This window comes from Cetorhinus maximus, chromosome 6 (genome assembly GCF_964194155.1).
Source record: "Cetorhinus maximus chromosome 6, sCetMax3.hap1.1, whole genome shotgun sequence".
NCBI lineage: Eukaryota > Metazoa > Chordata > Chondrichthyes > Lamniformes > Cetorhinidae > Cetorhinus > Cetorhinus maximus.
In genome coordinates, this window is record NC_135884.1 from 84439732 (window position 1) to 84500679 (window position 60948).

At 44.5% G+C, this 60948-nt stretch overlaps 1 protein-coding gene across 3 annotated transcripts; it reads left to right on the forward strand.

Annotated features, from left to right (window-relative positions):
- Nucleotides 1-3451: 3451 nt before the first annotated feature.
- il34 (interleukin 34) lies at nucleotides 3452-53455 on the forward strand. 3 transcript variants are annotated; one of them, XM_078543947.1, is made up of 7 exons: nucleotides 3452-3538; nucleotides 17819-17936; nucleotides 39043-39143; nucleotides 40000-40077; nucleotides 42828-42995; nucleotides 48868-49006; nucleotides 52405-53455. In XM_078543947.1, exons 2-7 carry the CDS (start codon nucleotides 17897-17899, stop codon nucleotides 52419-52421), a joined length of 543 nt encoding a protein of 180 aa, XP_078400073.1. In that variant the 5' UTR covers nucleotides 3452-3538; nucleotides 17819-17896; the 3' UTR covers nucleotides 52422-53455. The 3 variants fall into 3 exon arrangements, with proteins under 3 accessions (XP_078400073.1, XP_078400075.1, XP_078400074.1); XM_078543948.1 differs by lacking the exon at nucleotides 3452-3538 and adding an exon at nucleotides 3564-3691; XM_078543949.1 differs by lacking the exon at nucleotides 42828-42995.
- Nucleotides 53456-60948: the final 7493 nt, after the last annotated feature.

A 60948-nucleotide genomic window follows, 5' to 3' on the forward strand; every position in this document is an offset into this window, starting at 1 on the left:
GGAAGTATCCAGTGGGGTTCCCAAGCGGTCAGTACTGGGATCACTGCTTTTCTTAATACATATTAAGAACCTAAACTTAAATGGACAGGGCACAATTTCAAAATTTCCAAAACACAAAACTTTGAAGTATTGTGAACTGTGAGGATAGCGGTAAACCTCAAGAGGACATAGATAGGCTGGTGGCTTGGGTGGACACATGGCAGATGAAATTTAATGCAGAAAAGTGTGAAGTGATACATTTTGGTAGGGAGAACAATGAGAGAAACTATCAAATAATGTGGGTGCAGGGACAGAGAGGCTGCACAAATTGTTGAAGGTAGCAAGGCAGGGCAGGGCAGGTTGAAGAAATAGTTAAAAGGCATACTGGATCCTGGGCTTTATAAATAGAGGGATGAAGTACAAAAGCAGTATGGTGAACATTTACAAAACACTGGTTCAGACTCAACTGGAGTATCGTGTCCAATTGTGTCACTTTAGGAAGAATGTGAAGGAATTGGAAAGCAGGGTGACAACCAGCCCCCCTCCCCCTCATTCTATGGGATTGCCCCTTATCCGAGTCCATTGTCCTGTGTCCTGGGCTGCATGGTGCCGGGATGCTGTTTGTCCCATAATTTGGACCTTTAAACTTCGTACATGCACAGTACCTACTCTCGTCCCATTTGCCAGCAAACTACTCTCCCCAACTCGTATGGACCCACGGGGCTGGCTGTCCCTTCATTTTCTCCGCCAGAGTTGGTAACCCTGTTGCAGAGGTGCAGAATGCATTTATGAGAATGGTTCCCAGAATGAGGGGATCAGTTATGTCGTTAGATTGGAGAAGCTGGTGTTGTTCTCCTTAGAGAAGAAGAGGTTGAGATGAGATCTGATAGATTTGTTCAAAATTATGCAAGGTCTAGACAGAGCAGATAGAAACTGATCTCATTGGCCGAAGGGTCAAGAACCAGACAGCAGTGATTTAAGTGATTGGCAAAAGAATGAAAGGCGACATGAGGAAAACTTATTTTATCGAATGGTTAGTATCTTAACTGCACTGCCTGACAGTGTGATGGAGGCAGGTTCAATTGTGGTTTTCAAAATGGAATTGGACAAATGCTTGGAGAGCTAAGATTTGCAGAGCTCCAGGGAAAGGGCCAGGGAACAGAACTAGCTAAATTGCCCTTGTAGAGAGCCAGCAAGGACACAATGGGGTAAATGACTTCCATCTTGACTGTAACCAGCATACTCCAGTGCAGTACTTAATAAGTGCTACACTGTCAGAGGCACTGGCTTTCAGTTGATACATTAAATCGAGGCCCTTTAGTGGAATTAAAAGATCCCCTGGCATTATTTGAAGAGGTGCAAGAGACTCTCTTTGATGTCCAGGTCAATATTTATTCCTTAACCTTCAGAAAAAGCAGATTATCTGATCATCATCTCATTGCTATTTCTGGGGGCTTCCTGCATGTATATTGATTTGTCCATTACAACAGTGACTGTAATTCACAAATACTCCATTAGGTTGCAAAAGACTTCAGAGTGTCCTGAGCTCATGACAGTTTCTCATTACTGAGACCCCTGCTTATTTTTAGGACTATAAGACATAGGAGCAGAAGTAGGCCATTTGGTTCATTGGGTCTGCTCCGCCATTCCATGAGATCCTTAACTCCCCTTTTCTGCCTTTTCCCCATAACCCTTGATTCTCTTACTGATTAAAAATTTGTCTATCTCAGCCTTGAATATACTTAATGACCCAGCCTCTACAGCCCTCTGCGGTAAAAAATTCCACAGATTCACTGCCCGCTGAGAGAAGAAATTCCTCTTCATCTCTGCTTACTCGCCCCCTTACTCTGAGATTATGCCCTCTGGTACTAGACTCTCCCACAAGGGGAAACAACTTCTTAGCATCTACCCTGTCAAGCCCTCTAAGAATCCTATACGTTTCATTAAGGTCGCCTCTCATTCTTCTAAACTCCAATGAGTACAGGCCCTACCTACTCAACTTCTCCTCATAAGAAAATCCCTCCATACCCAGGATCAACCTAGTGAACCTCCTATGGACTGCATCCAATGCCAATTTATCTTTTCTTAGATAAGGGGACCAAAACTATTCACAGTATTATAGGTGTGGTCTAACTAGTGCCTTGTATAGTTTTAGCAAGACTTCCCTATTTTTATACTCTATTCCCTTTGAAATAAAGGCCAACATTCCATTTGCCTTCCCTATTATCTGCTGAACTTGTATGTTAGCTTTTGTGATTCATGCATGAGGACCCTCAAATCCCTCTGTGCTGCAGCTTTCTGCAGTTTTTCTCCATTTAAATAATATTCAGCTCCTCTGTTCTTCCTGCCAAAGTGCATAACCTCACAATTTCCCACATTATATTCCATCTGCCAAGTTTTTTGCCCACTCACTTAACCTGTCTATATCCCTCTGTAGACTCTATGTGTCATCCTCACCACTTGCCTTCCCACCTATTTTTGTGTCATCCGTAAACTTGGCAATAATACATGCACTTCCCTCATCTAGGTCATTAATATCTATTGTAAATAATTGAAACCCCAGCACTGATCCCTGTGGCACTCCACTTGTTATAGGTCGCTATCCTGAAAATGCCCCCCTTGTCACAACTCTTTGTCTTCTATTAGTTAGTCAATCCTTTATCCATGCTAATATACAACCCCAACATCATGGGCTCTTATCTTATTAAGTATCCTTATGTGCAGTAACTTATCAAACGCCTTTTGGAAATCCAAATATATGACATCTACTGGTTCCCCTTTATCTATCCTGCTTGTTACCTCCTCAAAGAATTCTAATAAATTTGTCAGGCGTGATTTCCCCTTCATGAAGCCATGCTGACTCTGCTTGATTATATTATGTACTTCTTAATGCTCTGCTATTACATCCTCTATAATAGACTAACATTTTCCCAACGACGGATGTTAAGCTAACTGGCCTATAGTTACCTGTTTTTTGTTTACCTCCCTCTTTGAATAAGGGCATTACATTAGCAGTTTTCCATCCTCTGGGACTTTTCCAGGATCTATGGATTCTTGGAAGCTTACTACCAGTGCATCCACTATCTGTGTAGCTACTTCCTTTAATATCCTAGGATGCAACCCATCAGATCCAGGGGACTTATTGGTCTTTAGCCCTATTAGTTTCCCTAGTACTTTTTCTCTAGTGATAGTTATTGTATTTATTTCCTCCCCCACCTTCCTTTTGCCCCTTGATTAGTTAGTATTTTAGAGAGAGAGAGATACCTTTGAACTAAACAGATCTGGCAGCCCTGCTTCCGAAATGACGGCATCTTTCTCCCACATGGAGCAGATGGCGCTGGTGGGCAGAGAGGGACACTTCGGCGCAGGCGCAGAGCGCTATCTTGCCCCCTGGACTACAATTCCCGGCGTGCCTTGGGGGTGACGCGTGCCCAGTCGGGTGGTTCCGAAATGCACGTGACCAGGTGTGCAGCGAGCCGGCAGCTCCAGCAGAGCAGATAGTGAGAGCAGCAGGAGGAGCGCTGTCCAGCAACATCTGCAGCTTAAAGGAACAGGCAAAGTAAGTGAATTAAGGACTGTGCACTGGAGTTGCAAAATTGCAACCTAATAAATAACTTTACCTTTTCAAATAACAAGTTCTTTTTAAAGAAAGAGCAATGACCGCATCTTTGGATGGAGCTCCTCTTGAATTGGGTTTTGCAATCTCATTAAGGTAAAAGCGTACAGCGCGATTTTATGATTTAAGCAGTCGGGGCAAGTTTCATGTCAGAGCAATATTAAACCCAGATTCTCGACTAGAGAGAGTTTTCATTCGGGCTGCGCAGGATTTCTTGAGAAAGTGTATTTACTTCTGTCTCCAATCTTGCTTCTTGCGTGTGGGAGGTTTGTTAATTATTGCTGGGGTTCCCTTTTCAGCCTGTGCTGTTTAAGAAGACAGCACCTGAAAGTCTTTGGAAAACGGGAGCGTTGAATTTCCATTTAATGCCTGCTGTTCTAGTGCAACCGTCTAATTGAACAGTCCAACTGTCACTGTGATCTGCTAGCATTTTTTTCCAATTCAGAAATTTCTACTTAAAGTTGCATAAAAATGAAAAGCGCTGTTAATTTTTTGTAGCACGTGGGTTCCAGCGAATAATTCAAATTACAATACAATTTAATGTTAATTAAATTGAATTAAAATGTACTGTTAATATGAAAGAGAGCCGTGTTGGAATGCTTAATTTATCTTTACAGTGTCACTTTCACCGAGTTTCTCAGCCCCATCCTGATCTGAGGTGCGAGTATAATTTACACATCTTGTTTTGGAAACTTTGTTTCTTGACTTCCAAAGTAATGAGGAAGTTTACCTGTATTAAAATTGCTGCAGCGTGGCAATGTTGTGCCTTCAGGCAAATTCTGCCAGGAGCTGCTAGCCTATCCAGCGGCATTGCTTACTAGTGGCAGGATACGGCGCCAGTTAACCAGTTAACCCACAGCGTGTACGATGAGCGGCCAAACGTGTTCAGTTGGATAGCCCTTGGGGTAGCAGTTGGTGTTAAGCTAGGCAAACCACTTGCTTTTTCACAACGCTCCTGTGGATGCCCCAAACTGAGACATGAAACTTTCTTTTCAACCTGACTAGTTAACCCACATATTTTGGATAATAAAATAAATTAACTGAAATAAAGACAGAAATTGCTGGAAAATCTCAGCAGGTCTGGCATCTGTGCAGATAGAAACAAAGTTAATGCTTCAAATCCAATATGACTCTTCAGAACTTTGCTTAACTCTTTACTGGATAGAATAGATGGAGAGAAGCTGTTCCCATTGGCAGAAGGATTGAGAACCAGGGGACACAGATTTAAGGTTAAAAAAGGCAAAAGCGATATGAGAAAAAAACTTCTTTTTACAAGCAAGTGGTTTGGGTCTGGAATGCACTGCCTGAGAGTGTGATGGAGGCAGGTTCAGTCAAGGCATTGAAGAGAGAATTAGATGATTATTTTACGGGGAGAAGACAGGAGAATGGCACTTGGTGAAATGCTCATTCGGAGAGCCAATGCAGACATGATGGGCTGAATGGCCTTCTGTGCTGTAAAAATTCTGAGATTCTGTGATACTGCTTGGTGTGTAGTGAGCCTACAACTGCAATATTGAAAGTAGAGAGTGTAAACTTGAGCATGTTCTAGATTTCTGAAAGATAACACTTTTTGATTTTTATTGCAATAAGGCAATAAAGTTTGTGTCTTGTAATCATATCCCTTGAAAGTTACTGTTGTATTAAGCAGCTTTTTCTCCCTGCGTGATTTGGTCAGTGGTACGTCTTGCCGGCTGGGTCAGAGAGTTGTGAGTTCAAAGCCCATTCCCAGAGACAGGGGAGATGCCCTGGTTACCGTTTATCCTTCAACTGATGTAATTGAAACAGATAGTCTGGTCATTTATCCCTTTTCTGCTTGTGGGGCCTTGCTGCGCGCAAATTGGCTTCCGTGTTTCCTAACAGTAAATAGCGACAGTACTTCAATTTCGAGTTAGCTGTGGCACCCTGAAACCATAAGGTGTTAGATAAAAGCAAAATACTGTGGATGCTGGAAATCTGAAACAAAAAAAATAGCTAGAAAAACTCAGGTCTGACAGCATCTGCGGAGACGAATACAGTTAACTTTTCGAGTCCGTACGACTCTTCATCAGAACTAAGGAAATATAGAAATGAGGTGAAATATAAGCTGGTTGAGGGGGGTGGTACAGGTAGAGCTGGATAGAGGTGTTAGATAAGTACTTTCTAAGGTAATAAATGTAATTAAACATAAGGGTTTTTTTCTAATTCCGTCCAGTTTGTAACTCCTTTAAATAGATTCTTTTGTAGCAATTGCAGAAGTGTTAATAAATATTAATAACGTGTTAATAAATATTAGCACTTACATTGGAATTATCAACAATTCCAATTAAAACGTTTAAACTTCAGCATTCAGTGATGAATTTAGTTTCGGATTCTGCTTTTGAGGTTTAATCTAGATACAGGGCTGGTGCCAAAGGACTGGTGTATTGCAAATGTTGCACCCTTGTTCAAAAAAGGGTGTAAAGACAAGCCCAGTAACTACAGGCCAGTCAGTTTAACCTTGGTGTTGGGAAAGCTTTTAGAAACAATTATCCGGGACAAAATTAAGGAAATCCAGCACGGATTTGTTAAAGGCGAATTGTGTTTAACTAACTCGATTTAAATGTTTTGATGAGATGATACAGAAGGTTGATGTGGTGTATAAGGACTTTCAAAAGGTATTTGATGAAGTGCCACATAACAGGCTTGCCAGAAAAGTTAAAGTCCATGAACTAAAAGGCTTATTGACAGCATGGATGTGAAGTTGGCTGAGTGACAGGAAGTAGAAACTAGTGGTGAACAGTTGTTTCTGTGGAGTGGGCAAAGATTTATAGCGGGGTTTCCTGGGGTCGGTACTAGGACTCCTGCTTTTCTTGATCTACATTAATGATTTGGGTGCATACAGCACAATTTCAAACTTTGCAGATGAGACAAAACTTCAAAGTATTGTGAACTGAGGGGGGAGGGGGGTGTATAGTGATAAGGCTTCAAGAGGACGTATACTGGTGGAATAGGTGGAGATGTGGCAGATGAAATTTAATGTAGAGAAGTGTGAGGTAACACATTTTGGCCGGAAGAACATGGAGAAAGACAAATAAAGGATACAATCCTAAAGGGGTGCAGGAGCAGAGGGACCTGGGTGTAAATTTGCATAAATCATTGAAGGTGGCAGGGCAGATTGTGAGTACGGTTAATAAGGCATAAAGAATCCTGGACTTTATCAATAGAAGCATTTTTTTTTTTGATAAGAACAGATCCTTTATTCATAAAATATCTTCAATCACATTCCAAACCATTTCAAAAACACCATTACAAGGGTACAATCCAGGTTAAACTTTTACAAAATGTTTATCAATAGAAGCATAAAGTAGTTATAGTGAACCTTTATATAACACTGATTCGGCCTTAACTGAAGTTGTGTGTCTAGTTCTGGGCACCACACTTTAAGGAGAAGGTGCAGAAAAGATTTTAGTTGTGTCGATAGATTGGAGAAGCTGGGTTTGTTGTTCTTAGCTTCTCTAAGAAGATTCAGAGATTTGATAGAGGTCTTCCTATTCATGAGGGGTCTAGCCAGAGAAAGATTTATTATTGAATTTAAATTCCACCAGCTGCCATGGTGGGATTCGAACCCACATCCCCAGAGTATTAGCCTGGGTCTCTGGATTACCAGTCCAGTGACATTACCACTATGCTGCCATCTCTCCATAGGGACACCCCATCTCGGGAGGGATATATTGGCCTTGGAGGGTGTGCAGCTTAAATTAAGTAAAATTGTACCAGAATGATAAGGGTTAAATTAGGAGGACCGTTTTCTAGACCAGGCTTTCCCTTGAGTACAGAAGCTTAAGTGGTGATCTAATTGAGGTTTTTAAAATGATTAAATGAGTAGATAGGGCAAAACTATTTTCTATGGGGGGGAAAATTGAGAACAATTAAAATTAAAATTAGAGTTGGGCCGTTCAGGTGTGATGTCAGGAAGCATTGCTTCACACAAAGGGAACTTACGAACATTGAGCAAGAGTAGGCCATTCAGCCCCTTGCGACTGCCCTGCCATTTAATAAGAGCATGGCTGATCTGATAGCAACCTCAAATCTGCATCCCGTCTACCCCCGATAACCTATCACCCTGGAACTCTCGGCTCCCAAAAATCTGAGGCTTGGGGGCGGGGTGGGAAGGTGGTGAGAGCAGGGGTGTGGGGGGCGGGGGGAGGGGTGGGGGGAGGGGGGCGGGGGGAAGTGGTGTCAATAGAAAATTTCAAAACTGAGATTATGAAGTGTTACAGGACCAAGGAGGGTAGATAGGGTTTAGTTACAGATAGGTCATGGCCTCACTTGAAAGGCTGGACAGACTCAAGCAGGTGAATGAACTAATCCTGTTCCTATATTACTTCTGAGACTTCTATAACTGAATTATGTACTCTGGTAATGAATTATCTCCTCAAAGCATTTTGCTGCCTGGCAAGAATGCAACATGTTGTAATGTTGGCGTAAAGAGTGACGTATTAACAGCTGCAGGTTTGTGAATAACAAATGCCTTTTTAACAAAGAATTACTGCACGGACAACTTGTGCTGTGTTCATCATGAGGGCATGCCAAGTTTAGGCAACGAGTTGTCGAGCCAGGCTAACCAGGAAAGTCCCACATTTAACCCCTGCTCTGTGCTGATCTCAGCCAAAATGGCAGGAGTGGCACAGCAATTGCTTTCAATGTCTCGGGAGAGAGCAGAAGGCAACCGAGGATGTCTAGTGGGGACAGGATCAGGCTCGTCTGCGGTGCATCCCATGGAGGAATAGCCTGCAGAGCTTCGCTGTCAGGGTTTGTTCAGAGGTCCACACCTGCTTGGGTGATTGTCTGCCCATGGTAATAAATGTAGCCAGAAGTGGAGGGGAGACAGATGGATGGCTGAATAAAATAAAGCTTGAGGGAACAGTCTCTAGGAGGTTTCATGCAATATGTAAAGGATCCATCAAAATGAGCAAGCCCAGCGGGCAACTCATCATGTTCCATAGTTACCACGATGATCTAAATCCAACCTGCATTTACTGTTGGCTGTGCATTTGATTGTAGCTGGGAAGGAGATCCTCTCTAATCTATTCCTGACCTTCAATCCAATACACTTGTGTGAGTATCCAAAACTAATGACTGTAAATATAAGATAGTCATTAATAAATTTATGCATACATCTGTGCTCTGCTTGAAGGCGGGTCCTCAGCCTACTGTCTGTTGCTGTTTCATCCTGAGCTGTTTTCTTGGCAGATTTTTTGTCAGTGGTGGTTGGTCATTGCCTTCCATTCTCAGGGGCAGGGTGAGGAGGCAGATTCCACGTCTACTTCAGCCGGAACGGGAATCGAAACTGTGTTGTTGGTGTTATTCTGAACCACATGCCAGCCATCTCGCCATTTCCTGGTTCCCTCAATTTCTCCTGCCTCTTCCTCTAAGGGACCCACATTTACTTTTGCTAACATCTTCCTTTTGATATCCTCATAAAACTCTAACAATATCTTTTCTTATTTCTTGCTAGTTTACTCTCATTCCATTTTTTTCTCTGCTTTCAGCTTCTCCTATTTTTACTTGGGGGTTGCCACAGTGCTGTGGGTCTTCAGCCTTACTCTTCTCCTTCCTGGTAGTCCCATCTCCATCACTTGCCTCACCATGTTTCCTCTCTCTCTCTCTTGTTATGTTTGAGCAGTTGGTAAAGCTGAGTTATTTAAAAGAACCCCACAGGGAAACTTTAAACAACTGTCATAACCTATAATTTTAAGTGTTATATTTGAGATATAACCCTAAATATTAGGAATCATACCATTAGCTCTCGAGAGGTTTTATATTAAGCTAAATGAAACATTTTATTAATTTACACAAGTTAAATATATACACATGGCTACAATGACTACGATCATAACTTTTAACAAATTTCCAAACTAATCTCCATTAAGGCAACAGCAATCCATAGACTTAACCAGACACCAGGCAAAGCATTTTCACCTTACAAATTCAAAATGAGGTTATTTTCACTTTGGTTCCTGTGGAGACAATTGGAGGCTTACAGCTGCTGTTGATCTCACATTGCCTCTGCTCGACACACCCAAAACTGCTGAAGTTATACCTAGCACAGCTCATTGAATGTAAATTCTCATTGTATCACCAACCTCTGAACTAAACCTCCCTAACAATAAAACCCCTTTCTTAGTACCAATTTTATTAGTAATATAAACATATTGCTTGGTATCTGCTAGATAGGTGTCAGATTTCACCCCACTTCATGAATGGTCTGTGCAAAAATGCAAATGCACGCTATCTCTCTTACATATCAAAACTAGTACACATCAAAGCACCCAGACTAGCTATCTTTAATCCAATTAAGACACACCCACAGACTAAACCTCTATTTTAAAAGAAAAATATTTTCCAATATATTAAATACATTAATGGCTTCATGACATCCCCCTCCCTATCAAAAAATGAACCATCATAATTCTAGAAGATGCCTTCATTTTAATAACCCATCTCTCACTATCTCCTATACTTATTACATTATTACATTATCAGATGCATGCATTAACATAATTACAAACAGATTCTTCCAGCAATATGTATAATACATGGATTAAATGGTTGAGATAATAGACTCCATCTGAAAAGCCTTGCACTTTTGTCTTGAAATTTGTCCAAAAAATTCAAAGGATTATGACCTGTATAAACAATTATTTCTGATGAATTGTTTGTAACATAAGTTTCAAAATGCTGCAATGCTAACACCAAACTCAAAGTCTCTTTTTCAATCGTTGAATATCTTCTCTGTTGTACATTCAGCTTCCATGAAAAATACCCTACGGTTTTTCAATTCCAGTGTCATCTTCTTGTAAAAGTACTGCCCCAATGCCTATATCACTTGCATCAACGGCCAACTTGAATTGCTTGGCATAATTGGGTACTGCCAACTGGTGTCATAGTTAATACAGTTTTCAAACTATCGAATGATTTCTGACACTCCAGTGTCTATTGAAATTTCTTGCTCTTTTTTAATAGTTGGTACAAATTTCCGGTAAAACCCACTCATGCCCAGAAATCTCAAAACTCCTCATTTTGTTGTAGGCACTGGGAATTCTATGATAGCCTTGACTTTCGCATCTCTTGGAGGCTCCTTACCATGTCCAATGGCATGGCCTAGATATGTAACTTGCGCTTTTGCAAATTCACTTTTGCCAAGTTCATCACCAAATTAGCTACTTGTAGTCGAGTAAATAATTCTTCAGCTGCTGTAAATGCTCCTCCCACATCTGACTGAAAATGATTAGATCATCAACATAACCACACAATTGCTTAGACTCACAATTACTTTGTTTGTCAGTCTTTGAAATGTCGCAGGTACATTCTTCATACCAAATGGCATGACTTTAAACTGATATAGTCCACGTCGTGTTAAAAAAGCTGATATCTCTTTTGCTCTCTCCAACAACTGTACCTGCCAATATCCTTTTAGCTAGTCAATCTTTGTGATAAATTTTGATTTTCCTACTTTCTCAATACAATCCTCCAACCATAGTATAGGATATGAATCCGCTTTTGTCACTGCATTCACCTTTCGATAGTCCACACACAGTCTGTGCTCCATCTGTTTTCGGTACCAGTACAATAGGTGAACTCCAGTTACTGCAACTAGACTCAATGATATCATTTTGAAGCATGAAATCAATTTCTTTTTGTAGTTGTGATAACTTTGCTGGATTTAATCTATAAGGACATCTTATTGAAGATGATATTCCAATACATACATCATGTGAAGCTAAATGTATCTTCCCCAACTTATTTCCACAAATAGGTTTGTGTGACTGCAGTCGCTTTTCCAAATCACTTTGACACTTGGTTGGAAGGTAACTCAATATTTCATATAAATTTTCAAGCACCCCCTCATTACCAATTTGATGAGAGGAAAATCAATTTCAGAATCCTGCACTTCTACCTCTTTCTCATCATCCACCATCACTAACACCTCTTTTTGTTCCTCATCCCTGTCAAAGTACTTCTAAAGCATATTTACATGATACACTCTCTGCTTCTTTCTTCTATCTGGAATATTTATTAAATAATTTACCTCACTCAATTTCTTTTCAATCCTGTAAGGCCCACTAAATCTTGCATTTAATGAATCACCTAATACTGGTAACAAAACTAATACTTTCTCTCCAGAAACAAAACTGTGAATTTTAGCCTTCTTATCTGCTTTCACTTTCACCACTTGCTGAGATATCTTTAAATGTTCCCTAGCCAACTCACATGCTGTCTTCAATCTTTCCCTGAAATTTGATACGTAATCCAGGAGAGTAGTTTCTGAATTTTGACCAGCCAATTTCTCATGAATCAATTTCAGTGGTCCCCCCACATAACCATAAACTAGTTCAAAAGGGCTAAAACCAGTCGATGCATTAGGAGTGTCTCTAATAGCAAATAACAAAAATGGGATTCCTGTATCCCAATCCTATGCATAATTCTGACAGTATGCTCTTATCATAGTTTTTAATGTTTGATGCCATCTTTCCAAAGCGCCTTGTGACTCCAGATGATAAGCTGTTGACTTAAACTGTTCATTACTTCCTTAAACAGCTGTAACATTAAATTTGACTCTTGATCTGATTGCATTCCTTTAGGTAAACCATATCTTGTAAAAAAAATTAATTAACCCCTCCACAATCTTTTCCTGAACGGGTTCAGTCCTGTTGAAGGGTCATGAGGACTCGAAACGTCAACTGTGCTCTTCTCCGCCGATGCTGCCAGACCTGCTGAGTTTTTCCAGGTATTTCTGTTTCTGTTTTTGTTCATATGCACTAAAGATAGCCTTTTTCACCACAACATAATTCACCAACAGTTCTTCTGATAGCATATATCTCAAGTGCCCTACCAAAAACTTAGACTAATAATAATATTTCTTAAAGGTATCGCTTCAGGAAACCTGGTAGACACATCCATTATTGTTAACAAATACCAATTTCCACTTTTAGTCTTAGGAAGGGGTCCTACACAATCAATCATGACCCTGGTAAAAGCATTCTTCAAATGCTGGTATTGGGATTAAAGGTGCTGGCTTAATCACTGTTTCTGGTTTTCCTGTTGTTTGACATGTATAACACGTTGTGCAGAATTTGACTACATTCTTCTGCAATCCTGGCCAAAAAAAGCCTCTGTATCTTTTCCTGTGTTTTCCTAATTCCTAAATGTAGCCCCACCCCCATTGGAATTTCAGGAGTAATTCTCAGAATCTCATTTCTATACCCTAATGGGATAACAATCTGATATACCTCCCTCCAGCTTTAATTTGCTGAGACATGATCTGACTTCCATTTTCTCATCAAAATACCTTCCCGAAGATAACATACTGGAATGCATTTTGTTTCTGTTTCTGATTAAGCTTTCTGATATAACTGTTTTAATTGCAAATTACTTTTCTGTAATTCCGCTAACCTCTTTGAATTAAACATTTCAGCTGAAATGTCCTGCATTCCTTCCTCTTGAACAATATTATCAAATACAGTACCAGCTAATTGGATTTTGACAGCTTCTTCTTGGCTTTGAACTGCCTGCCCTTCTTGTTTAACTTGTTCTTCCCGATGAGCCTTTGATCTCATTATAACACAATCGAGGGTGTTCCTTTTGTAACATCTCTGTTGAAAACACTTCTACAGGCTGCTCAAATACCATAGGCATCACCCACATTTGCCATCCAGCTATATCATTACCCAGAATAAATTGAACCCCTGCAATGGGCAATTTTTCCACCACTCCAACTATAACTTCACCTGTCTTCCATTTGCTCTTTAAATTTACCTTCCACAATGGAATAGATTTAGCATCTCCATGAACTCCACTTATTATTACCTTCTCCTGCAATACTCCCTTTGAACAACCCGAAAATTTCTAACAGATTTTTCCTGCAATCTCCAGCACTGACTTTGTGTGCCCCACTGTATTACAATGAAAATACCTCAATTTTCGAATGTCACTTCTTTCTTTTAATTCTGACAAAAATCTTCCTGGGGACTTCCAGCTACTCCTTCTCTTCCCTGGCTACCTGCCTTCCTTTTACCATCCCACTCTTTATCCTTTTCCAATTTGAAAGTGTGATGAATAAAGGTTTATCTCTATGAACTAACTCATAATCATCAGCTATCTCTGCTGCTTGAATTACAGAATCAACTCTCTGTTCCTCCACATGAGTTCTTACTACCAAAGGGATTGAATCTTTAAATTCTTCCAAAAGAATGACTTCCCTAAGAGCTGCATAGGTTATCTCTATTTTTAATGCCTGTATCCACCGGTCAAAATTACTTTGTTTTCTCTTTCAAACTCAATATAAGTTTGCCCAGGCTGTTTTCTCATATTCCTTAATTTCTGCCTGTATGCTTCAAGAACCAACTCATATGCACTAAAAGCAAAAAACTGCGGATGCTGGAAATCCAAAACAAAAACAGAAACAGAAATACCTGGAAAAACTCAGCAGGTCTGGCAGCATCGGCGGAAAAGAGCACAGTTGACGTTTCGAGTCCTCATGACCCTTCAACAGAACGGGTTCAGTTCTGTTGGAGGGTCATGAGGACTCGAAACGTCAACTGTGCTCTCCTCCGCCGATGCTGCCAGACCTGCTGAGTTTTTCCAGGTATTTCTGTTTCTGTTTTTGTTTATATGCACTAAAGATAGCCTTTTTCACCACATCATAATTCATCAACATTTCTTCTGATAGCATATATCTCAAGTGCCCTACCAAAAACTTAGACTAATAATAATGCCCAGTTTTCCTGTGGCCATTTCATCTGTTTAGCTAACTTCTCAAATGAAATAAAGAATGCTTCAACATCTTTTTCCTCACACTTTGGAAGAGCTTGTACAATTTTGAACATATCCCCACTGGGTTCTACTCTGGAGATAAATCCTTCCTCACCCACTGATATCTCTTTTCTAACTGCCAACATTTTCAGTTGGAATTCTCTCTTTCCCTTTCCTCCTTCTCCACCATTGCAATTTCTAATTCCCTTTTAAAAGCCATTTTTCTATCCTTTGCTTCTAATTCAAGCTTTTTTATTTGCAACTGAGGTCTCACTACCTCCAGCTGTGACTCACCAGTGTCAGGTTTCACTTCCAGCTGTAGATGCTGTGCTATACTTTTAACTATATCTGATTTCCTAGTCCCTGCAGGTAACCCCAATTTTAATTTATCTGCCAACTCTGTTAACTTGTTTTTGGTTGTTTTCTCTAACCCAACCAGAGTTATCTCTTCTACTCCCAGACAAGTCTTAGCAATTGCCAAAGCCATCTTGCAGTCTCACCACTTCTAAAATACCTCACCAACTCCTGAATTCAAAGTGCCTCTGGTAATCATAACCTTAAGATTTACCAATTCCTAATCAATCGAGGAATTAGAAATATAATTTATCCCAGCAAGAGCCCCCAATAGTTATGTTTGAGCAGTTGGTAAAGCTGACTTATTTAAAAGAATCCCAGAGGGAAACTTTAAACAACTGTCATAACCTATCATTTTAAGTGTTATATTTGAGATACAACTCTAAATTCAGGAATCAGACCACCAGTTCTCAAGAGGTTTTATATTAAGCTAAATGAAACATTTTATTAATTCACACAAGTTAAATATATACACATGGCTACAAATGATTACAATCATAACTTAAATTCCCAAAATCCTAATCTCCATGAAGGCAACAGCAACCCATAGACTTAACCAGACACCAGGCAAAGCATTTTCAAAATGAGGTTCTTTTCATTTTTGTTCCTGTGGAGACAATTGGAGGCTTACAGCTGCTTTTGATCTCACATTGCCTCAGCTCTACACACACAAAACTGCTGAAGTTATACCTAGCACAGCCCATTGAATGTAAATTCTCATTGTATCACCAGCCTCTAAACTAAACCTCCCTAACAATAAAACCCCTTTCTTAGCACCAATTTTATTAATAAAAACATATTGCTTGGTATCTGCTAGATAGGTGTCATTTATCACCCCACTTCTTGAATGCTCTATTCGAAAAATGCAAATGCACGCTATCTCTCTTACATATCAAAATGAGTACACATCAAAGCACCCAGACTAGCTGGCTTTAATCCAATTAAGACACTCCCACAGACTAAAGCTCTATTTTAAAAGAAAAATATTTTCCAATAATATTATATACATTAATAGCTTCATGACACTCTCTACAACAGATGACCGTACAATTTCAATCTTTTCTTGGCTTCGATGCTCTCACAAGCTTCACTGATTCCTGATATACTGGTTCCTGATCTTTGTCCTTTCTCGTTACTCTACACATCCATCTCAGCATCTGCATTTCATTAGTATCCAGTTGTTGTTCATCCCTTCTTAATGTTGCCCAGATTTCTACACTACATAAGAAGGCTGGTCTCTCAAATGTCTTGTAGATTCTTCCTTTCAGTTCAGTGATACTTTTCTATCACATGACACTCCACTGCACTTCTACCAAATATTCCAGCCAGAGCATTCTCACACTGCTGACTGGCTAGGCCAACCTCACCATTGGAATGGAGCATCCTCCCTGTTCTCCAACAATCTCCAAGGCTCCTGCTCCAAAGGCATGATCGTTCTCAGCTTGGCCTGTCGTCCTCCTCTCTTGACCTACATATCTAGCATTGTGCTGGCACTGATATTCATATGCATCTTTTTGGTTTGATTGCAGCATCCTGTTAGTGGTGAATACCACTCGTGTTGCTGCTGAATAGCAGGGTGAAACAGCTAGCTTCACCTGTTGCTTAAATTTTTTTAGCGATATATTCAACTCTCTGATGTTATTTACCCAGCGCCAATTTGCACATGGTTTACGTAGTAATCCAGAGTTGATTGCCTTTTGTGATTCTGCTTTTTAATTTGACCGTAGCTGCTCAAACTCCATCTGCAGAATCTCATGTCTTGTTCAATTTATGGTTCCTACACAGACCACGGCAACTGAATAATCCTGCTCCAATTCCAAATTCTTCTTTTCCATCCACAAAGGCAGCCAGGACCTTGTACCTGCTGATAGGGGCAAAGGCTGAGGTTCCTCCAGCACTGCATCTTGATTGCACTTACCTGCCTGACTCTGTCACACTCTCCTGTCCCTTGTTATAAATCAGTGCTCATTCACTGGGCAAAGGAGGAATCTGGAGCCAGCTTCCCTTAACATGGGTTCATTCACATAACCCAGAGAACACAGCTACAAAGTTCCCCCTCCCCCCAAACGGGTGGAAACTTGTTCTTATATATACTTAAGAATAATGCCCTAACCTTTCCCCAATCAGCACAGCTGTTCTCACTTCCAATTAGAGCAAGCGCTTCATTCTGACGGGATTGCAACATTAACATCCATGACCACCACCAGACCTGTGCCATCACCTAATGGAAGGGGTGTGATTGCCTCCTGGATCAAAGTGACCAGGTAACTCTCCCCTTCTCTGATGGCCTTGCAATGTCCGCATTTGAACTCCAGCTCAACAACTCTGACTTAAGTTGCTTGAGATGCAGATATTTAGTGCAGATGTGGTTATCCAGGATTATGATGCCCTCCACATACTCCCATGTGCTGCAGTTGCTGTATGACCTACACTCTGATCACTATATAACTTGGTGTTATTTATTTAATTAAGTAGCCTATGTATTTAATCCACATGGCCTATGGCTTTTAGCTTTCTAAATAATTACTTGATCTGGTTTAAGTTATGGATGGTTTGAATCAAATATTGACCTGTAGCACAAACCATGATGAATATTGGAGGTAAATGCAGCACCTCCTTCCTTGTACATCGAATTCTCACTTGCACTAAATTACAAACCTTTCTACTTTTGACGGACTCTGTTCCGTGACCACTTTCTGCTGATCACTTGACACCTGTCCTGGGAGTGTTGGGTCAGTGTAGAGGGAGTTTTACTCTGTATCTTAGCCCATGCTGTCTCTGTCCTGTGAGTGTTTAATGGGGCAGTGAAGCGGGAGCTTTACTCTGAATCTGACTCTGTGCTGTCCCTGTCCTGGGGGTGTTTGATGGGGACAGGGTAGAGGGAGCTTTGCTCTGTATCTAACCTATTCTATATGTTCCTTAGGACTGTTTAATGGGGCAGTCCAATGCTTTACTCTGTATCTAACTGTCTGTCTTAGCCCTGGGATTCTGAAATAGGTTAGTTTCTCCATTCTCCAGGTCTGATGACCACAGTGTTATAAGGTGGAGCAGTCCTAAATGAACCTGAACTCGCTATTCTAATTTGTCTTCTTGCAGATGGAAGAAGGTTGGCATAAGTGATTGAATGAAATGGTGACAATGTCATAACAAAACCTGCCACTGGGAGTTGCACTTATGACACCGAAAATGCTGAGGCACTCCACCGGAGCCATCTGTGAGTGAATACGATTTAATTCTCATTAGCAAGTGGTTTTGGTTTGAAGCCTGGGTCAACTTTGGTAATATTTTGTGAAGGGTCGAAATCTTAAGCAGCATCAACGTCTCCTCCTCCCTTTCCAATTCCTACATGATGTGGTCCCCCTTATCTCTGTAATCTCCAGCAGCCCTGTAATCTTCCAACACATCTGGTTCCTCTAATTCTGGCCTCTTGAACAAACACCAATTTAATTTCTCTACTATTGGCATCCATGCCTTCTGCTGCCTGAGCTCTAAGCCCTGGAATTCGCTCCCTAAACCCTCTGTCTCTCACCTCCTTAAAACCCGTCTCTCTGACCAAACCTTTGTCATCTGACCCACTGTCTCCTCCTTTAACTCCCTGCCGGATTTTGTCTGATCATGCTCCTGTGAGGTGATTTGGCATACATACCAAATAAAGTGAGGAGAGCAAAATAATATCAAACGTGTTTCTATTTTGTCCAGTTCTCTGCTTAAGGCTAGGTACAACCCACAGCACCACAATATCCAAGATGGGTAGAGCAAGGAAGCAGGTCCCAAATCCACACCAGCCACAATGGGGATCAAACTCCATGCTGTTGGCGCCAATCTGATCCACCCCGGCCATCCAGCCAGCCCACCTGCCAGGAGTCAGAGTTGCTGTAGCAACATACACATTTACATGCGTGTTGTAGTCCAGAGTTAGGGATAGTAATGGTAGAGGCTCCAATTTTCTTTCCATCACATGGATGACCAGGAATCTCACCCACTCTTACCACCCGCCATTGGCCTGTGTTGGAAGGATTTGTAGGTTGACACTCAGCCTGTTTGGCTGTGTTATGAACACAGCTTCCTTAGCCATCAAGTCCTGGAGTGGGACTCGAACCCAGACCTTCTGGCTCAGAGGTAAGGACGCGACCCAGTGTGCCACAAGACTTCCCCATTATTCTAGTTTAACAAGCTCATACACCTGCCGTACAGAAATCTGCCTCTTTATAACAGCCTCCCTTCATTGGAGGGGACAGCATCTAATCTCAACCCAGTGACAATATAAAAGCCAAGTCCAGGGGCAGGAGGAACTGGGAATCTGCTCTGGGTGAGGGATGGTGGGCAGTATTCTGAGCACTGCCATATAGCTGGATGGGAGAATAAGACCGGCACTGTTAGTACACACTGGTTGGGGGGTGGGAGGGTGGGGGAGGTCAGTGTTCACCACAGACGGTGTACACTGAGGTGGTGGTGTTTGCCATGGACGATGTACGTTGGGAAGGGGGAGGCGGTGTTTGCCACGGGTGGTGCGCACTGTGGTGGTGTTTGCCGCGGGTGGTGCGCACTGTGGTGCTGGTGTTTGCCGCGGGTGGTGCGCACTGTGGTGCTGGTGTTCGCCGCGGGTGGTGCGCACTGTGGTGCTGGTGTTCGCCGCGGGTGGTGCGCACTGTGGTGCTGGTGTTCGCCGCGGGTGGTGCGCACTGTGGTGCTGGTGTTCGCCGCGGGTGGTGCGCACTGTGGTGCTGGTGTTCGCCGCGGGTGGTGTGCACTGTGGTGCTGGTGTTCGCCACGGGTGGTGCGCACTGTGGTGCTGGTGTTCGCCGCGGGTGGTGCACACTGTGGTGCACACTGTGGTGCTGGTGTTTGCCGCGGGTGGTGCGCACTGTGGTGCTGGTGTTTGCCGCGGGTGGTGCGCACTGTGGTGCTGGTGTTTGCCGCGGGTGGTGCGCACTGTGGTGCTGGTGTTTGCCGCGGGTGGTGCGCACTGTGGTGCTGGTGTTCGCCGCGGGTGGTGCGCACTGTGGTGCTGGTGTTCGCCGCGGGTGGTGCGCACTGTGGTGCTGGTGTTCGCCGCGGGTGGTGCGCACTGTGGTGCTGGTGTTCGCCACGGGTGATACACACCTGGAGTTTACAATCTGTAAATTGCTGATTCATTCAGTTTGTCATACAAAATATAACAGGGTCACCCCTGCCCCACCCCCAACCCCCTTGCCTGCAGACTGTGAACCAGAGGACAGTCACATCCAGAGCACCCAGGGTCTGAGACATATTGGGGACGAACACTTTTGAGAATATTACTGTTTTTAAGAGTGATAGTCTGTTTGAAATTTGGACATTGAGTTCCATTGGGGGAATCCAGCAATTGACAAGATTGGGCCCACGGCTCATGGTCGGTCTGGTCAGGTTCAGGTGCTCTGTCCTGGTCACGTTCCCAGCTCGAACGCACATGGAATGGTTCCACTTCTCTGTGCAGTTACGATGCCCCGAGCCATGTTTTGTTACTGTCAGTGCTACCACTTGCCTGACAATAAGTGCCACTGCAGATTGGGCCTGGTACTGCTTTGTTGGCAGCGGAACAAGTGGAGCCTGGTGACACAAAATCAAAGAAAGACTTGCATGTGTATAGTGCCTTTCGTAACTTCAGCACGTTCCTAAGCACTTTACAGCCAGTGAGGTACTTTTTGAAGAGCAGTTACTCATGTTACGCAGGAAACACCAGTTGATGAGAGGTGTTCAAAATCATGAACAGTTTTGATAGAGTACAGTAAAATCCCAATGAGTCAAATCCCAGGTGATCTGCCGCAAATTTGTATTAAACTAAGCTTCGTGATAACAGAGAAGGCCCCATTTCCATATGAATGTGTCTCTCTGTAACTCGATATGCCTACAAACACGGTTTATATCAAAACCAACAGAATCAAATGCCAAATGAGAACACAGTAAAGCTCGGGCTGCCTTGAACCACGTTAACAGAGCTGCTTCAACGCCAGGATATAGGCAGCCATTCTCACCCGCTCCCTTGCTGAAGAGACTGTGCCTGCTTGTCCAACTGTTCCAAGATGTTTGCCTTGTGTTTTATAAAGATGGACAAACTCAATGGTGGAGTTGCCCTGCTCCCTTTTGAAATAGAGCGATGGCATCTTTTATGTCCACTTGAGAGGGTAGACAGAGCTTCGGTTTAATGTCTCATCTGAAAGACAGCACCTCCGACAGTGCAGCGCTCGCTCAGTACTGCACTGGAGAGTTGGCCTGGATTATGTGTATCTGGAGTGGGGCTGGAACCCATGATCTTCTGATCGGGTGCTACAAATGAACCAATTGTTGTCTGCCAGCACCCTAAGACACTTTTTTATTCATATGCGGGATGTGGGCTTCGCTGTCTAGACCAGTATTTATTGCCCATTCCTAATTGCCCTTGAGAAGGTGGTGGTGAGCTGCTTTCTTGAACCGCTGTAGTCCATGTGGCGTAGGTACACCCACAGTGCTGTTAGGAAGGCAGTTCCAGGATTTTGACCCAGTGACAGTGAAGGAACGGCGGTATATTTCCAAGTCAGGATGGTGTGTGGCTTGGAGGGGAACTTACAGGCAGTGGTGTTCCCATCTATCTGCTGCCCTTGTCCTTCTAAATGATAGTGGTCGTGGATTTGAAAGATGCTGTCTAGGGAGCCTTGGTGAATTCCTGCAGTGTATCTTGTAGATAGTACACACTGCTGCTACTGTGCATCGGTGGTGGAGGGAGTGAACGTTTATGGATGTGGTGCCAATCAATCAGACTGCTTTGTCCTGGATGGTGTCAAGCTTCTTGAGTGGCGTTGGAGCTGCACTCATCCAGGCATATGAGAAGTATTCCATCACACTCCTGACTTGTGCTTTGTAGATGGTGGATAGGCTTTGGGAAGTCAGGAGGTGAGTTACTCGCCACAGGATTCCTAGCCTCTGATCTGATCTGATCTTGTAGCTGCAGTATTTATATGGCTAGTCCAGTTCAGTTTTTGATCAATAGTAACCCCCAGGATGTTGATAGTGGGGGATTCAGTGATGGTAATGCTATTGAATGTGAGGGGTGTTAGTTAGATTCTCTCTTGTTGGAGATGGTCATTGCCTGGCCCTTGTGTGGCATGAGTGCTACTTGCCACTTGTCAGCCCAAGCTTGGATATTGTCCAGGTCTTGCTGCATTTGGACAGGGACTGATTCAGTATCTGAAGAGTCACGAATGGTACTGAACACTGTGCAATCATCAGCGAACATCCCCACTTCTGACCTTATGATGGAAGGAAGGTCTTTGATGGAAATAGCTGAAGATGGTTGGGCCTAGGACACTACCCTGAGGAACTCCTGCAGTGATGTGCTGGAGTTGAGATAACTGACCTCCAATAACCACAACCATCTTCATTTGTGCTAGTTTTCCCCCTGATTCCCATTGACTCTGGTTTTTCTGGGGCTCCTTGATGCCACACTCAGTCAAATGCGGCCTTGATGTCAAGGACAGTCACCCTCACCTCACCTCTGGAGCTCAGCTCTTTTGTCCAAGTTTGAACCAAGGCTATAATGAGGTCAGGAGCTGAGTGGCCCTGGCAGAACCCAAACTGAGCATCAGTGAACAAGTTATTGCTAAGTAAGTTCCGCTTGATAGCACTGATGATGACACTTTCCAACACTTCACTGATGATCGAGAGCAGACTGATGAGGTGGTATTTGGCCAGGCTGGATTTATCCTGCTTTTTGTGTACAGGACATACCTGGGCAAATTACACATTGCCAGGTAGATACCAGTGTTGTGGCTGTACTGGAACAGCTTGGCTAGGGGCGCAGCAAGTTCTGGAGCACAAGTCTTCAGTACTGTTGCCAGAATATTGTCAGGGCCCATAGCCTTTGGAATATCCGGTGCCTTCAACCGTTTCTTGATATCACACATGGAGTGAATCGAATTGGCTGAAGACTGGCGTCTGTGATGCTGGGGACCTCCGGAGGAGGCCAAGATGGATCATCCACTCGGCACTTCTGGCTGAAGATTGTAGCAGATGCTTCAGCCTTATCTTTTGCACTGATGTACTGGGCTCCTCCATCATTGAGGCTGGGGATATTTGTGGAGCCTCCTCCTCCAGTGAGTTGTTTAATTGCCCACCACCATTCACAACTGGATGTGGCAGGACTGCAGAGCTTAGATCTGATCTGTTGGTTGTGGGATCACTTAGCTCTGCCCATCACTTGCTGCTTATTCTGTTTGGCACGCAAGTAGTCCTGTATTGTAGCTTCACCAGGTTGACACCCCATTGTTAGGTATGCCTGGCATTCCATCCTGCACTCCTTATTGAAGCAGGGTTGATTCCCTGGCTTGATGGTAATGGTAGAGTGGGGGATATGGATAGAGTGGGCCATGAGGTTACAGATTATGTTCGAGTACAATTCTACTGCTGCTGATGGCCCACAGCGCCTCAAGGTTGCCCAGTCTTGAGTTACTAGACCTGTTTGAAACTTATCTCATTTTGCACAGTGGTAGTGCCAGACACATGATGGAGCATATCCTCAATGTGAAGACCATGCTGGTGGCACAGAACTATCACTGGGTGACGGGATCTTTGGACATACAGCACTTACTAGATGGTACCCCATGTGGACACAGGACTCTCAACGGGCCTGTGGCCTGCATGATCCAAAGGTGGGGTTGCCAACCCTCAGGATCGGCCTGGAGTCTCTAGGAATTGAAGATCAATCTCCGGGATACTACTGTGTACAGCCCCGGAAAAAAATCACCGGGACATTAAATTATATATTTTTTGTCATTTCTTTTAACATTTCTCTTTACCAGATATAAAAGTACTGAAAAAGGGGAGAAAAAGGCCGTTGAACTGACGGTCAATAATCATCCAATTGGGTAATGAGTCATCTTGCTTTCCAATTGGTGTAGGAAGGCAGTCAGTCACAAGGATGGATGTGTTGGCCGACTAATGGCTGGAGCGTGGGGGCAAGTCATGTGATGAAACCTCCAGGAATACATTTAATCACAGTTGGCAACCCTATACAAGGGGCTTCCATCTAATTGCTGTCCAGGTGATATCTGATCACAGAAAGCAAGTCAGTGCCTGGTAATCCAGGAGGAATTCAGTGTTTTTAATTTGAGCGGAATCCATGATGACTGCAACGTTTGAAGGCTGCTGTGGGTTGTGGCCATGGCTGCTGGATGTCCAGGACCACAGAATCATAGAATGGTTACTGCATGGATGGAGGCCTTTTGGCCCGTCGTATCTGTGCTAGCCCTCTGATACGTACCCTGGAGAAACTCCTACAGCAGAAGCAAGGGTTCTGATATTGGGTGCTTCTATTAGCTGCCCGATGACAGTTCTGTGCCACCAGCAGGGCCTTTAAATATGTATCTTGAGCTGCAGGGGGCAGCAATTGGTTCATTTGTAGCACCTCTGAGTCAGAAGGTCACGGGTTCAACCCTTTTATATAGGGTTGCCAACTGTGATTAAATATGTCCCTGGAGGTTTCATCACATGACTTGCCCCCACACTCCAGCCATTGGTTGGCCAACACATCCACCCTTGTGATGTACTGCTTTCCTACGCCAGAACCATTGCTGGCTATTCAAGCAAGGATTCCAATATTGGACCCTTCTATACCCATATAATAAATGCATTCAGAATAATTAACATTTGTAGCCTGTCACTTCACTTTGCTGCATAAATTTATATGCTGCGGTAGAATGAATCTTGACCCACACATAGGCAAAACTGAGGAAGTGTGATCTAATTGCACATCGTCTGGGCTGACTGAACATCGACTAGAACCGGATGTAATATTCATCGAGATACCAAGAGAGACATTTGAGCACTGGAGGCAGGGCAGAGAAATTATGCAAATTCAGCCTTAGTCTGAGGCCTGTGTTATGGTTGCTTGGTGAAACAAGTTGGTATTGTTGTGCCGGGTGCTGGGGAGAGAGAGAGAAAGAGACTGTAAAGGAAACTAAATGAGCATTTCAAGATTTTGAAGGGAATTGATCCAAAATGATCCAATCAAAGGATCATCCTCCAACATTTCTGCCAACACAAGCATGATGCCACCACCAAACACGTCTTCCCCTCACTACCCCCGTCAGCATTCCGTCGGGACCGTTCCCTCCAAGACACCTTGGTCCACTCCTCCATCATCCCCAACACCTCATCCCCTTCCCACAGCACCTTCCCATGCAATTGCAGAAGGTGTAACACCTGCCCCTTTACCTCCTCCCTCCTGTCCAAGGCCCCAAACATTCCTTTCAGGTGAAGCAGCACTCCACTTGCACCTCCTTCACTTTGGTCTACTGCATTCACTGCTCCCAATGTGGTGATCTCTACATTGGAGAGACCAAACGCAGACTGGGTGACCACTTTGCGGAACACCTTCGCTCAGTCCGCAAGCATGACCCAGACCTTCCTGTCGCTTGCCATTTCAACACTCCACCCTGCTCTCATGCCCACATGTCCATCCTTGGCCTGCTGCAATGTTCCAGTGAAGCTCAACGCAAACTGGAGGAACAGCACCTCATCTTCCGACTAGGCACTTTATAGCCTTCCGGACTTAACATTGAGTTCAACTGCTTCAGACCATGAACTCTCTCCTCCATCTATATCCCCTTTTTAATCCAATTTTTAAATCTTTTTTTTTATTTTTTATTTTTATTTATTTTTAACATTTTTTATCCTTTTTCCCCAACCCCCCCTCCCCCCACAGGGCCATCTAACACTTGTTTACATGTTTTGCTTTCACAGAGCACTGACTACTGTTCTACTGTTAATACATTCTGCTTTCTTACCTTTATGCCACTATCACATCCTTCTTTAGTCTTTAACACTCCCTTTGTCTTGTGTCCATGACATCTTTGTCAATCTCTCCAGAGTTCCCACCTATCCCTGACCTTCTATTTTGCTCCACCTGCCCCTCACGCTCTTAAACAGTATAAATTCTATCACATTTCCACTTCTCCTTACCTGAGAAGAAGAGTCATATGAATTCAAAACATTAAGCCTGTTTCTCTCTCCACCGACGCTGCCAGAGCTGCTGAGTTTTTCCAGCATTTTCTGTTTTTATTTTATATTAAACAGACTGCAATCACAAAATGTCTGCACTGATGCTTGCAGCCAAGCTTCGAGAAGCTTCTATGCTGAGATATTTTAAACGCCTGTAAATAAACCTGTTTCACACATAAAAACTAGTGTCACCTCTACATTGCTCTGAGATATATAAAATATGCAACCAACAAGAGGCCACCTCCATCTTGCAGTGCCATTATTGGTGGCCTGCAGCGCGCTCAGTGCTGGAGGGTCTCCTACTGGCCCTCCAGCATCAGGAGGCCGCCTGCCGTCCATCATTGGCCATTGGAAAATTGTGTCAGGTGATGACTTCTGACATGGTGCAGGGTCGGGACCCATATTTGATCCAAAAACAAAAATCCTACCCATGGCCCTTCTCCACTTGTGACTTTTGATACAGGGAGGTCGACGAGTGCCACATTCAAGTACCTGGTAGCCTCCTCTTTCTCCCTGCTACTCCATTTGGGGTGCTACTTCTTATAGCCAATTCCTATGGAAACATCAGCAACTTCCTTCCAATCTGTGTAGCTCCCCTTTAAGAGGGACGGTTTGATTTAACTGGACGCTAGCTGTGCTAGCCATGAATGTTGCTGGGCCCCCTGCTGATAGGGAGGCATTCAGCCAGCAGTGCTGGCCATGTTTAGCTGAAGGCTGCAGTCATGCAAATGAGGAGTCAGCATGCAGTATGTCTGGTAGGGGTTAATTGCAAAACATGACACTCCCCACCCCCCACCCCCGACTCCCCTCGCCCAAAAAAGAGAGTGAACCAATTTTTAGCCCTTTACAATTCTATTTAATTATTTGCCAATGGTATCGAGGTTCTCGACTCCGTAACAAAGAGAAAATTGAACATTTCTCAATCCTATTATTGCCTGGCTGCCATCAGAACGAGGGACAAATGCGATTGGGATTTTTTTAAAAAACCAAACACACGGTCCGTGTTGTAACTTTGGGAATCCCACAACTAGACTGGAGATCTAAATTCGAAATTCAGCCCCAGCTTTTGGAGTCTGGCTGGGATCTCCTAGACTATATTTGGAATTTCCATCTCAATGAAGAAGAGTTTCTTTCTGATAGCAGATATCATGTTGTGCCCTTTAATTGCTGAGGGGAGCACAGTGAGGTTCAGCCAAATCATCGAGAAGATTAACCACAGCAACCAGGACACGGCTCCGTTTAGCATTAAGGCTGTGTTTGAAAACCAAATTGAGGATGCTGCTGGAGAGTTTCCAGGAAACAGCAGGACTTCCAATGCTGGGCTACACTCACTGAAAATAAGTGCCACATTGTCAGTCTGCAAATGTGGAGGTGAGCAGTTGTGTCTGTGTATATATAAGAGACAGAGAGATGGTCTCATTTTCAAATAAAAAAAATGCTGCCAGAAAAAGTAGCGAAGACTTGGCTTTTTCAGCTAAGTGGTTCAATATTAACTTGAAAAAGAGAACTCTAAGTATTCAAAGTGGAAAAATTTGCTGGGCTGTGGGGAAAGAGTAAGGGAATGGAACTAATTGGATAGCTCTGCCAAAAAGCTGGCACAGGCATGATGGGACTAATGGCCTCTTCCTGTGTTTGATTTTATGGGTTTCCAAGACCGATTCCCTCGATAGTTTTCTCCTCAAATTTCCAATATTAGTTAGCTTCTTTTTAAGTCTGATCACGCACTAAGGATAAGTTATGACTAAATAAGCTAGAATACTTCAGCTTTGTCTGAGACACTTTGTAGAGGGTTATGTTACGTATTAATTGGGATAGAGTGAGGGCCCAGGTTCAGGCCTGTGAAGGGGAATGCAGGGCGGATATCTAGAATGTTTCTCCGGAGAGGGTGACGATCAGCTTGAACAAACTGCTCGGAAGGTTAATTGATGCCATTCACTAACTCGAGAAGCAGAAGCTGTCAGGACCGGTACCTTGAAAGGATGAGATCATAAGTGTCGATTGGCACTTTTTGTTGACCCAATCTGAAACATTGTTTTCTTGGCTGGGATTTTTTAAAAGGGTCAAAGTCCAGACTGGGTTCAGGCGGGTGTGCAATTGTGCCAGTTCGCCACCACGGTCACAACCCTGAGCCATTTTCAATTAGGGTGGTTCAATGTCAGATCGACTGCCTGATGCTTGCTAGCGGGTAGCCAATTGAGGGTGATTATTTTCAATTAATGAACCTATTAAGGCCCTGTTCCATCATTGACTTGAATTGCCAGTTGGCAATGCGGGCAACTCACACTGGTATGGAGCACATCCATGTCAATGTGGTGGTCTCAGGGAAGGGGTAGGGGAGGGGGAAATGGATCACGTGAGGGACCCCCATGACCCCCACCCCAGGACACATAAGACCACAGCTCTGTCTGCTGGTTGTCCCCTGGAGGAGCTACCCCCTGGATTAATCCTCCAGGCAGTTGTAGCTTTTTACAAAAGTAAAAATAAACTTACCTTTGCTTGTCCCTCCGAGTTCACATTGGCGGCTTCCCCCTCGACCAGTAGGATCTCCGATCACTGAGTGCTTCCCATTGGCGCTCCAGTGTTGGGAGCACACCCGCCATCCCTTATTGGATGGGGTGCTTGTGATATTGTGGGGAGCCTCATCGGCGAAGCCAATCAAGCAAAATCAACAGTTCTCTGCAACCGTGGGAACAAGACTCTCAAAGAGTCAATCCTTTTACCAGCCTGGTCTCGCAGGCGTGCGTGCTTGATTGATATCTCTGTGGTTATAATTTACTGTTTCTGTTATCTCTTTTGTCAATGCCTCAATGTTCATTTGCACAAGATTAAGAGGTGTGAAGCACTTATATCTTAATGGCCTGTTTGACTGGCACATTTATAGAGTTGTAGGAACATTAGTTTTTCTTGAAGAATTATGACTTTTTTTATATAAGCAATTTATAGATGCCATTGTTACTATGGGACTCATTGGTCTTGTTCATAATGTTTACTGGATGAATGAGTATGGAAGAGCCATGCGTTGGCATAGAGTTGGTATGGGGGCATGGGTAAGACCTTTTGAACTTGCCTTTCAAAGTTTCCCGAATCCAGGCTATGGTTGATGACAACCATGAACCATGTGTCATGGAGAAGCTGGCCCAGCTCCACAAAATGTGCGGGGGCTTGGGAATGCCTACCCCGCAATGGAGTCGGCTGGGTCAGGAGCGTGGGGTATGGGCTCGCTACCTGCACCCTAATCCTGTGCCGGTGAAAATGGGAAGTGCCAGGAAGGAGGATAGGAATCCCAGAATCGAGTCCCATCCGCCATTTTTAAGTAGCTCCAGAGTCCTTCTGACTCTGCAAACATCGGGGCCAGAGAGATTTTTGGCCTCTTAAGGAATCGAGGGATAAGGGATGTCCTGTCTTCTGGTTCCCATAAACTAGAAATAATCACACTTTAGACCTATTGAGTGTACGTCTTTCAGCTGCCCATGTGGCTGGTGGACTGATACATTGTTGGTTAATTCATTACTCTAGTGCAGCAGTGAAATATGGCACCCCAGATGTACATTCTCATAACAATTAGTTCCTAGCTCTCTACAAATAATATAACAAAGGGGAATGGGTGGGAAAGTGGAGTTAAGCCAGAAGGTCAGCCATGATTGTATTGAATGGTAGAGCAGATTCGAGGGGCTGTATGGCCTGCTCCTACTCTATTTCTTATATCCCGCTGCCAGCAAGTGTGGGCTTGGGACCCACCCTTTGCCCTGATGTTGGGGTCCTGAAGCCTGCAGTAAAATTCAGGCCCTTGTTGATGAGAAGTGGGGTGGCTGCTTGAACTGCAGGCTGTGGTTTCAGGCTGCTTGAGAGGACAGGTTGAGTCAAGAAGAGATTAGCTGATAGTTCCAGCAAGATACTGTGGATGTCAAATGGCTCCTACATTTACCCACATAAACCACAGTCACTCAATGCTATTCACTGTATGTAAATCATTGTGGTGCATTTCTGAGCAAAACGGTCAGGCACCTTTATAAGTGCAAGCTGTTCTTTATCCAGCTGATGCTGCACAATGTCTCATACAGCGAGCAGTCTCCTTCCCCTCTCTGCACATTGTCAAAGGATACAGTGTTATGGATGGAGCACGGGTCCCAGTATTGGATTACAGCACTCCAGTAGAATGCGACTTCCCTCTGAACCTAATTTATGAGCAGCCCAGTCAGAATGTGATTTTAAAACAAAACCAGGAAAGAAACAGATGTCAGCAACTGGCTTGGAGAGGCTTCTTTGCCTGTAGAAATGTTACACATGGGACATTTATCACAGCAGGGCTGTCTTAAAGGGGCATTAATTCTGCCTATCACTCAGATCTCATGTCTGATGCTGCCGGGAGGGCAAATTTATCAAGTTGCAAATTTATCAACAATGCCTGTATGGGAAGGTGCTGGAGGTGGGATGGGCTGAAGGAGTCGATAGCTCCTTACTGTTGGGGGAGGTGTAAATCGCAGATTTGCCAACTGCTTGGAGGCATGCTGGAGGTTTGATCACATGATCTTCTGACCACATGACATCCGCCCCAGTCTCCATCTCTAGCTCTCCCTGAACTCCCCTCGCCTCCCAGTTTTGCTCCTCCCCTACCCTATATGGAGCCATTTCCACCAACACGACACCCGCCCCCACTCTGATTGCTGACCCACTGCAACCATACCATCTGCCTTTTCATCAAAGTCATTTATATAAATTTTAAAAAGTTGAGGCCCCAGCACTGATCTCTGTCACACGCCACTCATTACATCCTGCCAACCAGAAAAAGACCCGTTTACAACAATCTCTGGTAGTTGTCATGGACATCATGGTACTGAGACTAGTTTTCTATTTCAGAATTATTAATTGAATTTAAATTCTATCAGCTGCCTTGGTGGGATTTGAGCCCATGTCCCCAGATCGTTAGCCTGGGCCTCTGGATTACACTACTCTGTCTCTGTCCCCCTCCCCACTCCCATCTCCAATTAACATGTATATCAGCCCCCTGGCTTTGTTTGAACATTAGAAACCAGGCATGGCTATTGAACTATAGACAATAGGGGAAATTGCCTGGATCTGCACCTCGACTCATTGGAGTATCTATGTGCAGCCAATATTGGAAAACTGTAGGAGGATTCCTTAAGAGTCTCAAGCACCAACCCGGCTGTTTTCCCAATAATCATTGGAACAAACACCTCAAAAAAAAAAAAAAAAATCCTATCCTGCCCTCATAAATGGGAACCCTGGGGAACTGCAACAACCTGCATTTCTATAGCACCTTTAACATGGTAAAGCATCTCCAGGTGCTTCACAGCAGTGCAAAAGCAAACTACTGCAGATGCTGGAAACCTGAAAAAGTAACAGAAGATGCTGGAAATACTCAGCAGGTCTGGCAGCATCAGTGGAGTGAGAAACAGAGTTAATGGCCTTTCACCTGAGTTTTTGTTTCACATCAGTGTTGCCCAACAAAACTTGTCACCAAACCTCATAAGGAGATATTAAAAATAAAAACAGGAAGTGCTGGAAAGACACTCGGTCGATCAAGCAGCACCTGTAGAGAGAGAGAAACAGTCAACGTTTAGGGTTGATTCATCAGAAGGAGATCTTGCAGTTCCTTCACTGTCACTGGGTCAAAATCCTTGAACTCCTCCCCCCCCCCCCCCCGCAACGGCACTGTGGGTGTATCTAACACCACATGGACTGCAGCGGTTCAAGAAGGCAGCTCACCACCACCTTCTCGAGGATGGGCAATAGAAATGCTGGCCTAGCCAGCGATGCCCACATTTTGTGAAAGAATTAAAGAAAAAGGTATGGGAACAGGTGACCAAAAGCTCGGACAAAGTGGTTTAGGTTTTAAGGAGTGGTTTAAAGGAGGAGAGAGGTGGAGAGGTTAGAGAGTGAATTCAGGTGCATAGGGCCCAGGAAGCTGAAGGCATGGAAACCAACAGTGGATTGTAGGAAAGCGGGAACGCATCAGAATTGTAGGAATGCAGAGATCTCCGAGGGTTGTCAGGCTAGAAGGATGTTTCAGAAGCAGGGAGGGGGGGGTCAAGACTTTGGGATGAGAGAATTTGTAGAGAGAAGGGAATGACAAGATGGCAGGTAGCTGGACTGGATTTGCTGGGTTTTATGAGCTTTTCCTGTTCTGAAATTCTGTCAAAAAAATTACATTTATATAGTGTCTTTCACAACCTCAGAATGCCACAAAGTAGTTTACAGCCAATGAAATACTTCTGCAGTGTAGTCACTCTTGTAACATGGGAAACACAGCAGCCAAATTGTTCCCACAGACGTGAGTGTGGTAACGGCCAGGTAATATTTTTGTGATGTTGATTGAGGATTGAATATTGGCCAGGACACAGCTTCCCTGCTCTTCATCCAATAGTGCTATGGGAAGTTTGACATCCACCTGAGAGGGAAGAAGGGACCTCGGTTTAATGTCTCACCTGGAAGAAGGCACTTCCAGCACTGCAGCACTCCCTCAGTAGTGCACTCAGGTGTCAGCCTTGAATTTTGTGCTCAAGGCTCTGGAGTGGGGTAAAAGTGCAAAGTTGACTGTAATTAGTGATGGAATTCGGTGACAGTCAATGCTTGTGGTTCATCATCCAAGGTGTCTCAACATGCTCCCAACTTCCACAAGGATTTTGGAATGAGTGGGTGGAAGGCGTTGACATAGGGTTGAACCCTAAATTCTTTGAACCGTGTAGTCCATCTGCTGAATGTGTCCAATCCAAACGATGTTTGACACGTAACTATAAAACCGGTTCCTCTACTACCCCCAACACAGAAAAAGACGTGTAGCACTGTTCAGGGAACACCATTGCCTCCAAGGCTCACATTATCCTCATGAGGACCTGTTCCATCATCGTCACTGGTTCAGTGTCCTAGACTTCCTTAACCAACACCGCTGTGGGAGCACGGACGGACAGTAGCAGCTCAAGGGGAAGGAGCACCACAGTCATCTTAGGGTTGGAGTGCCATCAGCTACATCCCACAATCAAATTAGAAATAAAGACCTGCTTTGTGCTTCATTTCTGGCTTCATTTTGAAATTATACTCCTGATTCATTCACATTGTATGGATTATAACATCCCTGGACCCTTATGTTTCAGACTCCCCTTAATTATCTTTTTCCTCCTAAGTTGGGCTATTGAACTCAATTGAGAAAAAATGAGTTAGCTTTAAATAATAGATACTGGCCTAGAGAGGGCACAGGCTGGTTGGGTTAGATAACTCTGCGTTTCATGTTCCTGTTAATTTTGGTAATCACAGGGGAGGTTGAGGTTGACATGTTAAAATGTGCAATCGAGTATTGGCAGCCTGTTTTACACTTCACTTTACCACCTTGCCTATTAAAGTCAACCAAAAAGAAGACCAGACAGGGTATTAAAAAACATTTCCGATTCACTTTCGCCAGTTCCATGCTCCCACCCCAAAGGCCAGGTTCACCGCCATAACCGCTCGTTAGATCTCAGCTCTTTTGTAGAAAGCCTGGACTCATTGTCCAGCCTCACACCTGAAGGTTGGTCAGCCAGAAGAGATACACCAGATTATACAGTCAGAAACCGGCCATTCGGCTCAACCAGTCCATGCTGGTGTTTATGCTCCACTCGAGCCTCCTCCCATCTTTCCACAATTAAATCTATCATTGTAACCCTCTATTCCCTTCTGCTTGCCTAGTTTCCCCTGAAATGCATCTATATTATTCACTTCAACCACTTCTTGTGGTAGCGAGTTCCACATTTTCACCACTCTCCAGGTAAAGTAGTTTCTGTTGAATTTCCTATTGAATTTCTTTTGTGGACTATCTTATATTGTGTATATACTGTTATATAGTGTGTATATAGTGTGGAGCTGCTGTAAAATCACCAGCTTCACAAGAGGAGGGAGAGTTGATTCATGCGCTGAAGATTCTCTCCTGAACATGTTTCTGGTACAGAAAACAGCTTATTTCAAATCCTTGTGACCAACTGATTTGTTACTTCAGGAATAGGGAATTCTGTGTCCAAATCAGCCTGTTGTAACTTTGAAAGTGGGGAATAGGTCAGCTCTGCATCATACTTAGAGAAGCTGGCTGGTTGGTTGACGCTATCTCCGAGGCCCATAGAAAGCCGTTTGGCCAAACATACAAGCTTATTGTGAAGTGATGAATTCCCACGCAGGCATTTTGGAGGTTCCTTACAGCACTGGGCATGTCTCCATCTAGTCTGGACCCGGTCATTCTGCATTGGCCAGATCTTTTTTTTTAATAAGTCAACCAAAACTGTCACATGCAGCTAGCCGCATAACGGCAGGAATTCTTGGCAAGCACACATTGATAAAGGCCAGAGAGTAAACTCAGCCACTATGGGCTGAATAATACTGGTGGAGGGGGAGCTGGGGAGGGTGGGGGGGTGGGGGTTGGTGGATGGACACCAACCCCATTTTATGTGGCCCCCTTCCCCCCTCATGGCCCCCCCACCAACCACAGGAAACACAATCACTGGGGATATGTAAAATTCAGCCGTATCTGTCTACCAGCCCTGTCTCTGAAATCTTTGTACCTCCATCATATTCTATTGATATATCAAGGTCAATGAAACTGCCATTCCATGGGCAGAGATGGAAGGTTTAAGGTTCCTCATTTTTGTAAATTAAGTTTTCAATATGAATTATTGTTCTAATGTTTCTTTTCTGATATAACCCAGGTGCCAATAAGATGAATTGCAACCCTCCCCCAGTAAGTTACATAAAGACAGACAAGAATATTAACAACAGATGTTAGCCCCTGCTGCCAGAGAGGAGATGGGGAGAGGCCAAAATGGTTGACTGTAAATGAAACTTAAGGACCTAGGCAGCAACCACATTCAGAAGGCACTGTAGTGACCTGGAAATGGTACACTTGGGTTCAGTTCCAAATTAAGGGCTCCCCTTGTTCATTGCAACTCTTCGTCATTGGAACCAAAAGTACTGAGGCACAGCGTTGTAATACTGTACATCGCCCTGGCCACATCTGCATGCCAATGCTGTGCAGAGCCAAGTAACTCTTAACTGCCTGCTCTTTATCATCCAGCGAGGCACCGTTCGGGAGCGGACTAAATTCCATGGCAAATGCTGCTGTGTAGAAGCAGAGATATAGAGCACTCTCTAATCAACCAAGCACCTAAAAATACAACAAACATAATTTAGGTCTTCTCTATTGTACTGCTAGCTGAGCCCTGGAGCTGGGTTCAAATTCTCCTATGGGGTCCCTGGATTTAGTGTTGGACTCCTTAGCCACAATGACTATATTTGGAAAGTATGTTATAATTCATAGAAATTATAGGAGGTTAGAGGTTTGGTGCCACTTCAACTCTTGCATGAGGAAAGCACCAAGCATAACAGTCAGTGGATGGTTTGAAACCTCTTCAAATATCAATGATACAAAGATTAAGAGAGTCTGGGAAGTTAGCCAACATAGAAAGAAGGCAAAAAAAAACACGCATTTATATCGCTTTTCATGACCTCTGGGTGCCCCTATGTGCTTTACAGTCAATGAAATACTTTTTTCAAGTCTAGTCACTTTTGCGTTGTAGGAAACATGGCAGCCAATTTATGCACAGCATGATCCCACAAGCAGCAATGTAATAATGACCATTGTTACATTTCTTTTTCATGGCCAGATGTAATGTGTGTGTATAGACGTGAGCTTATGATTCTGCTCATTTAGTACAGCTTTCAAATGCCCCCACCCCCTGCCAACCCCTTCCATCAGTACATTTGGGACTGTATCTCAGCATGTCACTGTCTAGCAACAGCAGTAAAAGTGGGGAAATGGGGTGGTGAAGAGTAGAGACCCCATGATAGCTTTTTTTCCAATTTTTGTTTTTTTGTGAATCTACTTGTGGAAATCTCACCTTTTCTAACTGAAGGATGCAGCTAAATCTCTATTGTGTACTGACTAGACTTCATAGGATCATTGTAGGAGGCCATTCAACCCATCTTCAACAAGCTGACAAGCAGCCACCCAGCCTAATCCCAGCTTCCCAACTCCTGCTCCACAACCTTGTAGATTACAGCACTTCAAATTCATACCCAAGTACTTTTTAAATGTGATGAGGGCTTCTGCCTCTACCATCCTCTCAGGCAGTGAGTTTCAGATCCTCAGCACCGTCTGAGTGAAGACATTTCCCCTTGAATCCTTTATTAATTCTTTCATGGGATGTGGACATCGCTGGCAAGGCCAGCATTTGTTGCCCATCCCTAATTGCCCTTGAACTGAGTGGCTTGCTCGGCCATTTCAGTCAGCCACATTGTTGTGGGTCTGAAGTCACATGTAGGCCACACCAGGTAAGGATGGCAGATTTCCTTCCCTAAAGGGCATTAGTGAACCTGATGGATTTTTACAACAAAACCATCTGGTTACCAGAATCCATTACCAGAACTCTAATGACTGCCTTGATCTGATAGGCTGCTCTTGGGAAAAGATCCCCTGAGTCCCAGAACAGCTCTGTAGGAAACAGCAGGGACCTTCAACAGGCCCGACTGCTGGTTGGCCCTAGCAACACCAATGACTGAGGGAAGCTGTGTAGCCAGACTGCAGGCTTTCTGGGTCAGGGAGCTGTCAGGCTGGCCTGAAGTTGTGACTTCCTACCTAGGATCGCCAACACTGATATAACGTATTCTCGAAGGTTGCATTAAATGACCTGCCTCCAACTGCCTCACTCAATCAAATATCTCCACTATTTTAGCAACTAACTGTTTACAGAAACTGAAAAAAAACACACAGGCCCAGATCTTCCAGTCTCTGGATGGTTGTGCCCCGGAAGTAGCCTGGAAGATGCGCTGTGGACCCCTTGGAAGCTCTGATGCAAGGAGTCTGTGGGAACTGCCCGGGAATTCTCAACTTCCACTGTCAATTACCCTGCGTTCAGAACCCTCTGAAACTCTGATTTAAAGTCGGAGACTTTGGATGGTTCTGACTTATTTAGCAGAATAGTTACCCAGGAAAAGTTAGGAGGATTAAAACCGGTCTAACTCCAGGGTAACCGTACTCCTGACCACCCCTCGACTCCTCCCCTGACTTCCCTCTGAAACCATCCCCCCAACTACCCTCCCGACCACCGCACCGACCTGACTACACCCCAACTACCTCTACCACCCACCCACAGCCTCCACTCCCCAACTACAACCTCCCCAACTACAACCTCCCCACCCCTGACTATTCCCCCTCCCCCCCGATTGCCCCTCGACTACCTTCCGACTATATCTGAAATCCCCCCCACCACCGATTGCCCCCTCGACCGTCTTTCTCAAAGTGACTTTGGGACATTTAATTTCACCAGAATGTGGCAGATAATGCTGTAAAAAGGGAGCTTGACTTGGCTTCCCCATTACGCACCTGCACTATGAGGGAAGGACTTCAGACACAGGTACGATCCACATTTCTCAGGAGGCCCAGTGTGGACGTCCAGGTGAGAAATGTGGATCTCCAGTGCAAGGTAATAGTAAGGAGCAGAGTAACAATCTGACAATGATTGCCACTCCTCACAAGATTTGGCCCATAATTTATTTTTAACAGGCCTTTTAACATTTCTCCTGGAGTTGCTTGCTGTAGTGTCCAGGAAATGAATCTTAAACTCCTGCTGCCTCTGGAACAATTCCTATCACTTGTGTTATGGACCGGAGGGGGAAGTAATTTAAAGAGCCCTGATTTCTCCTCTCACTACCCATCTATAAACAGAAGGGTGTTTTTGATTTTTAATTTCCCACTTTTATAAGTGGAGGCATGGTTTCCCCAACCCTTCAGTTCAGAGTGATCCAATCCTTTATTAATAAACACAGCAAACCCAAAATAAGGTAAAATGAGAGGGTTGGTTTATTTTACACACACACAAAATGCGGGAAAGGGGTTTCACAATGACTGCCCCTTTTTGCACTCCTATAATAAGAGGGATAAGGGAAAGAAAAGGGTACAGGGCAAAACCACAATAAAAATAAGAGTTATGGTTTCATTTGAGTCCAGAGTCCAGAATCAAAAGTCCAGCAGCGTATTCCTCCAGAGGTTAGCAGGTTGAAACTGTTGCAGGTGATCTGACTTTCTAGAAGCGAGGACTTCCACGATGGAAGAAGGCACATAGAGATGAATTAGTCTTGAAGGCACAGGTACAGAAGTTCCAATGTTCCAGTAGTTCACAGTGTAGATGAGGGCCAGGCACTTTACCTGGACAGAGCTCTTTCTGCTGCTACCTGACAGATGATAAAATGGTAGACTGCCTGTATTCAGTTCCACACAGCAATATTACAGGTTCTAGCAGCTTGGGGGTGGTCATGTGACATACTTCCCATTTCTTCTCCTGGGTGTTGAACAAAGGATATATTTTCCCAGGTCTTGAATCTTGAGGTATTTAGAGAATCAGGGTCACTTTTGTCCTTTGCAGACATATTGTCTCTGTTGGCTGGAGCTCTGCCTCAGAAATGTAAAGAGGATTGGTGCAGTTCTTTGGAATTTGATTGTTGGCCGTCACAGAAGGCATTAGCACCTCTTTAAAGAAAATGAGGTCCCTGAAGAAGAGTCATACGGACTCAACATTAACTCTGTCTTTCTCTCCACAGATACTGTCAGACTTGCTGAGCTTTTCCAGCAATTTTTGTTTTTGTTAACGAGGTCCCTACTGGTTTCTGAAGGTTAGAAATTCCTCTGGTATGAGTCATGACTAGTCAGGGTGAAGCCTTGTCAATTTCTAAAATAAAAATAATAATTTTATGAAGTTTCCAATATATATATTTCTTTCCTGTCTTCTGACTGGGGCACTTGCAATGGCGACATTCAATTATTGGTGTGAGTCTCTGGGACAAAACTGGCAATCTTAGTTAAAAATAAGTCAAAGTTTCAGCTAAGAGTATAGAAAGGGAAAGAACATGAGGCAACTTTCCTTTCATCCATCCAGATTCTGAGAGTTTCCTTCAGCCTGTGGATTTACAGTCTGGGAAGGCGAAGGTTGAGGGTTAAACTCATTGATCAATATAACATTTTAAGTAAAGCCAAAGTAAACTCTGATTATTACTTCAAAGTAAATCAGGAGCAGAGGAAATAAGTGGTAGTTAGTGAAGAGTAAATTCTGTGCTCAGTGATGAACGTTTGGAATAATCGACCAAGCAAAGTAACACAACACTGCTTATTCAAACTACAACTGGATGTTGCAGTGAGAGAGTTAGAGGACGAGCTAGGTTCAGTTGGGTTAGAGCAGTGTGTGCTGATTCAGTTAATTGGGTTAGAGCAGTTGGGTCAGTTTGATTACCAATGTTTGACGCTGGGTTTCCTCGGAGTTAGTGCGACTTCTCATAGTGTCTCACCTCTCTTCCTGCAGATTTCAGTCTTCTTGGAGTACTTGCCACTGTGGACTCAATGTGCATCCATTTGGAGGAGCTACATAGTAAACTACAGTACAGACAGCGGGTCAGGTATATGGTAAGTGGTGCATGCGTATTGCTGAGACTTCCATGGAGTTTCTAGTCCCAAAATTCCCCAGCTAGGGAAACAGTCAAATCCATTGGTCTCCCATGGAATTACATCCCCTTTACTTTAACCCCTTTCTAACCTTTTGCTCTCATCTCCTAATGACCCTGCCTCTTGCTAGGGTACAGTTCTATGGTTTCCAATGGTCTTGCCATACCTACTCTATTGTCCATCTTTCTCTCATGTTGGTAGGCCACTTGAATGTGGGGGCCATCAAAGCTGAACTTGGTCCTGGAACTCCTGATGTCCGGACAAAGCATACTTTCCAGCGAAGGTGGATTGGGGATGAGGGCCACCTCATCCTTACCCAGCCTGACATATCAGGGCTAGAATGAAGGGGTTAGTTTCCCTGTACTGACATTTAATGGTGGCTTTGAGGGTAGGAAGTAGGCATATTTCCGCTGGCCGGCATTATGAGGTGAGAGGTTTACGGATCCTGCTCGTTTGCTGTTCAGCAGAAGGCAGGTTTCATGTCGATGTAAGTTGCGTGTTTGAGATTCCACAGTTTTGGAATGAATCCTGAGAGTTGGATCGTAGGTAATCATTGGGAATTCCCACAAATGGTCTGTGATGAGGAAACACACTTGGAGACAGCTGCCCAGAGCAAGCGTGTTCAATGTTAGCTGAGCACAAATGGATGTTGGTGTAAAACAACTGAGGACTCGGCTACCTGGCTTGAGGACGGAGGTTGCACTGAGGTGAAAGATCTCGGTCTTGGGATAACCACAGTAGTGTACCGAGCAGAGTTGGAAAACTAAACCAAGGGCTCGCAATAAGGGTTTAATAGTTGATTGTGCTTTATTTACAGAAGGATTACTTTCCAATTAACTACTCTGTGAATGTCCACTATGAAGATATTTATCGAACAATAAATGTTACCCGCATGGTAGGTTTGAATACAACAAGTTCATTGCTTTTTTCCATCCCATTTCCTACTTAGCTGAGGCTCTCTCTGGGGCATGAGTCCTTTGTTGGAGAAGAGGCCAACCAGTCCTTCTGCTGTTCCTGAAGGATACACAAGTTGTGTTGGGGACACTTCCCATTTCTTCCCTTTGCCAACTAACTCCAACCCTCATACACACACCCCACAACACCCCTGTTATTTTCTGTGCAGAATTACCCAGGGCCCAACTTGATGTGTTCTCATCTTACTCTGTGACGCAGAATGTGTGGGGAAATGATGGTGCAGTGGTAATGTCACTGGACTTGTAATCCAGAGGCCCAGGCTAATACTCTGGGGATTTAGATTCCAATCCCACCACAGCAGTTGGTGGAATTTAAATTCAATTAATAAAAAATCATTCTGAAATTGAAAGCTAATATCAGTAATGGTGACCATGACAACTATCATCGATTGTTGGTAAAAACCCATCTGGTCCACTAATGTCCTTTAGGGAAGGAAGTCTGCCATCCTTACTTGGTCCAACTGATATGTGACTCCAGACCCACAGCAATGTGATTGACTCTTAACTGCCCTCTGAAATGGCCTAGCAAGTCACTCAGTTCAAGAGCAATTAGGGATGGGCAACAAATGCTGGCCTTGCCAGCAACACCCACATCCCGTGAAAGAATAAATAAAAAGTATATATATTTTTTGTGTGTGTATACACATACATATGTTAATTTTCATGATATGGGCATCACTGGCAAGGCCAGCATTTATTGTATATCCCTAATTGCCCTTAAACAAAGTGCCATTTCGGGGGTCAGTTAAGAGTCAACCACATTGCTGTGGGTCTGGAGTCACACATAGACCAGACCGGGTAAGGACAGCAGATTTCCTTCCCTAAAAGACATTACTGAGCCAGATGGTTTTTTTCTTTTACAACAATCTGGTAATTTCATGATGATTATTAAGTATTTTATTCCAAATGTAATAATTAAACCCCAGCTGCTGTGGTTGGATTTGAACTCCTGTCTCTGGATGATTAGTCCAGGCCTCTCGATTACTAGTCCAGTAACAGTACCATTATGCTACTGATTTACAATTTCACTGCATACACGTGAACAGAGGAATTTGTACTCCAGACTTTGTTTGAGAAAGAGACACTTCTCTTTTTAAAAAGGAACAGAAAAAGGAATATAAAAACCAAGCCAAGATGTGTCTGTGACCTGTCTTTGTGTAGTTTCACTGATCTCCAGCACTTGATGCCATAATAATAATCACAGTATTTAATTATTTTAGTTAATTAAATTAATGTCTAAAGCACTCTGAAGGGTTTTGACATGATACAGTGTGATTATAAATACAAGGATTACAAATTGAGCTCCCTTTGGCAGTCCCTTAAGTCATTTAAGGCAATGACTTGTTGGGTGCTCATTAACTCGCACTGACTGTTGGATTACTGCAGGAAACGCACGTAATGTGCTGTAGTTTTGTAGTTTTTGCTCCTGATTTTGGATTTATATTGTAGAGGTGAGGAATGGGGAATAGTCAGGGTGTTAATCCCACAGCTTGGCATTCGGATTACAAAATCGGCCCCTTGGACTCCATTTTCCAACCAGGGATGAGGTGCTTTTCCAATATGTAATATAAACATGGCCACTCTGGGCCTTCCAGCCCACCTGAGGGTCCATTTTGTGAGAGAGGATGTTTGAGTTCAGAGGGCAGGAGGAGAGCCAGTCTTTGCTGCTTTTAGCCCCTGTAGAATCATAGGGTGGAATCTTCCGGTCCCACCCTCAGCAGCGAGCATGGCAGTGGATGGGAGGCTTAATTTGGAGTGAGGCCAAAAATCAGTTTCGCGATGTGGGGATGGAATTCTGTTCTCGGGAATTGCAAGGCAGGTTATAGACGGGTTGAGCTTCCTGAAAAAAACAATGTCAGGAAGCCCTTTTGCATGCATTAGCACCTCATGCATGCTCATTAAAAGGCCACCTCGCCGGAAATAAGTTTCCCCGCCAAATTAAGTTCCCCGCCAGCGAGAAATTGGAACATTCACTTTTACAACTGTATATAAGCGGCGTGCACCTGGTGAGGTAGATCTTCCATGATTACCGGTGAGCTGTCGCAGTATTGCCCCCTTTGGGGAGCGTTGTAAATACCAGCCTAAAGTTTGAGAACTGGGTGAGCAGCGCACGTTGCGTGGAGGATGACCAAGGAAGGGTTAATGGGGAAGGGTGGAGCAATGGCTGGGCAAAGATGGAAGCGGTAGTACAGGCTGTCTGCGTGCCCTTTAACTATGGCGCCTGGACCTTCATCCCCAAGAAGTAATGGCGGGGGCAGCGAGTTCCTGCCTGCCTCTGCTGTGAGATTTTGGCGAGCCCCTCTCGGATGCATATTTAATGAGCTGAACAGCGCGAGATCACAGGTGGTCAGCAGTCCCGCCTCCCCTGCAGCCGGAAACACTCCCACTTCCACGCCCGCCACTGAATTGACAAGAAGATTCCGCCCATAGAATTGTTACAGCACAGAAGGAGGCCAATCATCCCATCATGTCTGTGCCGGGAACCTTTGGGCTTTTCTTCTTTGGCTGTCCCACACGCGTATCCTGTTGGACACACAACATCCCAGGAAACTAAACAACGAGGTGTGTGCATGTGTGGGGTAGTTGAGCAATTAGAGTGAATTAGAAGGTGTGGATGTACATCACTTGGTTTACCTCCAATATAATGTCTTTCTTCTTTCATTCTGCATAGCAAAACAGAAGTTTTACTGAAATAGACCTGAAATTGTTATGGGTTTATATCAATTCTCAAGTCCTGGAGACAGTCCTTGAAGTTCTCCCGAAAAAACATCCGTCCAGAACTTACGTGGAGGGTATTTCCACACTGTTCAGTTATTTGAGGATGGATGTGGAAGAAATGGTAAGCTCTGCCTCAAAGGTAAAACAGTGTCTCGTGATAGGCTCCAAATACGACAAGGTGGTACTTATCTGGAAGGTGCAACATCTTGTGCCCTCTGTACACCTGAACTTGTCCGAAACTCTGCTCCTCGTATCCTAACTAGCACCAAGTCCAGCTGACCTTTATGCTCGCTATCCTTGTTTTCCAAACTTCCCACATCCTCACTGTAATCTGCTCTGAAGTATTTGCAATCCTCCAATTCTGGCCTTTTGTGCATCCCTGATTTTAATCACGCCACCATTATCAGACTGATTATCAACCTGTTTGGACCATGCCCTGAGCACTCCTCCTGTGGCCAGCAAGCTCCAGAGTGGGACTTGATCCTGGAGCTTCTGTCTTAGAGTCAGGGTACACTACCTATTGAGCTACAAGACCTCCCTCTTGCTCCTGATCCTGGATTTGTATTGTAGAGGTGCCTTCAGATACCCAGGCCCAAAGCTCTGAAATTCCCTCCCTAAACCTCTCCACCTCTACCTCTCCCTTCCCCTTTAAAATGCTCCTCAATTTCTTTGACCAAGTTTTTGAATTTCTGACCTAATATCTCCTTATGTGGCTCAAGTCTGATTTTGTTTGATAAGGCTCCTGTGAAGCGACTTGGGATGATTTCCTAATGACTAAAGGCTCTATGTGAATGCAGATTGTTGTTGAATAAAGCAGATTGGCATTTAAATGGGCACTTGAGATTATGGGAAATTTCATGGGAGGTGGGCTTTAACTGAAAAAATATAAGGTTGTGTGCAGTTGAATAGAAAACTTTTAGATAATGTGGGTTAGACAAAGAAAAGAATGTACGTTTGAATATTAGCAAGTTAGTTGGGTACGGTAGTCTTGGTACCAACTGGATTTGGACTTCTCTGATGGCTGCTAATGGGGAGGGTGGTGCAGAATGGGATGGTAGTGAAGAGACTAGAACCAGGGCACACTGTGTAAGAATAAGGGGTCTACCATTTAAGATGGAAATGAGAATTTTTTTCCCCTCAAAGGGCCATTAGTCTGTGGAATTCTCTTCCCCAGTAAGCAGTGAGGCTGTGTCACTGAATTTATTCAAGGCAGAGTTAGACAGATTTTTGATAGACAAGGGAGTCCAGGGTTATAGTGGGGTAGACGACAAAGTGGAGTTGAGACCACAAACCAGATCAGTCGTGATCTTATTGCATGGGGGAGCAGGCTCGAAGGGCTGAATGGCCTACTCCTGCCTGTCAGTCCTGTGTTTCTATGAAGAGGGTTTGCCACGCCTCTTCATAGTATTGCAGCAGATCTGGAAAGAGGAGCTGGGTTTGCAGGTGGTAGGTGGGAACGAATTTGAGACCAGACCCTTTTCTGTTCTTCCTCTGAGCGATAAATCGTGACTAAAGGCAGATTCCCATTTGGAAAATCCATTTTTTAATAACATGATTACATTTAAATTCCATTTAATAATGTAATAATATGGCTGAAAGATTTTTAAAAATCATTCACTGGATGTGGACATCGCTGGCTGGGCCAGCATTTACTACCCATCCCTATTTGCCCCTGAGAAGGTGGTGCTGAGCTGTCGCCTTCAACCTCTGCAGTCCATGTGGTGTAGGTACACCCACAGTGCTGTTAGGAAGGGAGTTCCAGGATTTTGACCCAGCGACAGCGAAGGAGCAGAGATATATTTCCAAGTCAGGATGGTGAGTGACTTGGAGGGGAACTTCCAGGTGATGGTGTTCTCATCTATCTGCTACCCTTGTCCTTCTGGAGGACAGTGTCGTGGGTTTGGAAGGTGCTGTCTAAGGAGCATTGGTGAATTCCTGCAGTGTATCTTGTAGATGGTACACACTGCTCCTACTGTGCGTCGGTGGTGGAGGGAGTAAATGTTTGTGGATGGGGTGCCAATCAAGCAGACTGCTTTGCCATGGATAGTGTCAAGCTTCTTGGCTGTTGTGGGAGCTGCACTCATCCAGGCAAGGGGAGATTACACTCCTGACTTGTGCCTTGTAGATGGTGGACAGGCTTTGGGGAGTCAGGAGGTGAGTTACTCGCTGCAGGATTCCTAGCCTCTGACCTGCTCTTGTAGCCACAGTATTTTTATGGCTAGTCCAGTTCAGTTTCTGATCAATGGTAACCCCCAGGAATTTGATAGCGAGGGATTCAGTGGTGGTAATGCTATTGAACATCAAGGGGTGATGGTTAGTTTCTCTCTTGTTGGAGATGGTCATTGCCTGGCAGTTGTGTGGTGTGAATGTTACTTGCCACTTGTTAGCCCAAGCCTAGATATTGTCCAGGTCGTGTTGCATTTGGACATGGATTACTCCTGTATCTGAGGTGCTGAACATTGTGCAATCATCAGCGAACATCCCCACTTCAGACCTTATGATGGAAGGAAGGTCATTAATGAAGCAGCTGAAGATGGATGGGCTCAGGACACTACCCTGAGGAACTCCTGCAGTGATGTCCTGGAGCTGAGATGATTGACCTCCAACAACCACAACCATCTTCCTTTCTGCTAGGTATGGCTCCAACCAGTGGAGAATTTTCCCTCGATTCCCATTGACTCCAGTTTTGCTTGGGCTCCTTGATGCCACACTCGGTCAAATGCTGCCTTGATGTCAAGGACAGTCACTCTCACCTCACCTTGGGAGTTCAGCTCTTTTGTCCATATTTGAACCAAGACTATAACGAGGTCAGGAGCTGAGTGGCCCTGGCGGAACCCAAACTGAGCGTCAGTGAGCAGGTTATTGCTAAGCAAGTGCCACTTGATAGCACTGTTGATGACCCCTTCCCTCACTTTACTGATGATTGAAAGTAGACTGATGGGGGGGTAATTGGCCGGGTTTGATTTGTCCTGCTTTTTGTGTACAGGACATACTTGGGCAATTTTCCACATTGATGGGTAGATGCCAGTGTTGTAGCTGTACTGGAACAACTTGGCTAGGGGCTCAGCAAGTTCTGGAGCACAAGTCTTCAGTACTATTGCTGGAATATTGTCAGGGCCCATAGCCTTTGCAGTATCCAGTGCCTTCAGCCATTTCTTGATATCACATGGAGCGAACTGAATTGGCTGAAGACTGGTATCTGTGACGCTGGGGACCTCTGGAGGAGGCTGAGATGGATCATCCACTTGGCACTTCTGGCTGAAGATTGTAGCAAATGCTTCAGCCTTATCTTTTGCACTGATGTGCTGGGCTCCTCCATCATTGAGGATGGGGATATTTGTGGAGCCTCCTCCTCCTCCTCCAGTGAGTGTCCACCACCATTCACGACTGGATGTGACAGGACTGCAGAGCTTAGATCTGATCCGTTGGTTGTGGGATCGCTTAGCTCTGTCTGTCGTTTGCCGTGGTGGGATTCAAACCCGGGTCCCCAGACCATTACCCTGGGTCTCTGGATTACTAGTCCAATGACAATACCCACTATGCCACTGCCTCCAGAAAACATCCTCACCAACCTGAAAAGGAACAAATTTAGAAGTTCAGGAAAGGCCTCAAAATACTGCTTCAAATCTTACTCTTTAATGTTTCCTTCCAACCTTGGACAACCATTTTATAAGAGTGGGTGGATGACCGAGGGCTGCACTGATGTAACTATCTAGCATCAGCATTTAAAATGTATATAATTTTCAGGATGTCAGTGTCACTGGCAAGACCAGCTTTTATTGTCCATTCCTAACTGTCCTTGAGAAGGTGGTGGTAAGCTGCCTTCTTGAACCACTGCAGTCCATCTGGTGTTGGTACGCCCACAGTGCTGTTAGGGAGGGAGTTACAAGTTTTTGACCCATGGAAGATGAAGAAACAGCGAGATAGTTCCAAGTCCGAATGGTGTGTGATTTGGAGGGGAACTTGCAGATGGTGGTATTCCCATGTGCCTGCTGCCCTTGTCCCTGGGGGTAGTAGAGGTCACGTGTTTTGGACATGTTACTGAAGAAACCTTGACAAGTTAATGCAGTGCATTTTGTAGACAGTACACACTATAGCCATGGCATTCTGTTGAAGGAAGGAGTGGATGCTTTAGCCAGTGTATAGGGTGCCAATATCATACGGCCAGAAGTGGGGATGCTCACTAATAATGTTCAGGACCATTTGCAATTCCTCAGATACTGAAGCAGTCCATTTCCAAATGCAACAAGACCTGGACAATGTCTAGGCTTGGGCTGACAAGTGGCAAGTAACATTTGTGCCACACAAGTGCCAAGCAACTACCATCTCCAACAACAGAGGATCTGACTATCTCTCCTTGACATTCAATGCCATTACCATCTTTGAATCCCCCACTATCAATATTCTGGGGGTTCCCATTGACCAGAAACTGAACTGGACTAGCCATATAAATACTGTGGCTGCAAGAGCAGGTCAGAGGCCAGGAATCCTGTGGTGATTAACTCACCTCCTGACTCCCCAAAATCTGTCCACCATCTACAAGGCACAAGTCAGGAATGCGACGGGATACTCTCCACCTGCCTGGATGAGTGCAGCTCCAACAACACTCAAAATGCTTGAAACCATCCAGGAGAAAGCAGCCCACTTGATTGGCACTCTATCCCACCACCTTAAACATTTACTCCCTCCACCACCAACGCACAGTTGCAGCAGTATGTACCATCTACAAGATGCACTGCAGCAACACACCAAGTCTTCTTAGACAGCACCTTCCAAACCCATGACCTCTACGGCCTAGAAGGACAAGAGCAGTAGATGCATGGGAACACCACCACCTGCAAGTTCCCCTCCAAGCCACATATGATCCTGATTTGGAATGATATCACTGTTCCTTCGCTGTCGCTGGATCAAAAAACTGGAACTCCTTTCCTAACAGCACTGTGGGTGTGCCTATACCGCATGGACTGCAGGGGTTCAGGAAGGCAGCTCACCACCACCTTCTCAAGGACAATTAGGGATGGATAATAAATGCTGGCCTAGCCAGTGATACCCATATCCATAAAAGAATGTATTTTTAAAAAACTGAGCAGATTGCTTTGTCCTGGATGGCCTCAAGCTTCTTGAGTGTTGGGAGAAAGTGGGGAATATTCCATCAGAATCTGGGCTTGAGGAGTGAGGAGGTGAACCACTCAATGTGGAAAACCAAGCCTCTGACCTGCTCTAGTAGCCACAGTATTTACATAACTATTCCAGTTAAGGTTCTGGTCAAAGGCGATTCCCAGGCTGTTGATACTGGATGACATAGTGATGGTAATAGTGCTGAGGCCTTGAGATTAGCTTTGTCTACTACATTACTTGCAAGCCACATGTGGGAGTCCAGATGTGACTAATTAAATTTCTGATTAGTAAATAAAAATGAAGAATAAACAGCAACATTGACCATGTGAATTTTAATGCTCAGAGACGCAGTGTTTGGAAATGTATTTTAAACTTACTTTGTGCATTTGTTGGCAAAGTAGGAAGAGTGGGTGAGTGTTTTAAGGACACTGAGTATTTTACAGCCTTGCTTACTGAATAGTGATAATATGTGTTAAGTATGCACACGTGAATTATATTTATCTATATTGCGTACAAGGTGCTTTCCACTAAAACTAGCGCGTGGGCTAAAATGGTTTGGCTGCAGCCATTCTCTGTGGATTGTCAGCAATTTCTGTTGGACAACACTGGCCTAGATCACATCATTGGGGTCTAATTTTAGGGGGTCACTGCTGATGCTTGTGTGAAATCCAACCGTAATATTGGATGAGGCTAAGTGGTTGGAAATATAGCATTGTGGATCACCACCCAGTTAATTAGGTAAAACCGACTGGAACACCTACCGTGAAAAAACAAATAGAAACCCCTACCTCAACTGTGGTTTAAATATTGTCCAAATTCATTGTCTTCCCTGTCGTTGTTTGGTGAATCCCTCCTCTTTTCTATTGAATGTTTAGGTTGAAAATATTGAAGACGAGCGAGTGGAGGAAATCCTATATCATATTAGTGACATGGATGAACAAAGCAGGAGGAAGTCCATCAGGCCCAAGGCTTTATTTGATAACTGCTACCGGGTCATGAAACAACTCTTCCGATGTAAGTAGTGGCAGAATGGTCCTCAATTCAAGGCATTTGTTGGCCAAACATGTTCTTCAAAGGACCAAAAAGGAGGGTCATGTGTGTAGAATTGAATTAAAAAGCAGATAATTTGAGTTAAGGCTGTCCAGAACCTTGGTTAGACCACACTTGGAATGCTGTATTCAGCTCTGGTCCTCATATTAACAATAGGATATAGAGGCACTGGAGAAGGGGAGAAAAGGATTCATAAGGATGATACCAGAACGGAGAGGTAATACTTATCAGGAAAGATTGAAGAGACTGGTGTTCTTTTCTCTAGAAAGGAGAAAGCTGAGGGGTGACCTGATAGAGGCCTTTAAAATTATGAAGTGTTTGACAGGGCAGACATAGAGAAGATGCTTTTACTTGTGGGGTAGGCCAAAACTAGGGGATCATGATTTTAAGGTTTTGCTGAAAAAAGGAACATGCTGTTGAAGCTTTTTGTCTTGCACTCACCAGGACAGATTTGTAAAAATGCCGGTTGTCAAGGGAACAACAATTTATACCGCATGAGAAAAGGGTGCTGACTGGTTGGCAAGCATACTCTGACTAGTAGAGGTGTTGCCATGGAGAATGCGCCAGGGAATGGTTAACTGCCAAGCTTTTATTTAAATTCAAACCAGGCGGGTTGATTCTGATTGCAATGGGGAATGAACCCCAAAGGGAATGACTGCCCCCCAAGCTTTTGTTTAGTTGTAAAAGGCTCAATGCGTGGACATGCTCCTACTGTCTGCAAAGGACAGGACTCTGTGCGAAAATATGTAGCTTATAGCATGCATAATTGAGCCACATTGCAAGCACAACTGATAACCTTGAATTGGCTGTCAGTGTAATTCTTAGCACAATCGGGATTGTTTAGCAAGTGCTGTCCAACCATGCAATTGCATCTAATGCTGAACACTATGTTCTGAGTTTTGCAGGCACGGGCTGGTTGCACACAGTACTTTCCCTATTATGTTCTCCATGGCAACACTTCTAACAATCAGAGTCCACTGGCCAACCAATCATACAGTATAAATAGTTGTTCCCTTTTAAATTTGGTATTCTTGCGAACCTGTCCTGGTGAGTGCAAGGCGAAAAGCTTCGACAAAATGACTCTCTTTTTCTGCAATACTCAAGTCCTGTACTACTAAGCGACTACAAATATATAAGATAATCACCGATAAATCCAATGAAGAATTCAGGAGAAACTACTTTACTAAGAAAGTGGTGAGAATGTTGCACCTGCTACCTCTTTGAGTAGTTGAGGTGAATTTCATAAATGCCTTTAAGATAGATAAGTAGACAAGAGATTAAGGAATAGAAGGATTTGCAAATTTGGTGCAATAGGATGGAGGGAGGCCCAAGCGAAGCATAAACACAGCATGGAGCCATGAGCCAAATGACCTGTTTCCATGCTGTAGATTCCATTTATTATAGGAGCCAGAGACTCCAATGAGACTGCTCCTAGGTCAAATCGACCTCCTGCATGGTTGGGATCATGCATGGGGACATTGAGTAGATGTAGGATTATTGTTTTGTTCCCTTTCAAAGTTACAGAGAGTATTTATAGAGGTTTGGTGCATCTTGGAAAATTACAGTCATACATTAGAATGAGTGTGAGGCTGCTGAACTGTGGGGAGCATCGCAGTCAAGTTTGTTTCTTCCTTATCGATGTAGATATGAATTCACACTTGTGGCAACTGGGATTTTTCACGCCATTTTAATGTGGAAAATCCTGATGGACTCATTGACCTCCTGCCCAAATTCCCATTAGACTGGAGGCATTATTTATGTGCCTGATGTCCACATAAGCCACGGTCTTGGGGGTCACTCCATCGAAACCAGCAGTGGGAATGTTAGCTGGTTCCTTCCTCCCCTGCCCCACACACCCAAATCTGGGACATTGAGACCAGTACATAACATCTTCACTGCTCAGCTGATGGTGACTGGGGATCAGAACTTTGAGGATTGGCTCATCGTTAAAAAGGAAGATTGCATTTATATCGCATCTTTCATGATCTCAGGATGCCCAACGTGCCTTGAAGTGTTTTTCAAGTATGGTCTCTCTTTTAATGTAGGAACCGTGGTAGCCAATTTGTGCAAGCTCCCACAAACCGCAGTGTGGTAATGACTGGATAATATTTTAAAAATTCATTCACAAGATGTGGGCATCGCTGGCTAGGCCAGCATTTATTGCCCATCCCTAGTTGCCCTTGAGAAGGTGGTGGTGAGCTGCCTTCTTGAACCGCTGCAGTCCATATGGTGTAGGTACACCCACAGTGCTGTTAGGGAGTTCCACGATTTTGACCCAGCGACACTGAAGGAACAGAGATATATTTCCAAGTCAGGATGGTGAGTGACTTGGAGGGGAACTTCCAGATGGTGGTGTTCCCATGTATCTGCTGCCTTTGTCCTTCTAGATGGCACAGGTTGTGGGTTTGGGAGGTGCTGTCTAATAAGCCTTGGTGAGTTGCTGCAGTGCATCTTGTAGATGGTACACACTGCTGCTACTGTACATTGATGGTGGAGGGAGTGAATGTTTGTGGATGATGTGTCAATCAAGTGTACTGCTTTGCCCTGGATGATGTTGAGCTTCTTGAGTGTTATTGAAGCTGCACTCATCCAGGCAAGCGGAGATTATTCCGTCACACTCCTAACTTGTGCCTTGTAGATGGTGGACAGGCTTTAGGGAGTCAGGATGTGAGTTACTCGCTGCAGGATTCCTAGCCTCTTACCTGCTCTTGTAGCCACAGTATTTATATGGCTGGCCCAGTTCAGTTTCTTTTCAAGGATGTTGATAGTGGGGGATTCAGCGATGGTAATGCCATTGAATGTCAAGGAGTGATGGTTAGATTCTCTGCTGCTGGAGATAGTCATTTGTGCCTGACACTTGTGTGGTGCGAATGTTACTTGCCACTTGTCAGCCCAAGCCTGAATATTGTCCAGGTCTTGCTGCTTTTGGACATGAACTGTTCTAGTGATGTTGATTGAGGGATAAATATTGACCAGGCCACCAGGGAGAATTCCTCTGTTCTTCAAAATAGCGCCATGGGATCTTTTACATTCCCTGAGAGGACAGACAGCCTCACCTTAAAGATGACACCTCCTGACAGTGCAGCACTCCCTCAGTACTACTGTTGGCCTAGATTGTTGTGCTCAAGTCCCTGGAGTGGTATTCAGACCCACAACCTTCTGTCTCAGAGGTGAACCGAGTAAGCAGAGGGAAGAGGCAGCCTTCAGCTGTACTGTGAACCCAAGGGTTTTGCCTCTGTTATCTTGCCTAGTAGATTATGTTGTTATTTTGAGACTGCTGGGGACTTAACATCGTCTATAGTTCGAATCGAGTTGTTGCTGCCTGGTAATCATGTTGTCTTAGCTGTGGTACTTTGTTACAGGTCACTGGGGTCCTTGACCACCGGCATATGCAAGGTGAATGACTTCCATCATTGTTGCCTGCTGTTACTGGGAAAAAAAACTCAACACCCGCTTCTCCATGTGCATGCGCCTCCCTCACCGCGAACAGAAGCATCTGGAACAGTATCACCCACTCTCACCCAGCTCCTTGTGCGTAGAGATGCAGGACAGACTTGCCATTGACTAGAGGATCAGAATGGACTTTGTTGAAGCATATCTGCGGACAACTGCCACTGGCTTGCTATTTATTCACTTCTCTCTGAACATCATTGTGGGTGTTGTGATTGGCTTCAGTGAGGCCTGTTTTGCCGTTGTTGCACCTCCACCCTCCCCAGCTTTGGTTGCCTTCTTTTTGCCTGAGTGATCAATCTGCACAAGGCCCACGCGATTTTCCGTCCATAACCCAGAAACAGAGTCAGAAAACTTCACCTCTGCACTCCCCACACCCATCCCTCCCCTCAAAAAAAAATTCCTTTATGAATTAGAAAACAATAAGTCTAGCTGCTGGAGTCTTCGCAGAGCACAATATTAGTAAGAGAGCAATGAGGACTTGAAGTGTCTCCAAGAGGGAATAATATTGAAAACTTGGATCAGGCAAGTGCATGGCAACCTATGTGCTGAAGGCAGCTCTCTAGCAAGAAGGACCCATCTGCCCAATCAGGTATTGGGAAAGAAGTCACAACATGAAGGAAAAGGCCAACCCTTTGAAGCAAATATGCCCAGGGAATCTGTACAAAAACACCTGAGACAATACATTGAAGTTCTTTTTATTTATTCATTCCCAGCACTGAACCAACCAACTTAAATTCACATCCAGGGGCTTCCAGGGAAATTGTTTGATCTTCCAGTGCCAGAGTGTCAAATGTTTATCACTCCTGCCTCATTTTCACTTCTACCATAATCGATTGGTCTTTGGTATCAGAGACCAGGAGATATTGCGTACATGTTTAACTGTCCTGAAAATGTTCATTCATTATTCTTCTTTTGACTTGTATAGGGTGAATAATAAATGTCTGAATACTTTTAGTCTATTCCATTCTGTATTGAACAATGATGCTGTGGCTTCAGTTTGTCGTGTACAGGAGCCAAGTACAGTGCACATCAAGGGGAAAGAATTATGGCTAGATACTGTCTTATCCAGACTCTTGTCCATGGAGTCCCTAGATAGATTCTTTCCAATCGAGTACTGCGCTGACACCTGTGGAACTGCTGGATGGACAATTTGCTAATAGCATCCACCATTGAAACTTGCCCATAGGGTTATTGGATGGGCACTCACCCATAGGGTCAGCGGATGGGGACTTGCCTGCATGGTCACTGGATGGTCACTGGCCCTTAGGGTCACCGGATGGGCTTTTGCCTAAAAGGTGACTGGATGGGGACTCTCTGGTATGGTCACTGGATGGACACTTTCCCATTGGGTAATTTGATAGCTGACCTGTGGAGGGTATAGCCCCTAGGGAGGGTACCATCGACTACCTCCTGCCTCTCGGCCAGTACCCCCGGCTCTCTGCTTCTTGTGGCCTCGTCCACCTGACCTTGAACTACGTGGACTCCAGTGCGGCTGTAGCCTCCAATCCACTGGATAATGCAGCTCAGTTGCCATGGCACCCACAGTGAACCCCCCTCGACAATATCATCAATGGTAAAATGCTGCTTCCTCAATGCCAGGCCTTTGCCCAGCCACGAGCTCAGCTTTGCTGATTGTGCCTTTTTAAATAATGTCTGTAAGTGAGTCTCCTCATTGGAATGGCTGCCCACTGTATAGCCTGAGCTGCTGAGGTCCTGATAGAGCGTGGGCTCCTTATGTCCCAGTGAAAATGTCTTTCCTCTTGGAAAATAGGGGCAATAGTGGCATAGTGGTAATGTTGTTGGACTAGTAATCTAGAGGCCCAGGCTAATGCTCTGGGGACATGGGTTCAAATCCACCATGGCAGCTGGTGGAATAAAGATTCAATAAATAAATCTGGAATTGAAAACTATCCTCAGTAATGGTGACCATGACAACTATCATCGATTGTTGTAAAACCCCATCTGGTTCACTAATGTCCTTTAGGGAAGGAAATCTGCCATCCTCACCCGGTCTGACCTAATTGACTCCAGACCCACAGCAATGTGGTTGACTCTTAACTGCCCTCTGAAATGGCCCAGCAAGCCACTCAGCCCAAGGGCAGTTAGAGACGGGTAACAAATGCTGGCCTTGCCAGTCAATGCCTACATCCTGAGAAAGAAAGGTCAGTTTTAAACTGTTACTATAGGTGAGGAGAATTGTCAGCGGGGGATGTTTCTCAGCAGAGAATTTTTGGAATGTAGAACGTTTCGCCACAGCATATGTGGATGATGGAGAGATCAATTTTTAAGGGAAAATTGAATAAATAAGTGAAGCTGAGGAAGATACAGTGCTGTGGGGAGAGCATGGGGCAGTGGGATTGGCTTTGGATTGTTCTAGCAAAGAGCTAGCACAGACAGGATGGGCCCAATGGCCTCCTCCTGTGCCAGAAACTTCTGGAAACAAAAAGGTCCACATTGCCTCCAACTTGTTCAGGTGAGGGCATTGAGAGATGATGGTGGTGAGGATATTTTATTCAGAGACACTAAACACTCTCAAGAAATGAGTTCAGAATCTTAAAATAGCAGGGAACTTGTGCAGGACTACAGAACTGTTCATTCAGATGGCATCTGCCCATCCCCCCTTCCCCCCCAAACACTGCCACCTCACAAAGCTCAAGACACAGTACTGACAAAGGCTGCAGATCAAGCATTCAAAATACAAAGAGCCGCAGACATAATTGCTCCTTAATTGTTGGTGCAGCATCTTCCAATTTCTAAAGTTATTGAAACCAAATGGATTGATTTTTGCATGATGAATGCCTGATGTGTAGATTAGCCCAAGAGCGTTGATTAATGTCTCTCAGCTGTTACTCCAGATTCTGGCTTAACACAATCAACTTGAATGTACAGTCTGCAAAATGAACCCTGGTCTTTAACCCTTTGAAGGATGGAGCATTCTCTCCCTCTCTTGTCTGCTTCGAGTTGGGGGTTCGGGTTCGGGTACACTGAACAAAGCAGCAACAAACAATTTGCGTCTATATGGCACATTTAGCCAAACCCCTCAAGTTGTAATCAGACAAACATTGACACAAGCCATAGAGGGAGGTATTAGGATGTGTGACTAAAAGCTTGGTGAATGAGGGAGGTTTTAAGGGGGGAATAAAAGCTGTGAGGGGATTCTAGAGCTTAGGAAATGGACAGCAACTTTATCAATGGTGGAGGGGAAGAGAATAGGGGGTGCACAAGTGGCCAGAGTTGGAAGAACGCAGTGATCTTGAAGGGTTATGGGGCTGGGTGAGGCTATGGAGGGATTTAAACGTGAAGGGAAGGGTTTTAAAACTGCTGGGCAGTGAGCCGGAACTATGGATGACCTATTCTTCAAGTACAAACCACAATAACATGTATCGGATGTTAATGGGCCACAGGCATGCTCACTATCAGTGCACAGCAGAGGCTCTTGGAGGATGAGCAGAAGCAGGAACTTGGACTGACTCTCCTCTGCTTCCCTCTCTCCAGTCAATGGGGAAAGAGCCCAATTCTTTTACCATCACTGCTTCCTCAGCTGCTTCAGCAGACATAAGGACTGGAGTCTGGGATGATTAAGCGCTGTGTGGCTTGGTGACAACATGCAGTATATGAAAGCAAAACCTTTTGTCAGATCGTCATAGAAACCCATATTATGTCCTCCATTGTTTTACTCTCCCATGGTGAATTGAGGGCCTGCTGCTGGGATCAGTCAATGCCACCCTATGAGATGTTTAGGAGGGAGTCTTGGGAGGGAAGGGGTTAAGTTGCCCTTTGTGCTTTGCCCTTTCCTTTCTGCATGAGAGTCCATCCTCTGAAGGGGCTGGTCAAGCTGGGAATGGGGAGTGTCACAACATTTTAAAAATTTATTTACAGGATGTGGGCGTTGCTGGCTAAGCCAGAATTTATTGCCTATCCCTAATTGTCCTTGAGAAGGTGGTGGTGAGCTGCCTCCTTGAACTGCTGCGGTCCATGTGGTGTAGGTACACCCACAGTGCTGTTAGGGAGGGAGTTCCAGGATTTTGACCCAGTGACAGTGAAGGAACGGTGATATATTTCCAAGTCAGGATGGTGAGTGGCTTGGAGGGGAACTTCCAGGTGGTGGTGTTCCCATGTATCTGCTGCCCTTGTCCTTCTAGATGGTAGCGGTCGTGGGTTTGGAAGGTGCTGTTTAAGGAGCCTTGGTGAATTACTGCATTGCATCTTGTAGATGGTATACACTGCTGCTAATGTGCGTCAGTGGTGGAGGGAGTGAATGTTTGTGAATTTGGTGCCAATCAAGCGGGCTGCTTTGTCCTGGATGGTGTCAAGCTTCTGGAGCATTGTGGGAGCTGCACTCATCCAGGCAAGTGGGAAGCATTCCATCACACTCCTGACTTGTGCCTTGTAGATGGTGGACAGGCTTTGGGGGGTAAGGAGGTGAGTTACTTGCTGCAGGATTCTGCGGTAAAGTGGAGTACCGTGTACCTTTAAGAGAATGCAAATGGACTCACAATGTGACAGTGCTGACCAATCATTGTACAGTGTGGGCTACTGGTTAACTTGAGAGTCTACAGCTGGAGGTGGTTGTGGGAGCATGCAAGGATTTAGTGCTCTGTCTTCTGTTACAATAAACAATCACTGTTTGTTCTTATGTCTGTCTCTCTCCGTTATTGATAGCAAGCATCAACTAACAAGTGTATATGAAGGCGTGCAATTCGAGTTTACTCGACTGGTGAACTCATAGACTCAAGACATAAAAGATTCCTCGCCTCTGCTCTTGCAGCCGTAGTTTTTTTCTCACTAGTTTCTGGTCAATGGTAATCCCCAGGATGTCGCTAGTGGAGAATTCAGCGATGGTAATGCCATTGAATGTCAAGGGGAGATCGTGAGATTCTTTCTGGTTGGAGATGGTCACTGCCTGGCACTTGTGTGGCGCGAATGTTACTTTCCACTTTTCAGCCCAAGCCTGGATATTGCCAAGATCTTGTTGCATTTGGACATAGACTAACGCTTCACCATTCTACTCCTCACTGGCCCTCACTCTTCCAAGCCAATGAGCTTCCGATGTTTCTCTCCCGAGAGCTGTAACCCCCCTCTCTCTTCCTCCCTGATTCAGTTCCATGGGCCCACGCAGTCACTATTCACAGGTGAGCTGGCCAGCTATCTAGCTGTGGAGGACCTTTATAGTTGTGCCCAACCATGTCTTTATCAACATCATAAAAAATAACATTGTCTGGTCATTATCACATTGCTATTTGTGGGAGCTTGCTGTGCGCAAATTTAGCTGCCACGGTTTCCTGTGTAGCAACAGTGACTACACTTCAAAAGTATTTAATTGGCTCTAAAGCACTTTAAGATGTCCAGTGGTCATAAAAAGTGCTGTATAAATGCAAGTCTTTCTTTACCTGATATCCAAGGTCTCACCAAGAGTCAATAGGTAGTATTGGGGTATTGGAAATCTGCCCAATTTTCCTTCACCAACACGGGTTAGTCAGGGCAATCATCCCGGTATCCACCCCGGAGTGTAGATGTGATAAGTCAGCAGAGCCTGATGATGGGAGCCCTGATTCTCCTGGTCTGTGTGGATCACAGATGCAAAAATGCCTTTTGAAATCTGGATCTTCTTGGCCTGGTTCCAACGCCGAACACAAACAAACCCTTTCCGCCTGTGAGAAAGCTCTCGGCAATGGGCTCCTATCTACAGTAACGCCAGCCAAGAGCAGAAAAGTGCTAACTGCATATCTGGAAACATTCCACGCTTGAACTGTGAACTTGAAACAATGCCAGTGAAAGGGAAGTGGTGTGGATTTTGGAATTCTATGCCTGGATCAGATTTATTATTAAATGAATCGACCGGACTGGGAGTGGGATTGTCTAGTGTGGTGGGTTAGAGCATTGAGCGTGGATTCAAATCCAGCCCAGACTGATGAGTTAGACATCTGATCTCTGTTGCCTTGTCTTTCTCGCTCTGTCTGTCTCCCACTCTCATGTGTGTTTCTCTTAGTTTCTCTCTCTCTCTCACTCTTTCTCTCTCTCTCTCTCTCCTGGTACATCCACCAATGTTAATGTGCAATTGCCCATCCAACTGGGCTGAGTCCATTTGGAAGAACCCCAGCAGAAATGTAACCCTTTCGTGTTAGCCATGGGGATCAGTTTATACAACCAGTCTAAATATCGGACGGCATTGTGGAGATCAACCCCTCTTTACAGCAGAAAGCAAGTCTTGTTTCTCTATAGCATCTTTCACAACCTCAGAATGTCCCAACACACTTTTCAGTCAATTAAATTCTGTTGAAGTACTGCCACTGTCCTTATGTAGAAAAGATGCTGATTTACTCACAGTGAGCTCCCACAAATAGCAATGTAACTAGGTAATGTTTGAGTGATAAAAACAAAAAACTACTGCGGATGCTGGAAATCCAAAACAAAAACAAAATTACCTGGAAAAACTCAGCAGGTCTGGCAGCATCGGCGGAGAAGAAAAGAGTTGACGTTTCGAGTCCTCATGACCCTTCGACAGAACTGTAAAGTTAGGAGAGGGGTGAAATATAGGCTGGTTTAAGGTGGGGTGGGGGGGTGGGTGGTTGTAGGGACAAGCAAGCAGTGATAGGAGCAGATAATCAAAAGATGTCACAGATAAAGGAACAAAGGTATTAAAGGTGGTGATATTACCTAAGAGAATGTGCTAATTAAGAATGGATGGCAGGACACTCAAGGTACAGCTCTAGTGGGGGTGGGGTGGAAAGACTGACAGGGCATTACAGGTATAGATTTAAAAATAATGGAAATAGGTGGCAAAAGAAAAATCTATATAAATTATTGGAAAAAACAAAAGGGAAGGGGAAGAAACGGAAAGGGGGTGGGGATAGAGGAGGGAGTTCAAGATCTAAAGTTGTTGAATTTAATATTCAGTCCGGAAGGCTATAAAGTACCTAGTCGGAAGATGAGGTGCTGTTCCTCCAGTTTGCGTTGGGCTTCACTGGAACAATGCAGCAAGCCAAGGACAGACATGTGGGCAAGAGAGCAGGGTGGAGTGTTGAAATGGCAAGCGACAGGGAGGTTTGGGTCTTTCTTGCGGACAGACCGCAGGTGTTCTGCAAAGCGGATTGCCCAGTTTGCGTTTGGTCTCTCCAATGTAGAGGAGACCGCATTGGGAGCAACGAATGCAGTAGACTAAGGGGAAATGCAAGTGAAATGCTGCTTAACTTGAAAGGAGTGTTTGGGCCCTTGGACGGTGAGGAGAGAGGAAGTGAAGAGGCAGGTGTTGCATCTTCTGCGTGGGCATGGGGAGGTGCCATAGGTGGGGGTTGAGGAGTAGGGGGTGAGTTTCCTTTGACAGTGCAGCATTCCTTCAGTACGACATTGGTGTGCCAGTCAAGATTTTGTACTCAAGTCTCTGGGGTGGATATTGAACCCACAAACTCCGACTCAGACTTGAATAATAATACAATTCTTCTAGGACTTCTCTCCTTTGAGTTAATCCTTTTTCTTGGTGTCTGGTGGTTTTGAACCACGAGTGCAGGTCCTAATGGTTCCACTCGACACTTTGTCTCTCTCTTTCTCACTCTCTCTCTCTCTCTCTCTCTATCTCTCTGTGCTCGGGAAGATGGACTAGCCCTGAGAGGTCTGACCAAATGAAAAGATTGGGACGCCCAACCTTTTAAAGGGGACTCGTCAAAGCCCATACTGACCTCTGAGAAGGGCACTCCTTTAAAGGACGTGTAGCGCACAAGCAGGTGAGACCAGATCAAAGTGAAATATGGAAATGAAAAGTCAGGATGAAAAGCCAAGGAATCATGTATCAGGAAAGCTTTCCAATAATAATAATCTGAAAGGAGTTTCCAGACAGGAGCCATTAATCAAGAGGTTTAGTTGCCAAATCATATTGCTCATATTGTAACAATCAGGATGTTACTGGTAACCAATTACTTTCTAGTTATTGAAGCTAGAACATTACCCATAAGCTATGAGGTGTCAGCTGTGGTTCAGTTCATAGCACCCTCGCCTTTGAATCAGAAGGTTGTGGGTTCATGTCCCACTCCCGGAAACCAAGAACTGTGAATGTACTCGAAAGACTAACATGCGATCTGCTGATAACTCGAAAGAGTTACACCATCATAATAAACTCCTCAAGTGTCAGCCTTGGCTAAGTAGCTGCGCTCTGAATCGGAAGAATGTTTTCAGTGAGAGAGAGAGAGAAGGAGGGAAAGTGAGAGAGAATTGGGGCCTTGAGAGATTATGGTTCAGGGAGGGATTGTAGTTGGAGTGATTGTGGTTGGGGGGAAATTGTGGTTGGTGGGGGAGAGACGCAGTCAGGAGTAGGGTCGTATTTGGTCAGAGAGATTGTAGTCAATCAGGAGGGGTTAGTGTGGATGGACGGATTATGATCGTGGGGGATCATGGTCTGGGGGACAGATGGGGAGGTGGGGGGAGATCAATGTGAATTAGATATCTTGGAGTGAGGTACA

What these genes read in the sequence shown, in the direction of transcription:
- il34 (XM_078543947.1), top strand. Translation starts at nt 17,897, where the DNA reads ATGACACCGAAAATGCTGAGGCACTCCACCGGAGCCATCT. An exon ending in GCACTCCACCGGAGCCATCT is followed by an intron (nt 17,937 to 39,042) that starts GTGAGTGAATAC and finishes CTCTTCCTGCAG; the next exon opens with ATTTCAGTCTTCTTGGAGTA. An exon ending in CAATAAATGTTACCCGCATG is followed by an intron (nt 40,078 to 42,827) that starts GTAGGTTTGAAT and finishes CATTCTGCATAG; the next exon opens with CAAAACAGAAGTTTTACTGA.